The sequence below is a fragment of the Brachycentrus maculatus genome, unplaced genomic scaffold, assembly GCF_059751285.1.
Source record: "Brachycentrus maculatus isolate JH-2025_06_01 unplaced genomic scaffold, ASM5975128v1 h1tg000323l, whole genome shotgun sequence".
Classification (NCBI taxonomy): Eukaryota; Metazoa; Arthropoda; class Insecta; order Trichoptera; family Brachycentridae; genus Brachycentrus; species Brachycentrus maculatus.
Genome location: NW_028281072.1, coordinates 382,646 through 454,734, shown reverse-complemented (window position 1 = coordinate 454,734; position 72,089 = coordinate 382,646). Strand labels below are relative to the sequence as shown.

The following is a 72,089-nucleotide window of genomic DNA, read 5'->3' as shown; positions in this document are numbered from 1 at the left end:
AGATTCATAATTTTTTATTTTTCGATTTTCCACCCAAAACTTTAAGTTCGTTTCTCATGATTTTTCCTCCAGGATTTCGTGGAATAACGTCTATTATTGCTACACCACCTGCTAATCGTTTATATTTTGCGACTTTCTTTTCCACCCAATCACAAATTTCTTTCTCAGAAACTTGAGCACCTGCCCTCAAAACCACATAAGCTTTTGGTATTTCTCCCGCTAAATGGTCTGGTATTCCAACAACTGCAGCATCAGCAATCATTGGCATTTCCATAATAATATTTTCTATTTCTGTCGGGGACACCTGGGAAAAAAAACAAATGTTTATTTATAATCAGAAATAGACAAATAATGTACTTAACTTGAATAACAAACAAAATATATTAATTCTAACCGTCATATAAGACCAGACTATTTCAATTTTGAAGGTTTAAAAAAAAATACAACATTTAGTCAAATGTGTGAGTTTTAGACTTGTCATGGCATGATAAGCCATAAAAAAGTACTATTATTATGGATAAAACTGTACTTGCAATCAAAAATAATCGATTCATAATATATTTATATAAGGTGTAAACAAGTTTATGATCACCCGACAAAATTTCAAAAGATGGTAACACTAAATTGTTTTTTTTTTTGTCTTTGTGCAGTATTTTTAATCTATGGTGACTTTGTCTTTGCCTGTTTGTCGCTCGCGTCAGTTGTGTTTAGTGTCTCGACTAATATTTTAATATGGAAAATGCGGAAGAAGTGTTTCAATGCTTGGAAGACTTCACCAAACGCCGACCGAAAGTAATCCCTAGGGAGCTAGAAGAATATCTGCACTTCGTAGCGAGAACGGGCGACCCGGTGTACCAATGGGCCTTGGTCAAAAACCTTTTCAAGGAAAAGTTGCTCAATGTTATCACGGAATTCTTCGAAGCTTCGCCGGGTTTGGACATCCCCCACTGTCCGAACGTGGATATATTTAGTTACGAGACGATGAAAAATTCTTTATTAGAGAAAATAGACGCGTTCTCGTCGGCGCCGTTCACAGTTCAGCGCATATGCGAGTTGTTAACGTCCCCGAAAAAGCAATACACGAGGATTGATAAGTACATGCGTGCCTTCGAGAAGAACATCCTAGTAGTCAGTACGCGCGATCCGGGACCGCTGCGGCGCTCGGAGTCCGAGAACGGAGAAGGGGCGGAGGCGATGGTGAACGGTTCCGACAGTAACTCCGATTACAATGTGGATGTAGAGATGGAAGACATGACGAGCTGGAAGGAGAACGCCGATCCCGCGCAGACGTGCTCCGTACAGGCCGGTTCCTCGGACGCCGACAGAATGGCGGACAGCTCCGCCTCGCCATTCGTCGCGCAGAATGGGCCCGCACGAGAACAAACCGCCTCTGAGATAGAGCTCATGACGGTGGAACCCGACGCGCGCCCCTCGCCGGAAGATGACACACCCGAGGCCTCCACCAGCCAATCGGATCCTTCTCCTAACGAGGAATTGCCGCCGAAACCGAGCGAACCAGAACCTGCAACCTCGGTTATCTCCCCATTGGAGGAACCCAGCGCCGAATCCCCCCCTAGAGTGGAAAAACCAGAAATCAACAAGGCTGACCCCGAACCTGCCCCTAAAAGTGATCTCGTAGAGTCAGATACTCAGGAATGTAAAAACGTGGAATGCATTCCAGACGCCAGTGCTTCTTCAGACTCTGATTCCTCTGTAGACGAAATGGCTCCTAAACAAAAAGAAGATAGTCCGCCAAAACCAGACGCTGTAGAAGAACCTACCGTGGAAAAAGATGAGACATCTTTAATAACCTCCGAAGACAATTCCTTAAATACAAATAGTACTTCTGAAGTTACTGACAAGTCTCTGTCATTACCCGAAGAAAGTTCAGAACAAAATATCGTACAGTCTGAACCTATGGAGAGTGAAGAACCTGAAGTGTCCGCTATTCCTTCTGACGATGCTGTAAAGACCGATATGGACACGGAGGAAGTCGCTCCCAGTGTAGAGATGCCGGAAAATCCTACCGTTGATTCAGTCTCAGACTCAACAAATGATTCCTCCGTAGAATCTTCAGAACCTGTAAAATCTCCCGTAACTGAAGAAAAACCCCCATCTCCTGTAGAAAATATTACCGAGAGTATAACAGATGTAATTCCAGAAGAAAGTGTTCCGGAACTGATCAGCGTCGACCCAGAAATAGCCCCAGTAATAGAAGCGACACAAGACCCGGTGGTTTGTAAAGAAGCGCCTCTCGAAACTAAAGCCAGTGATACGGAAACAGTGGACAGTGAACCGATGGCGGAAGTCGGAGAAGTTACAGAAGTTGCCAAGCCGACGAGTCCTCCGCCCGAAGAATCGACAAAAACACTCGCGTCGGGTGATTGTTGATTTAGTCAATTAAACGATGAGAAACTAGCTCGAGAGCTCTTGTGGCGATCACTTTGAGATTTAACCGTTTATATTTTTATAAGTTTAAAATTAAAAAAAATTGTCTCTAGACTGCCATTGACGTTTATGTAACAAATCTGACATACCTAGTTGAATCTAAATAATCGCGGTGCATTCCTGCTAAAATCCATCTTAATTTAATAACACGCGACAAGTATCTGCTGATATTGTTAATATAGATCATATTGCTCTTTAATTCTTCATACAAATGACGAAATTTACAACAATAAAAGTGCTGCAATTTTTTAAAACTTTGATGTTAGATTACGAACCTTTATAATAAAATAAAAACAATTTTTAAATATAACAATTTGTACAAGATGACGTGTTTTAATATGATTTTTATACATGGAAAATGAGAAAGTTATATACATTTATAATTTTTAATCAAAACTTTTTAGTCCACTTGTAAATACTACATAGAATTATATTATATTTTGCGATGTAATCCATTGTAACATGTGTCACAATATAGTAAATTTTCGTTTTTATTTTTATAAAGTTGACATTAATATTTTTTTTAAAAAGAGACATTAACGCAAAGTGCCGTTGAATTAATTCATGAACCTACTTAACCCTTGCTATTTTATTATAAAACCCGAAATACTTACTTTAAAAATAACATATAGGAATAAACACAGCGGTGTGCACAGAGTTTTTAATCAGGGTAGGCAGTAGGGTTGGGTAAGGATAAGGCATAGTAGGCACTGGTCGTGTTCCTATATCGCTTACTTCTTTCAAGAACGTCATAAATCAAAAAACTTGATTTTTCAGGAGAATGTTTTTAAAGTTTTAAAATATAATACAATGTATTAAAAATAAATACTAAGCCACTTATTGAACTTTATACTGTGCAATAGATCTTTTTAGGTAAAACCTGAAGGTTTTTTTTCATTTGAAAAATATTTAGTATATTTAAAAAATAATTAAGCAATACCTTTTCTTTAAAATGCAAAAACAATACTTTCTGCCCTGCAGCGGGTAAATATTAAGTTAAAAATATGCCTCTTTTGCTGGGATATAGTACATTTTCTGGGCATTCCGAAAACATGCACAACTGAAAATTGACGATTTTTTATTCATGACGTTCTTGAAAGGAGTTAGCGATATGGAACACTAGTAATTCAGGGTAGGCACTGCTTTTCTGCCTATATAAAATGTCTCTGAATAAACATAATTGGGATTATTATTGTTGTCAGTAAATTCATTTATTTTATTTTAACATACCTGATTTCCTTTGACTTTGATAAGTTCCTTAGTTCTGTCAACAATGTAAAAGAAATGGTCTTCATCATAGTAACCTACATCTCCAGTATGGAGCCATCCTTCCGTGTCTATAGTCTCCCTTGTTGCAGCCTCATTGTTCAGGTATCCTTTCATGAGCTGTGCGTGAATGAAACGTATATAAAAGGAACAAACAAATCAAAAAATGTATTACTCCTATATTAAAAATCAGTCTGTAATATACTTCTAAAGCATATTTGGCACTAACAGAATGAACATCCCATACATAAGTATAAAAATAATATAAAGAGAAGGATTAAAAAGTCTCTGATTACCTACGGTCTAATAGTATCAATTTTTAAAAGAAAAAAAATGAACAAGATTGCAGAGATTTTACAGATTTTTTAAAAGGAGTGTGATTACTGAAAGACTCGCATTGCAGTCAATATAATATATATGTAGTGAAGACTTTAACAAAGAGATTGGTAAATAATATATTACTACTACTAATACCATCACGCCAACCCCAGGGGTAGACAGAAAGAATGGAACGCCACACTCTTCTGTCCTATACACTCCTCGCCTCCTTCACATCCATACATCTAGTCATACATGTCCTCCGATTACGCAGACTTTTGACACCAACAGATTTTAGGTTCTGATTGATTAGATTGCCAAGTATTTTTCGGCCATCCTCGTTCTGTTTTCCCGCTCGCATTCGCCACATATATTTTGTTAGTCATTCTCTCGCCATCCATTCGCTCCAAAACGTAAAAATACTCTTCCCGTCCTTAAACATCAATCGATTGAACAGGTAGAAATTCTTTTCCCGTCCAAAGTGTGTTAAGTATTAACTAAGAACTTGATATTTTTGCTAAAAATTATTTTATGTTTTCATTTTCTTGAATTTTGACTTCTCTTTATGTAACTTTTTGCATTCAAGTAAATTATTTCACTTTTTGCATTCAAGTAATGTAATTCACCATATTTCAACTAAATATAGCGACATTTTCAGAGTCATCGGGACACCAGGGTCGGTAACAATGACATCTCTAGACGGATCGGGTCGAATGGCAACCCTATTGTAATATCATGTCTAGAAAAACATCTATCTATAAAGTTCAGCCTACTTCATACAAGCATTTGACAACCTTAACACGTTGGCTGCCACGGCAATTTTCAGAATTCCGGTCTAAAAAGCCAATGTCATTTAATCATATTATACTATTAAAAACTTTAATTATAGTACATAATAATATTTTTTGTTCATTTATGAATACATTTTGTGTTCGTGTAAGCCAGCATTGATTTTTGTTCTCTTCCCAGAAGCCATCTATCCATATTAACACTGATATAGTAGGGATTTTATCGCAGTCAGCGTCCTAGCAAAGAACGCAATCCACAAGTTATTTCATTGTTGGCAGTCAACGTGTTAAAATATGTTCGTTCCTCTTTTGGCCACCTGCATAGATAATGTACTACACCTGTCTTGTCCGCAGTTAATAATATGTAATGCACCTGTCTTATCCGCAGTTAATGATTTGCTATATAATCCTAAATATTTTTACATATCTTTTTACGTGAATAAATATGCAACAAAGTAGCCTTACTTGTGGCCCTCTAACGTATAATTCCCCTGATTTATTAGGTCCTAAGTTGTTTCCTTTTGTTAGTGATACAACTCTAGCTTCGGTTCCGGGCAGAAGTTGACCAACGGAAACAATTTTAGATATGGGAAATTGAAATGGTGTCAGGAGAGTTGCCGGCGAACTTTCTGTCATTCCGTAGCCTGAAAAGAAAGATTATGAAATATAATGATTAAAGATTGTGACAAAAGACATTAGTTTTTTTATACCCAGTTTGCGCAGTTAACTGTCACGCCGCTTCACCGCAGGGGTGGACAGAGAGAATAGGATGCCACACCACTCTGTCTTTGCAAATATTCTTTGCCGCTTTTCGCTTCACGTTCATGCATCTCCTCATACACACCCGCTGATTATTTCGACTCCTACCCTGACCAATTTCAAGTATTTGACATAACTGATCGTGCCAAGTTTTCTCAGTCTTTCTCTTTTCCTTTTTCCAACTAAATTCGCCTCATAAATTTCTTTTACCTTTCTTTCCTCACTCATTGGTTCCACATGTCCAAACCATCTCAACACACCTTTCTTAATTTTATCAATAATGCCAACCTCAGCTTTGCATTCCTTCCTTATTTCACCATTCGAGCATCTATCATACATTGTTTTTTCCACACATTCATCTGAGAGATTGCATTTCGACTGCATTCAGTCTACTTTCATCCTTCTTATGCCAACTCCGTGCTTCACTTCCATTCATTAGTTTTGGAACCAGGACTCTGTTGTTAAATTAATATTTTAAGAATATATTTGGTGCTCTTTTCATGGGCGGAAAAAGAACACTATTAAGTTTGTAGAACAAATTGAATTTGTTCCCTGAGTTATTGCTACATAGACAGATAACTAACTAGAATATTGTGCTTTATAGAAATACATATGTAGCATGGGGTACCTTGTTGAAACCTTATTTCGTCTTTAGATCTTTCACATTTTTGAAAGAACTTCTCCAAAATGCTGTCTGTGATGGGCGCCGCTCCAACGATAACTTCCTTAACTGAAGATAAGTCTTCGGCACTTATCAATGGATGTGTTGCTAGGAAAGAAAGGAGTGACGGTACTACAAAAAGAATCCTAGGCTTATATGTCCGTAAACTTTTCAAGTAATCCTCCGGGGTGAATCTAAAAATTGGATTAATTAAAAAAAAAGTAGTATAATTTTATAACATTTTGAGTGTGTCCAAATACTCGTTCGCGAATCTGGATTGTCTCCAATTAGGAGTTATTTTTTTGACATCTCAACATAGATGAAAAAGAATATAAAGTCTGGGGATTTACAGGGCTTCCGTCCGTCGTAGACTTGGTTAATTGATCATTTATTGTGAACACGCGCATACTGTGTTACGAGTTTGATCAATATATCTAGAAGTTTCAAGAATTTGAGGAGTGTGGTTGCCAATTGTGGGTAGAATTGGTGAATGTTACACACGTAAAGTGATCACTTAAACTAGCCTATGACGGTCATAAGCCCCGTTAATCCCCAGACTTCCATATTCTTCTTCATCTATGTTGAGATGTCAAAAATAATGTAGTATAATATTAGTTGACTCAATTACCTGGGAATGGTCAACACATTGTTTCCAATCTTCATGTTATAATTTAGAATTCCATTAAACCCATAAATGTGGAAGAAAGGAGGGACAGTCAGAGCTGTTCCATAGTTACCTGTAATAATTATTTTATTATTATGACAAAATCTCGGAAAGAAGTTTAGATTTTTAAATGTCAAAATGTATCATCTAAAATAAAAATTCTAACAATTTTCTAGTGATAATAATTATTCAAAATCTGTTACCTTTTAAAAGTTGTTACGTTTAGTTTGGATGTGAGTTCTCGATGAGACTTTCATGTTATTCTACTACTGGCAAAAATCAACTTTTTTTTTAAACATATACAAATGAAGGATTTAGTCACAAATTTCATAATATCCAGTGAAATAAAAAAAATGTCATTGATAGCAAGTTAACATAATAAGCTAAATGTAGTTTAAAACCATACCTAAATAACTTGACATTGTATTTTTTTTACAATTTAAATAACATTTAAAACAGTGTTATATTTTAATTAACTTCTTAACAATTGTTCGCGAATATCTCAATAACTCATTCGCCGGATATTTCCTCAACACCCTCATACATACTTTATATAAAAATAATTTATTTAATACTCAATGTTATTGAAGGATGTGTGAAAAAAAACTGAGCATTAGCTGGTGAATTATTTTAGACAGTAACAGGATTACAATATTGAGTGAAAAAATGATTTTTTTGAGGAATAGGATATAGTGAAGGTAGTTAGGATATAATTTATTTTTTTGGAAGGAACAAACACAAAACCCATATTATGGCTTGGTGTTCATCAGCAGGTAGGAAGGAAAGGATGGGGCGGAAGTTATGGAAGACAGCACCCAGACCAATTGAAAAAATCTTGAATCTCTTTCCAACTGGCGGGAATCACACCCCCGACTTTCAAACTTACCTGCGTAAGTCTCAAATTTACCCGCGGGCCCTGAAAATTTCGCATGTAGCATTTGTTCAATGTTAATAACGAGATTTTTGTGAGTTAACATGACTCCTTTCGGCAAACCAGTCGTCCCGCTGGAATACGGAATCAAGGCCACTTGGTCCGGATCTATCTTCGGCAGCTCTACTTGATGGTCGCCCATTAATAGGGTTTTTAAATCAAATATCCCTGGAAAAAAAACACACAATCGCTTGATCTAAGTAAACAAGAGATTATACTATAATTTATTCTCATTCTCCTTATCATTATTCACACACAATGGTGCATAGGGTGCTGCATTATATTGACACAGTGTCATCTGCATTGCTGGACCCTGCAATGGGTCTGAATTGAAGGCAAGTATTTCAAAAGACTACTTGAAACAAACTGACAACACCATCAGAACTGGCTGGAATACAATGATTCTCAAAATAATATTTTTTTAAATTACTCAAGGGGGAAAAAATATTAATGTAAAAAGAACACCCCACTGATAACCAGACGTTATTGAGTGCTGTACAAAAAATTTAACAATAAAAGGAATGAAATCAATAAATTAAAATTATTTACTATGTATCTAAGATGTTTACAATTTTATAGACAGTATGTTCAGCATTTGAATACTATCGTAAAAATTCCTAATTTTTTTCACTAACCTTTCTTGTCTCCAATATCTTCAGCAATGCGGATTGTTCCTTTGTAGTCCGTAAGTCTATCTTTGACAGCCAATGCCAGCGGCATGAGTAATTCAATTGATACAATACATTTAACTGAGGAGTCTATAAATTGACGAATTATTTCATCTAAAAAGTAAAATGATTATAAAATACAAAGATATATTAAGTATAAATAAAAGATGACATAAAATAAAAAATTCGCATGAAGGATATTAGAGCTATACAGGAAATAAAATTGAGGAGGAAGAGTAGGCACAATAGGAGAGGGAATTAAACATCAAATAATATTTTAATAATTTGAATATAATAGTATTTTTATTCTATTTATTTGATTGAACTCAAACCTGGTCACTCAACAGTCTATAAATTGATGGATTATTTAATCTAAAAAGTAAAATATGTAATTATTAATTACAATGAAATATTAAGTATAAATAAAAGATGTTTTTAAACAATTTGTGTCATCGTCTGTTTGACCTATAGAGTCCATATGTTTTATACAAAGAAATATGCTAGATCGAATATGTTTAGGTGGGGAAGGTAATAAAGAAGACAATGTGAGGAGAACGGAACCATCCAGACTTCCCCACATTGCACTACATGGCCAATCCCAAGGCAGACCACCAAAGAGACGGATTGACAGCTGGGAATCGACATCGGAGGAGGCTAAACCTCTTAAAACAGGCCACAAGACTTACACCAAGATCTTTTATATACATATTGCCTGACAAGTTGAACCAATCAAATTTGGTAGGTGGAGATTTTCACCTGCAGTATAAAGAGGGTTGGCAAAGGTGACTTTCAGCCCTGCTTCAAGAGCTCCATTAAGGATCACCGGAAACTCTGGAATGTTGGGGAGGATGAGTCCGATTGTATCTCCCGGCTTGAGGTGGACACCCGCCAGGAGTGCTTTAGCAGTTTTCTGGATCAAGATCCTACACATCTGGTACGTGTAGGATCTTCCCGTCACCCCACATGTCTGAAATTTAAAAAAATAAAGATATAAATAACGGATTCGTTATTTCAAATAACCATCTAAAAAAAATCGGAAAATAATATACTTTTTTGAAACAAAACTTATGTATTTATTGTTTGTGTATGTATTGACATGGTTAAATTGTTAATAAAAACACTTGTATTTTGCCTTATTATTTATTTACTTTTACGTATCTAAATTTGGAAAAAAATTATCTGAACACTGATTTATTTTCATTTCCTTTTTTCAACGAAGCATTTTAATTGCTTTTTATTGCATTGAAATTATCTATTGAAAAATCTTATTTATAAAATATTATCGACATGCAAACAGATTTCCGTAAATAATCAAGTATCTTTAATAATTTTTTAATCTATTAGTTATTAATGTTTTGAATTTCAAGTTCCCGCGTAATAATAAATTTCTATGGGGCCGCGTTCGAAAATGATATCCGACCGAAGCAATCCTCGCGGGCGGATCGTGAATTTAAATCGATTTACTTATTGATAACCCTCATTTTTTCGAATTCGTGAAAATATTTTATACTTTTAATTTGTCAGTCCACCCGCATCATTAATTTGAAAATACCAACCAAAATTTTACTATTTTGACAGAGATTTTTATTACAACCGTAAAATAATATCTCAAATAGCAATTTATATGCGTTGATCTTTAGATCGTAATAATATAGACGAAGGCCAATGACGTACAAACTGTTGGTCTTTTATTGATCAGATTTTTTCTGATGTTTGGCATTTAGGACTGAGCGAAAATATTTACTGTTCCAAATTCCAAGCGCAAGAAATACTGAAATTTATTTTAGTGTACAAGGGTTTTACGATATCTTCCACCTTTGAAACAACTTTGTTATAATTTCCTCATCACAAATGATAACCTATTAATTTGCCCTCTCTAGACTGAAGTCCATTCTTTAGTATATCATAATATCGATCCAATCAATATTACACCTATGTATACAATAGATACTATAGAATTTAAATATACGAATGCATTTAATCATATCTAAATTTGCGTAATTTGTTTATTTTCGTATCTAAGCATTTAATTAAATTTAAGTGGTAAATAAGCGCTTCGTCAAGAATCAATTTATAATGGGTACGTTGCTATTTCCAGTATTACTAATAATTATCTATGGTAATTATTACACATAAAATGTTTTATTTGGATTTAGATTTAGAAAACTAATGTTTAGACTGCTGTAAGTCAAACTACAGGCTTAACATGGTAGTTCATGGTCTTAATTATAAGGAAAAACATGCCCTATTAATCTTAAAATTATTCATATAATCAGGACATTGATTACACGAGAAAATTCAAGTTTTATCTTCATTTTGATGAAAAATTTAACCTTACTTCTATGTTGTAAAAAACAAATATTGACTAATCTGACAATACTAATCGACAACCCGTTTCAAAATGAAAAAATCGTTAGAAATAAAAGTCCAGATGAAAATTTTAAGTATTATATGCATTCTACGTAACATAATTAACGAGTCAGCTTCCGCTTGTAATCGACCCAGATATATTTCGTCACGATAAATGCGAATCTGAATTGACACGTATGGGTCAAAAATGTATTGAATAATATGTTGAAATGTGAGATACGAACACGGCTATCTTAAATTATTATTCTACTTCAAACCCCTATCCGCACCCTAATGGTGCATAGGGCACTGCCTCATATAAACGCAGTGTTATCTTGATCGTTAACACATGAAGGAAAGGTGATCAGCCCGCCGCTTCAGGTACTAGTCCAGGGTAGTATTGAATAAATATTAGAGTGAAAAAAAGCACTTTTATTTACTAACCCCCCCCCCCCTGGGAATCGAACCCGAAGCCTCCAGAACGGTAGCCGAGCGTGCTGACCATTACACTACGGAGGCGGTTTTATATTATACATCTTAAATTAAAGTTTTGTTAAATTATTTAAAATGCTAGATGTTAAACTGTAATGTGAATCATATTAAGTAACACTACAAATAGATTTAGAAAAAAATCTAAACATCTTCGAATTAGTTAACTTAATTTTCACATTAAGGTGTATACTTTATTTAAAATTAGAAAAAAAATACTTGTACGCACTGATTTGAACGGCATTGCCACTGACTTACCAACACCACTTTTTTTTTTAACTCTTTATTCCAGCTTGTTTAATTAATGTCTTATTTCTTTGAAAGAGCTTTGAATTACAGAGATTTTGGAGTTAACGTTTTTTGCCAGTACACCCACGATATATTCTTTAAGTTTTCTAGCTTGTAGTTAATTTTTCTTCCGTATTTCCGTTTTTGTGAGTAATTTTGTTATAAATCGATCTATTTTATATTCGGTCTATTTAGCCCATGTCTATATTTAAATCGATATATTTTACATTCGTTATATTTAGACAATGTCTATATTTAATACGATATATTTTACATTCGCTATATTTAGACAATGTCTATATTTAATACGATATATTTTACATTCGCTATATTTAGACAATGTCTATTTTTAATTCGATCTATATTATATTCGGTGTATTTAGCCCACGTCTATATTTAATTCGATATATTTTACATTCGTTATATTTAGACAATGTCTATATTTAATATGATATATTTTACATTCGTTATATTTAGACAATCTCTATATTTAATACGATATATTTTACATTCGTTATATTTAGACAATGTCTATATTTAATTCAATATATTTCACATTCGCTATATTTAGACAATGTCTATTTTTAATTCGATCTATATTATATTCGGTGTATTTAGCCCATGTCTATATTTAATTCGATATATTTTACATTCGTTATATTTAGACAATGTCTATTTTTAATTCGATCCATATTATATTCGGTCTATTCAGCTGATGTCTATATTTTTTAACTGCTCCTTCACACTAGGCAAATAAATGCAAATCCGGTGATAGATCATCTCGGTTTGTAGGTAACAACAACGACGATATCTCATTTGTTTTCTGCAGATACAGGAAGTTGATTGTTGTTATTTTTATCGGCATTGGCGGAGTGACACCGTACCACCGACAAAAAAAATAACTAAACAACCAAACTTTGTGCACATATCGCTCACTCCTTACAACAGCGTCATATATCAAAAAACTTGATTTTTCAGGAGATCGTTTTTAAAGTTTAAAAATAAAATAAAATGCATTAAAAATAAATATCAGGCCACTTATTGAACTTTTTACTGTGCAACAAAACTTTTTAGGTAAAACCTGAATGTTTTTTTCTCCATTTGTAAAATATTAAGCATAAGTATTTAAGAAAATATTTAAGCAATACCTTTTCTTCAAAATGCAAAAAAAAATACTTTCTGCCCCGTAGCGGGTAAAAATCGGTAGTGAAATGGCAAAGGGATTTTCATTTTCTAAGTTTGTTCCACAAAATGTCTAAAATAGTGTATTCCGTAATCTGGCAAAAGGATAAAGCTGTAGTTGCAATACTTATTTAGTTTTATTAAGATATGTACATATAAAAATACATAAAACAAATGAGTTATTTAATTTCACAAGTTTGTTTTTGCTCTCCTGTAAAATTTGGTCTGAGACAGATATACCCCTTTGCCTGTACACTACCGATATTAAGTTAAAAATATGCCGCTTTTGCTAGGATATAGTACATTTTCTGGGCATACGAAAAAATGCACAACTGAAAATTTACGATTTTTGATATATGATGACGTTGTTGAAAGGAGTGAGCGATATGTACATTTTATCTTCCCGCGGCCGACCTATTAAAGACACTCCCACTGTTAATAAATTATAATATCTACATTCTTAATATCAAACTAGTTTTGACAAGGTCATTCGGAATCTGGTAGACACAATAAACTCGAGAGTGATAAAATACAAAATTGTAACAATGCATGGAAAAAATGTTTACTGAAACGTAGTAAACTTTGGAATGGGTTATCGCGTATTTCATAAAATTATAAACAATGCACTCTTTCGTTCTTATCAGGTAATAATTATTCACTGGAATTCAAATGTTAAAATATTATGACTATTATTTCAAAACTATGAGTAACGATTATTGCAAGATATTTGTAAGTTAAAATTTTATTTATATTATATATACTCAACGAATGAAAATGCAATGAAAAATCTCACTAAATTGTGAATAGTTTTTCGTGGAAATACCTTTTATCGAAATTCGTTTTAACGAACTATTTGACCGTGTATCGAAAAGTCCATTAAAAATAGATTTGTCGTGCATATCCCCAGATTTTCAAAGGTTTTTTGGTCATAGACCACATTGGATTTTACATAATGGTTTTCTCTCATTTAAAATCATAATTTCCTGATATTATTTATTGATTTGGCATTAACTTTGTGGAATAACATGATTTATATATGAAAATAAAACCTGTAAACACGACTAGTTTCGAGAACTACAGATATTCCCATCTACGGGTGATAGTATTATCTATCACATTAACAAACCTAAAAGTGGTTTCATACAAGTGTTTTATTTTTTATTTAAATCATAATTTTCTTGAACCGTCGTTCTGAACCTATGTGTATAAATTGATAGTAGTAATCTGTTAGATTCCCAAATAAATATTTTAAAAAAGTTGCCCATCGCGGCGGAGCCCTCACAGAGGCCTCAGGGACCCTCAGGGCTCCTCGGAGCACGCTTTGAGAGCCGCTGCCATGTGTCTCATCGCGCACAGATAGTCTAAAGACCCCAAAACGATAATTTGGGGGCATGATTGTTTAAGTCCAATGTCCACACGTCCGCAATAATATTGTTCATACGACACATTGTTGTGATACACAAATGAATCGGTCAGTTAATCATCATAGCGTCGCGAGATTCGAGACTCGACAAAGTTCAAAGGTTCAGATCCTAAATGGCAGTCTGACCGCTGAACAAAAATAACAAAAATATTCCACAATTAAACTTTAATTTTCCACGAGGATTTAGAGCAGTGCTTCTGAACCTTTTTGAAGTCAGGGAGCACATTTCGGTAGTGTAATGGCAAAGGGGTATATCTGTCAATTTTTTTTATTTTCTAAGTTTGTTCCACAAAATGTCTATAAATAGTGTATTCCATAATCTGGCAAAAGGATATAGCTGTAATTGCAATACTTATTTACTTTTATTAAGATATGTACATATGCCATCCGAATAAAATATTTAATTTCAAAATATTTAATTTGCTTTTGCTCCCCTATAAAATTTGGTCTGAGACAGATATACCCCTTTACCTTTACACTACCGATTTATCGTAAAGAAAATTCGCGGTGCACCGTAACTAAAGATTAAAAAACATACAAATATAACTTTTATTAAAAATAAAGCTAGTTATTTTATTACAAACGAGTTTAAAATTACATGAATAAAAAATACATAAAAACGTTATGGCCCAATGAAACTTTTTGCGGCGAAAATTATTTCATGTGACGTCTGAGCTTGTCGGCATTTACAAATTTCAGGTTGAGGAATATGAGGTTGAAAACTGTAGTAAAATTTTCAGTGCCCTTGTGGACAGAGCTTGGTATTCGTCTAAATTTCCGTATTGAAACACGGTGTTTGAAAATGATGCGGAATGCATAAGTAAATAATCTCATGAAACATATCGAAAAACGGCAATTATTTTTATGCTCTGAATGCTACACATTTGTGAACGATATTGCAACCTACGTAAAGTAAAGTAGAGTAAAGTTATAAAGGTCTTACATAACTACTTACATACACAGACAGCGAGTTCCACCGATTCGTATTGACGTCACACCATTACGATATAAGTGTCTTGGCGGGAAATTAAGCGACTAAGCTAAATCTTCGTCTTCCTTATTTCCTTGCAGAATTCTACATACATATATGAATAATACCTGCAGCCTCGTGATTTTTTAAATGAAACTTCCAAGTTGGCGATTCGATAATCGATAATTGGACGTGATCGAGTGTGAAATTTCAAGGACGCGTCACATTTATTAGCCACATTTCGTAACATGAGGGAGAAGAAAGATATAACGTAGAGAGAAGGAGAAAGAGAGCTATACATTCCGACGCCACGGGTGTGGAGCAAAAGAGAGTGACGTATACACAACGATACAAATAATAATTATTATGATTTTGCAAAAAGTGCTATTTTCGTAAAATACTACCCCAAGGCCGCTAGAATAAACGATAGAATAAGATGGTATCACGCATGCGCGCGTTGTAGATGTAGCGTCAGACGCTATATATAAACAACTGAGGTAACAAAGGTTATGCAAGTAACATTTATCGTTGTTCTATTTTTGAATAGACATAATATTTTAAATGCCAATTTTGTATTTCTTAATTTTTTCAAATTAACTAACGTCCAAGTGACTAGCTTCGGCTGATGCAACACCGCTTATCATGGCCCTACTTAGGCTCCAACTTTATGGCCTATATCCACTCGTAAGTGGATTAACTCTCTATGTTTAAAGTTACTAAGTAATTCATGAGTGAGAATTTTAGGGAAAAACACTCGCTATATTTCTTTTGAAATGATCTCTCCCCGTTTAAAAATTAATTTATTTCTTCTTCTTCAAACCCTTATCCGCACCCCAATGGTACATAGGGCACTGTATCATATAAACGCAGTGGTATCTTGATCGTTTACACATGAAGGAAAGGTGATTAGACCTCCGCTTTAGGTACCAGTCCAGGGTAATATTGAATAAATATTGGAGTGAAAATTTACTTATATTTTTTTGACCCTTCCCCTCCTGGTAATCGAACCCGGGACCTCCAGAACGGTAGCCGACAAACCTTATTTTACAACAGTATTTTTTTTGCTCATCATATATCGCTCACTCCTTTCAAGAACGTCATAAATCAAAATACTTGATTTTTCAGGAGAACGTTTTTAAAGTTTAAAAATATAACACAATGTATTAAAAATAAATATCAATCCACTTATTGCACTTTTTACTGTGCAACAGATCTTTTTAGGTTAAACCTGAAGGTTTTTTCTCCATTTGAAAAATAACTACTTTATTTTAAAAAATAATTAAACAATACCTTTTCTACAAAATGCAAAAACAACACTTTCTGCCCTGTAGCGGGTAAATATTAAGTCAAAAATATGCTTCTTTTGCTGGGATATAGTACTTTTTCTGGGCATTCCGAAAACATGCACAACTGAAAATTTACGATTTTTTATTTATGACGTTCTTGAAAGGAGTGAGCGATATGTGATAATACCCTTTATGCGAGAATCTCAAATGCATTGTTACGATTGCCTTTGTGTCAATTGAATATCATTGACTATTATTAAACTGATTCGTATCCGTACTAATAAATGGGTCATTCGTATCCACTGATTCTAAAACGTGTCTTGCTCGTGGACCACACTGATTTCATATTACCAATTATTTGAGTTTTGTGAATGTTTTATGCGACCATTCATTAATTAACAGCAGTTTTTTTATTGAAGTAGAAATCTTTAGAAGAAAGGGAATTAAGATATATGAAAATATATATGAAAAAACTACAAAATAAATGACACATTACATTTAAATACAGGTTTTTATTATTATTTCAAATTGGACGTTTTACAAAACAAAAAGGACGCCTTCAAATCAAATGGGATGTTTACAAAACAAATTGGACGTTGTGCGAGTATTGCATTTTATGAAAAAAAAACGAATTGTTAAAGACGTACACAAAGTAGTACTCATGATTTAAAAAATATTGAAAATCTTGTCTGAAAACTTCAGTACATATCGCGCGCACAGACTATGACAGCACGCCGCGCAGGTTTGCCAACTTGACGACTAACGGACTTGCTAATCAAAAAAATAAAAGATATGGGTAAGTAACCGCACTGCCGGTATACGTAGTAACTACTATGAATATATATTTATTTCAATAATTTTATAATTAATAAAAAACAATTTAACGTCTGATTTGTTTAGTAAAACGTCCAATTTGAGTGAGAACCCGATAGCAGAAGGCAAAACTGTCGATTAAAAATACTATCCAAGCAGACGAATTGTAATGAATCGTCGATATGTAGAACATAAAATGGGAGGAAAAGAAAAAGCACAAGAGATCGAGAAAATGTTGTAAGTTGTGAGAAAATAAGAAAATGTAATAACTTGATTTAATAAAAGGAATCTCGTGACTGGTAGTACGACTATTTACGGAACATCGCTAATATTTGCTTACAAAGTAAACAGTATGTTTGTATAGTTACAGGTGGTATTAACATTTTGTGGATTCCGTTACGCGATCAAGTTAATTATCGAAAGAGGTCACCAAAAACTAAAATAAAATAAAACACCTTATTCATAAATGAAAAGAATGATATTTTAATCAAATAGATAGTCGTCATTATAATCGTCATGATTGTGATTTCCAAATTCATTCAAAAATACAATTTAAGATGATATCAATATAAATAATAACATCATAAATTTATATAAATAAAAATATACAGGTACATGTTAGTTTGTTTTAATTTTGCTTTTAATTTTTGACACAACGCAGCATTCGAATATCACGTATTTTTATATACCTGTAACCAGGGGCGTGCATTAAATACATGCAGCTAAGCAGTGCCTATCTTAACTTACCCGCGTAACATATAAAAACGCAACCAGTACCTATCCTCCCTTATTAAGTAGTACCTAGCTTACCTTACTACCTACCTCTACTGCCTACTCTAGTAAGTAGTACCAGCTTACCTTACTACCTAGATGTACTGCCTACCCTAATCAATTCTCTGTTGACACCACAGGATGTAACAATTTTTTTTCATCTGGAAGAGATAAATTTCTGTTTTTTTAACTGCTGTTTTGGCCGCAATGGGAGCGTCATTTGTTGAAAAATACAGCAATATAAAATATTCGAATGGTCTTTACACAAAGTGATGAATGAATATAAATTCGTGAGAATATAGACCGTGAATTTATTTAGGGAAAATATTACGTTATCATCTCTTGGCAACACTTCAATATAATTTTCTTAAACGGCATAGAGTTTTGCAAGGTCCTTCTCTCAATATTTACATTCAAATACATTAACTTAGATATGATATCCGATAGATTTTCAGAATATGTAAAAATTGAAATTCCCATAATATTATTGTTTTATTTGTAAACATTTGACATTTCGCTCACTCCTTTCAAGAACGTCATAAATCAGGAAAAAAATATTTAAATTATACAATCAATGAATCAGGTAAATAAAACATTCACCTTTTCTGTTGAATTAAATGTATTTAATATATCGCTCATTCCTTTCATATATCGACATATATAAAAAATCATCAATTTTCAGTTCTGCATGTTTTCGGAATGCCCAGAAAATGTACTATATCCCAGCAAAAGAGGCATATTTTAAACTTAATTTTAAAGTTCAAAAAGTGGCTTGATATTTATTTTTAAAACATTGTGTTCTATTTTAAAACTTTAAAATCGTTCTCCTGAAAAATCAAGTATTTTGATTTATGACGTTCTTGAAAGGAGTGAGCGATTTGTGTCATGTGGTGTAGTGAAAATATATCTACAGGGTGCACGGATCAACTGTTTTCGTGTTCCCTGTGTTGCACGAAATTGATATTGTTGCCATTTTTACTCAAAATTGTTAATTCAAATTTAAAAACTGCTCGCAGTCAGATGTGGTGCGAGTAAATGATAAAATGATTTATATCTTAATGATACATATAGGTATGTTGAAGGTTTTAATTATTTTAGTAATAAAAATAGTGTAATAATTATTTACGAGCATATGGTGCCATTTTTACAAATATCGTTTCAAAGGCGCGTCACATTTTTCTTATTTACTAATTATTATGCTTAATACTATTTACGAATTTGATTATAATGTGTATAGTCGCAGATCAAAGTGTAATTAACAAATTACACTCCACAGAAAAAGAAAAAACAGGAATATTGCTTGAGCGAAACATATAAATTAAAGTTTATTGTTAATGAATTAACATATAAATTATTTGCTACTGTATTTTGCAAAATTTCACTGTTGATCTGTCGAATCGACAGTGTCAATTGTCCTAAACATAACCTCAACCAAATACAGTCCAACCCCGAACGATCGCTTATGTTGTCGTTGGCTCTGGTCAAAATAAGTCTAGCGGTTAAGGTCAGTCAAGAGTCGAAGTCGATTCGGTCTAGGTTAAACTTTGACATTGATCCAATCAATCGGATTTTATCCGAACTTGCCAAGAAAACCTGTCATTTACAACAGGTTAGGTAACTGGCAAGTACCCACATAATCAGTACCTAGACTGTCCGCATAACAAAATTGCAACTTTTGTCTATTTTTTCAAGTTTATCTATGCTTAACTTTTAACTAAAACGCCTAAACTTTTTACCTTCTTTTTTTTGTTTTGCGTATTAGGGCGGAGACTGACCGGAGCATTTCGTCGTAACGTAACATGTTACGATGCGAGCATTCAGGCAGCCAGTACACCGAGTCGAGCTGCTCGCCGCTCGTTCCGAATGCTCCATCCGAAGTCGGATGCAATTGTAGGTTAGTACAGGGCTGCCAATCTGTGGGAAATTCCCCAAAGTGCGGGGAATTTGTGGGGATTGGCGATATTTTTTTTCTTCATTTGGAGTAAGTAGTAATTTATTGAAATCACAGAACCAAGAATCACGTCTTCGTCGTCCGACATTTTAACTACAGTACGAATACAATGTTGCAAAGATTCATACAGATTTTGGGTTATTGATTCAGATTTTCAGATTTTTTGGTGTGACATATCGCTCACTCCTTTCAAGAACGTCATAAATCAAAAAACTTGATATTTCAGGAGAACGTTTTTAAAGTTAAAAAATATAACACATTTTATTAAAAATAACTATCAAGCCACTTATTGAACTTTTTACTATGCAACACATCTTTTTAGGTAAAACCTGAAGGTTATTTCACAATTTGAAAAACATTTAATATATTTAAAAAAATAATTAAACAATACCTTTTCTTCAAAATGCAAAAACAACACTTTCTGCCCTGTAGCGGGTAAATATTCTGTTAAAAATATGCCGCTTTTACTGGGATATAGTACATTTTCTGGGCATTCCGAAAACATGCACAACTGAAAATTGATGATTTTTGATTTATGACGTTCTTGAAAGGAGTGAGCGATATGGCAACACTGAGCACAAGGCCACTAGCGAGCACTGATTGCGGTCAGTCAGCAATGCCGTAACGTCATAACGTAACATGCTCGCCGCGAGCGATGTTACGATGTTTTGTTACGACAAAATGCTCCGGTCAGTCTCTGCCTTTACTCATACATTTAACTACATTGCTCACTTTATCTTTAATAACTGATTGTTCATATAAGGAAATTATTTCAAACGCACCTCGTTCTATCATTTTCGATAGTCAGCTGAGCTCATATTATAGTATTATCTTCATTGAATATTGATCGAGAATGGAAAAAGTGTAAATATAAACGAACACACTGCTATCAAAAAATAATTGACATTTAAACATATTATTGGACGATTTAGCACGTCATACGTAACCTTATACTTTGACAGTTGAGGTAAACTCTAATAAAGAAGGTCTAGTCATTCGTAAAGCGACGTCAATCTTGAATCGACCAATAGAAAAGCTTGATACAATTCCTGAAATATTTCACAGGTAAGTTAATATACGTTTAATAATTTAATATATAATATTTAATAAATTAATTTTAAAATAATTTAATAATAGATTTTAAATGGTTGAGGATAGGATATGCCAGATTTGGTTTTTGAAGACTTTTCGTTTCAAGGTAAATTTTACAGCATTTGTGAGTGCATACCCTAAAATGAGTTATTTAAAATAAATATAAACTAGGTACATACAATAAACTATTTAAAATACCTATTTTAAAATCATTCCGTCCGCCTCTGTAGTGTAATGGTCAGCACGCTCAGCTACCGTTCTAGAGGTCCCGGGTTCGATTCCCAGGGGGGTCAAATAAATATAAGTGATTTTTTCACTGTAATATTTATTCAATATTACCCTGGACTGGTACCTGAAGCGGAGGGCTGATCACCTTTCCTTTGTGTGTAAACGATCATGATAACACTTCGTTCATATGAAGCAGTGCCCTATGCACCATTGGGGTGCGGATAAGGGTTTTATTATTATTATTTTAAAATAACGCTTCAAACAAATAAACACGTCTACTGCTATGACTAATGTCCCATTCTGTAATGTAATTAATTATCAATAAATCAATATAATGTGTACAAATGTGATATTTATTATTATTTTTATGATTTATGTGGATTTCGTTTTTCGTGGCACGATTTTTTAATGGCTAAAGAGTATTCCGGACGAAAATATATAAAATAATATTTACTTGCATTATCATAAATACATAAATGTAAAAATCGTGGTCACCCCAAAGCTAGAGTGCAAGTCTTCCATGTACTACCTATACCTAACCCATATATTTATTGTCACGATTTTTTCAAAATTTACTATATATTGTATAAAAGTGGGCGCCCATACATAAAAAAACTTAATTATTACCATATTAAACGGACTATAAGACTAATCTTAATTACTAAGTTTTTTTTTAAATAACATTTTTACCAAAATGTTGTTACCACGAAATTTTAGGACACTCGTGGCATCCTTGTCGGACTTGGTGGGTGTTCGCCTCAGAAAACATCGAATTACACAGTTGTAGTGTTTTTGTGTACTATAAATGCACGTGTGGTGTCGCGTGATGGACAACTTTTTTTTATTGTACGATTCCATCACTACAATGTTGCCATTTTTAAGATTGGCGGGAATTTTATATCCAACACTGGACGTTTTTATATCAATTTCGAGTATAAGACGCACCTGAATCTTGGAGTAATTTTTTTAAAGAAAAAAGTGCACCTTATAGTCTGTAAAATAAAGTACCTACACATAAACAATTCCCGTCAGGCGTATTCATATACCTGCGCAGATGCAAGTTCCTACCAGTCCACCTGGGATTTATTTTATTTTGAGATAAAGGTAGAAGGTATCAAAAATATTTATTTATGTAACACATTACGTATATAAGTCACATATCGCTCACTCCTTTCAAGAACGTCATAAATCAAAAATCGACAATTTTCAGCTGTGCATGTTTTCGGAATGCCCAGAAATGTACTATATCCCAGAAAAAGCGGCATATTTTTAACATAATATTTACCCGCTACAGGGCAGAAAGTGTTGTTTTTGCATTTTGAAGAAATTGTATTGTTTAATTATTTTTTTTTAAATCTACTAAATATTTTTCAAATGGAGAAAAAACCTTCAGGTTTTACCTTAAAAGATCTGTTGCACAGTAAAAAGTTCAATAATTGGCTTGATATTTATTTTTAATACATTGTGTTATATTTTTAAACTTTAAAAACGTTCTCCTGAAAAATCAAGTTTTTTTTTATTTATGACGTTCTTGAAAGGAGGGAGCGATATTTAATATACCCGATGAGTAATTTCCATTACTCAAATTGGGACATGGGGTTAATCCCATTGTCTTATTAACCTTAAGGTTAACAAGACTGAAAAACAGATAAAGTAACAAATAAGAAAACAGGGCAAAATGTAAAATATAAAGCAATAAAAGGTACAGTAAAAAGGCATATAAAAAAAAAACATAAGGTAAGAAGCATATTTAAAGGGTAAGAAAGGGAAAATATAACTAATCGCTAACATAAATATCTTTTTATAAAGTATTTTTTCAGTTCATTCATTTTGGATCCCTGACTGGGCTCTATTTTATGTATGTCAGGCAGCTGGTTAATTTGGGTGTAAGCAATATATTGTAAGGACTTAACTCTAAACTTAGTTGTTAAATATAACTTTTTATGGTCTAGTCACGGTAATAAATAGATTACTTAGGTGGGCATTGTAGACGAGCGTTGGTAAAACAATGCCATGTTGAATGTTTGGTTCGGCAACTCCGCTTTTGACCGTAATCCGTTATTATGGCAACTGTTGTAAACAAAATGTTTACAAACAAATTTTATAAATATGCTTTATATTGTTTACAATATGATATCATGTGTATCCTGATTTTCTGGTAGACAAAACATTCTCGAAATACGATCTCTCAAGCGAATGATGAAATAAGGAAAGAATGCAATGCTGAGATAAGCATTATCGATAGAATTAAGAGACGTGTGTTGAGTTGGTTTGGACGTGTGGAACAAATGAGCGAGGAAAGAACGGTTAAAAAAACTTATGATGCGAATGCAGTTGGAAATAGGAACAAAGGAAGATCGAGGAAAACTTGGCATGATCAAGTTTGTCAAATATTCGAAATTGGTCAGGTCAGGAGTCGGAATTATCGGCGGAGGAGATCGGCTGTCCAAACTCAAAACACAGTAAGGGACATTTTTTTTGTAGTATGTTTTTTTTTGCATTTTTGGACCAAGTAGATTCTACTTAGTCCAAAAATGCAAAAAAGACTTGCTACAAAAAATGTCCCTTACTGTGTTTTAAATTTGGACAGCCGAGATGCATATGGAGCCCAAGAACGATCGTAAAGACAGACTGGTGAGGCGTTCTATTCTCTCTGCATAACCCTGCGGAGAAGCGGCGTCATGGTTAGTTTGGTTTTATTTCACAACATACTATACTTGAAACTAAAACCGACGAAAGCATGTGGCGAAATGGTAAAACTACCAGTGTGTGTTAAAAATTTATAAAACATCAACTTTTTTTTTTCATGAGATACCTATTTGATATTTTGCTACGTGTCTTTAAATTGATGACATCAGATCAGACAATGAGCGCTGTTATATGATTCGAAACGTCAGCATGAAGTTCAAATCATACGATGCAAAATGCGAGTATGCATAAACCACAAAAACTAATAAAATGTCAAGTCAGAGATCTAATAAAAGGCGATGCAACGTTGTCGAGCTTAGCTGAATGTTGCATGATCGGAAGAAAACAGTGTCATCACATAAATATTTTCTCCCCATTGTACCCGATGGTGCATAGGACACTAGATTAGATGCGGCGTTATCTTGATCGCAAATAATATAAAGGAGGACAGTCTTACGCTTCGAAGGCCAGTCCAACGCAAAATATTATATAATGCGTAAAAATATTACCTGATTGTAATATTGACGAGTACGGGTAATCAACTCAGTTGCTGTAGCCATTACTGCTGTTATTTTTTTGTTGTTGATGTTTTCTTTCCCATACAGTAGTAATGTACTTCACCCTTTCCTTCCATACGAGTTCCTTCACATACGTCATCATTATCGCCTCAAATATATTCATGCCACTTCTCTCTCAGATCTGAAGCGTAGGACCGATTTAACATAATGTAATTAACGATCAAGTTAAGACCACGTCGATCCGACGTGGTGCCTTATGCACCATCCGAGCGCAGACAGGGGTCAAGAAATAAAAATATCGACCCGGAATTGTGATCGAACCGAGAACTTGATGCCATATACGGTAACCTCTTCACAGGTGAACAAGTTATAGAACTGTACATTTTACATATGGGTTTCATTTCATGGCGCTAAAAGGATGGAGATCATTTTATCTCGTTTTAAAAAACAAATTCGCTCTTTTTTACTCAAAGAGGTTGTTCACCTTAAAATTTAACATAAACAGTGAATACCATTAGGTGTCTCCTGCCGGTCTGGGCATAACAAAGCAAGGTAATATAATGGTGTATTATGTCTTACTTACAATGGCCGGGTTGTTGGGATATTTCATGTGGTTTTCGAAAATGTACTCCGTCAGCGGCAGTTTAGGGTCTCTGACGTCACCATGCGGGGAAGACAACACAATGTCCTTACTGACAGACCCTGACAAACTAGACGCCAAAGCTCTCTGCACAACACACACATTTTTTTTAGATCTGGCGAATTTGCCGATACATTTAAAACGAGGATTTAGGGTGCTAAACTGTTTAACTCCAGGCTCTTTCGGAGTCTTCGCGAAAACGCGCGAAAACAGCTGATTCGCCCGAAGCATGTTGATTTTAGACATTTTTATTTCACGAACGCGGTTGTAAACAATGTCACCACAACACAAACTGAGTTATCCGTGGCGCGCGCTGTTTCTTTTCTCGAGGTCTAGTGTGGAATGGTTTGGGATGGATGCTAGCAGTGCGACAGCTGAATTATTATTGGTTTGCTCCACAGCGGATAGATTCGACTCGTTAGTTAAAAGCGCCCAGAGAAAACCCGACGGGACAAAGTGCAATGTGTATTTTAATAAATTTAACTCGCGTATCCACAGTTCACATTCCAACGCAAGCTCTGTTATCAAACTGGTTACCGTCTTCATGTTGAATACTGTTACAAAGGCACGAAAACACTATTTTCATTTTATTGTAGTAAATTTTGCAATCACTTAAATTTATGCCGTCGAATCGATATTTTAAAGTAAAACTTGATTTGTTTCCGCGATGACAGATGACAACAAAAATAAAAGCTCAGCTAATTTTGTTTCCTTGTTTACAATTTTTTTCTACCTACTTATATTTCTGCACAAGTACTCAAAAATTAAACCTTTATTTACGTTCTTTTAATGGAGATCTTATCAGTTACGATTATGTAGGTATTTATGTAAGTGGTATCTGCGTTTGGAAAAAATTGAAGAGCTTTTTTGTATTTGCGGTTATGACGGTCAAGTCAATCTATATTGTAAACAATAGGCGTCAAGATGGTGCAATTTTGACAAACTTTAATTTTTGTCTTTATTTATTTATTTGCATGCAACGAAAGATTAGCATATGTTACATATAGCTGTTTCCTAAATAGTCTTACCGATTTTATATAGGCCGTTACTCCAACATGCGGTAAAAAACCTTTTTACTTAAATATAAAGTAAATAAATAAATACTATTAAAGATATTGTTCTGAGACTAAGTGGTCGCATGCATCCTTAGGTATTCAAATACATATAACAATTTTTAAACAGAAATTTCTTAAAATGCGGTTGTGACAGTAAATCAGGAAAGTGACGATATCACACACCCAATTTTGTTATTATTATGACTTTTACGATCCAGAAAAAAACAGTTCTATACTCGTATATGACCGTACAAAATATAAAATATTTTCCGAACTTATTGTCACCATTATTTAATATATGATAGCTTCTACACACGAAAGATCGAATTAAACGCAGACATTGTTCAAGCCTCTTCCTGAAGTTTTTAAAAATTATTTTTTGTTATATTTTTCAAAATAATTTTCAATTTTTTTTTGTAAAAATGGCGTTCCTTAAAATACAATTATCGTTCAGTTCGGTTGAATTTGAGCGGATTCCATTTTGATCTTGAATACTTTGGGGAGCGTCGGTTGTTCCTATGTTCCTCCTACAAAACCCTACTCATCAACTAATCCAACCGGAAATGCTGCGTAATATAATTAAAATTTGTGGTTAATTGTAATATATTTTTTAAATAACAATAACATTCTGATATATAAAATAATTAAATTAAACCAATAAAATATTATTATGACTCGGCTTGTACAACGCTTGCGTTAAGATGTATTTTTCGAAGGTAAATTTTTATTTGTAATAGTTTGTAATTATATTTTGATATGGTGATGTATACTAGTTGATCTACAAACAAAAATGCTAACTACCGCACTCCAGGAGGACAAAACCAACAACCTCGCATTTCCAGTTTTTCAGGTAAAAAAATGTGATAAAAAATCTCGTAAAACAGATACACACACCCGACGGAATAAAGTCGCTTCTGCAAAATCGCCAATTTACAAGGAAGCGATTATTTTTATGTGTACAATTTTAGCACATAATAAAATAGTGTATAAATAAATAGTAAGTAACGGTAAATTTGAAAAGTAAAACGTTCTTTTTGTTATTTTTTCAAATATGTAATATAATATGACTGTAAAAATGGTTCAAAGTACTCATTTCATAATCCTATATAAAATTCAAGTGACATACATATTTATATTTTTAGATTCTAAAAAAAAACACATCGACAATATTTTCTATGTTTCAAAAAATGTACGACGACATTAAAAAATATCGTCAGCAAATAAATATCTGTATCGAGTGGTCAACATTGTGTATGCTGTAATTAAAATGCCTTTCGACTGGACTTTGCCACTCGATGATATCATGACATGTCTTCATTTCCTTTTGTTATACCACTCGATATGTTATACACAACAGGGTGTCGATTTCAAAGGGAAGTTTGCGCTTTAACCACGTAGTGTAGATAGATAATTTTATTTCTATTCGGTGAAAAGCAAACGTTTAATTTAAAAAAAACTCGGTAATTTTATATTTTTAACGTAACGGATTTAAAACGCCAGGTCATTGAAAATAAACGTACAGAAGTAAAGCTCCAATACGCAATTCGTGTGATAAGTAGCCTAAATGCAGATATGTCATAAGAAAGTCACAGAAGAAGTCTCGAATATGATTAAGAAAAATATAAAAATTTTAATTTTAAAATTTTAAAATCAAATTCGGAAGCAAATGTTTATTAATTCCATTATTTGAATATATAAAATATCAGATTTCTCCTATTCGCTGCGCCATGTGCCAAAACCACAAAGCCACAAGAACAGATTTTATATTAGTTTTTTCATACGTCATTTAACGATGTAAGCATTAAAACAAAGCGAGAAGTAACATACAAATAATTCAATCCACCCGATTTAGTGCTCTATGTTTATATATGCGCATCTTTAAGAACCTATTAGAAAATACATCAGCACCCAAAGGAAAAATCAATTAATGAAAATGTGGTCGTGTAATATATTATGAAATATTAATTCGGAATACTTCAAGTAATTATCGGATTAAAATCGTATGATAATAATAATGATCCAATGATTTAAAATAAGTAAATTTGTTTTACCGTAATGATGTTACGAAATGCAAATAAAATATTTCAAAATCATAATTTTAGCACTAACTTGTAAGTGGTAAAAAAATGCATTTTCAAAGGCAATGTGGTAATAAATTTTAGATAAACCAATTATTTGAAAGGAGATTGCAGAGTTCATTATTAAATATGTATAAAAAATGGTAATTCTTATTTATTGCCTTACATACAATGTAGTATGCAATGAGTAAATAGGTATCAATCGATATGCAAACCAACAGAAATCTACATATTCAAACGCACCCGTTGATGATTATGAAGGTAGGTACGTAGCTCCATGATTTGTCTATGATCATTTGTGACAGCTCGTCTATAATAAATACGTGTTTTATTTTGTGGTCTATCTGTCTTTCGTAATAATGACATTGGTTTTAACCTAAAAATCATTACCAGTTATCAGATAATAATGACACTTTCTGTTTTATATAATTTTAGCAGCCATGCGCTGAAAATAAATAAAGCCCATGTTCTGAGGTGTTTTCAATACAACAATGTATTTTGTCGAAACTGTGTTTCAAACAAATTTAGCGGATATAGTAAAATTAACAACACCGTTATATTCAGAAATTATGACAGGAGAAGACTTCTTGATTTATCGAAAGGAAGGCGATATACCACGAAAAACGAACCAAAAATTGAAATTACTAAGGATGGTAGTAAAGTAGATGCTGCCAATGTTACAAAAGTCAAATTTAGTAAATCCCATATCAAAAGGCTACTGTCTTTAGCAAGACCGGAGAAATGGTATCTTATATGTAAGTAAACAATCAAATCTTGCACTTCAGTTATTTTAATGACTTAGTTATAACTTATTTTTGTGTTATTATTGGTTTTATGCAGGTATACCTTTCTCTGATTGTTTCATTATTTCTGTTAAAATCATATATTTTATGAACTAATATTCACACCATTGGGTGTGAATAGTCGCGCATGTTAAAAATAAAATGGTTTATAGCATTAACTCATTGTTGTCGGACAGTTTTTGCATCAACCCTAACCGTGATTTTATTCAGACAGTCTGCCTCCCGACCCTCAGTATACTAATCACAAGTAACCGCGAATCCAATTCCAATCTGTACAACGTTTTTTTCAATCTCTCGCGCTCTAAAGTAAACAAATAGAACGCTTACAAGCGTCTTCCGCTCTCTTCCAACAGTATGTAAAAGAAGCTTTGAAGCGTTCCCGCAAACAATGTGTTAAATGAATCGCGTCCTTCGGCCATGTCATAAAATGTGCCCTTGGCATGGAAAAACTCAGTAAGAGCACAAACAATGTTCGTGTCTCTCGCACTCTATCAAATAGTGATTATAAACATCTCCTACTCTCTACCAACAGCATGTAAAAGAAGCTTTTAAACGTTTCCCGCAAACAATGTTTTCAGTATTGATCACATTGCAATAATTAGGGTTTAAATGTATTTATTGCGACTAAGCAAGCCATTACTTAATATTTTGACTCACCCTTCTTCATCTACGTAGAGATATCTTTATTTTTAACATATTATTTTTGTTTCAGCCGCCATTGGTCTTCTTTTGATATCGTCGTCGGTCAGTATGGCCGTACCGTTTTCTCTTGGGAAAGTGCTAGATATCATTTATACAAGTGTATCGGATATGACGTCAGCAAGAGAGAAACTGAACAAAGTTTGCATCATTCTCTGTGGGATATTCCTCCTCGGCGGAGTATGTAATTTTGGAAGAGTTTATCTCATGTCAATATCAGGTAAATTCTTTGAAAATAAAAGTATGGCGTACTGGCGCGTTTCCCCCAAAGACAATAAGTTGGGATGGAGCTAGGAAAAAGGGAAGAAAGATCTGAACATATAGCATAGTGAAAGCTATAGAGTTACATCTGCAGTAAATCCAAACAATTTGATAGAAAAAATATTGCATCGATTACTATGTGGAAGTTACAACTATGCACTAAATGTATTATAATAATATATCGTTCATTTGGTGTCGGCATGACGTGATTATTCTTCAATTCGATTAATCTAATATTCAAAAATTTTAATTACTAAGAAAGTTTATTTTGGAGCTTTGATTTTGTGGTGAAATGATTTGGATGGTGCGAGTATCATTGTAGAATTGATTATTCTTCAATTCGATTAATCTAATATTCAAAAATTTTAATTACTAAGAAAGTTTATTTTGGAGCTTTGATTTTGTGGTGAAATGATTTGGATGGTGCGAGTATCATTGTAGAATTGAGTAAAATGGCGCCATTTCTGTTGCTACAACGTCTGAATGGCATCTCCTGTAATATTTCCATAAGTGTAATTACGCCATTGTTGCGCCAAATGAGCGATATCTAACTGGGTTTAAAAAGATTCGATTTTTAATCTCAGTGTCACAAGATACACCAAGTCTAAATGCTATCCCTCTTTATCTATATGTGGCTATTTTATTTATTATTAATTATGTTATGGTACATTTTAAAGCCTTTAAATATTTTTCAGGTCAACGAATGACACAAGCGCTGAGAAAAGATGTTTTTTCCTCAATACTGAAACAGGAGGCGGGATGGTTTGACAAAGTATCCACAGGCCAGTTGGTGAACAGATTGTCGGCCGATACCCAGCTCGTGGGTTCAACGCTCAGTTCCAACATTTCAGATGGTCTTAGATCCCTTTTTATGGTGTCAGCTGGAGCAGGAATGATGGTGAGTGTGTGTTATATAACATATGTTTTGTGCGAGATGAATGACGAAGATACAGAGGGGTCAAGGTCTGCACTCTATTCTGATAAATTGGCCGTGTGTGTCTAGAATGTTCGTACTGATAACAAATCATATCCGCCTTGCGACCATGTTTCATTAGTAAACCGTAAGGATGAGCATATGTCAGAGCATCTCGAATTTGGTCTGCGTTTCATTTTACAGATTATGTTTAGAATATGTATAAGTAATTTTAATAAAACAATGGTAGAATCAAAATACAATTAAAATTTAATATAAGTAAAAATAATTAATCACATTTTTTTTTCATATATTTTTATAAATCGATTAATCTTTTAGCTAATACTAGAACCATAAAGGATATAAAAATGTCATAATATCATAAATGTTACTTGATAAGCGTGGATTATTCAATATGTTCCTATTATATATGGGTGATCATATTAAAAAATGTAAAAAATAATGATTTCTTTAAACGAAGTGATTACTTAATTTAATTTGGTTTTTAGATCTCATAACTTAAAGCTAGTCACGCCAATCAGTGCATATATCTGGTTGCGTACTGCATATTTCTGGCTCTTAATATATTTTTCTATTTGACATAAAAAAACTGGAAAGCCAGAAAGAATATTTTTTTTATTGATTTATAATATATGCAATAAAGGTTTTTATTCATAAAACTTTACTGTTTGAAATCTTTACTTGGTAAATACTACTATTTCTTTGATTGCGACACATGTTTCGATGCATCTCACATCATTTGCAAACAATTTGTAATATTATACAGTGTTTTAAAATGATGCGGAATGCATCGAAACACATGTCACAATAGTTTTGAAGCAATAGTGGTATTTACCAAGTAAAACTCAAATTAAAAATGGATAGATATTATCACAAATAGACTGCCGAATCAATTAATAAAAAAACTATTCTGGTTATAATTTTAACTACCATACAGATCAACTGCAATAATTTTAAATTGTTGGGTATTAAACTATATTAAAAATTAAACAAGGTTTATTTGGTTGAATTCTACATTTAATAAATAATAAATAAAACCCTTATCCGCACCCCAATGGTGCATAGGGCACTGTGTCGTATAAACGCAGTGTTATCATGATCGTTTTACTTATGAAGGAAAGGTGATCAGCCCTCCGCTTCAGGTACCAGTCCATGGTAATATTGAATAAATATTACAGTGAAAAAATCACTTATATTTATTTTTACCCCCCTTGGGAATCGAACCCGGGACCTCCAGAACGGTAGCCGAGCGTGCTGACCATTACACTACGGAGGCGGACAATACTACATTTATTTATGTATATGTTAATATGTGACGCGTTTCGTCTTCTTACGACATTATCAAAACACAAGAGTGTTTTGATAATGTTTTGATAATATATTACCCAACAATTCAATATGGAATTCTACCAACTGTCTGCAGTTACAATAAATATGTAATCATTTTTTTTTACAGTTTTATATGTCATGGGAGCTTGCGTTAGTAGGCTTATCCGTGGTCCCTCCGGTTGCCGGATTGGCTATAATCTACGGAAGGTTTGTGAGGAAAATTACAAAACAAGTTCAAGATAGTCTAGCTGCTGCAACAGAGGTATAAAAAATATTCTAATTAAACAGATAAGTGTTGCGTCAAAATATAAAAAATAGATTTAAATTGAAAATACTAATGATTATTTAACTCGTTAACTGCCAACATGGAGATATCTCGTAGGTTGTTTACTTGCCCAGGATGCATACTACAATTTATCTCGTCCCTTTACTGCTTGCTATATTTATACGGCTACGAGTAAACTTGGAGCGTAACAGCGTAAATATGAATAGATGGCTTCAGGAAAGAGAATAAAAATCAGATTAGGCTTATATAAACAGAAAATACAATTATATAAAGTTTTTTAAAAAAATTAAATCAGTACTTCTTATTCTGATTTAGTTAGGACTGTGTCCTGTTGTTCTTGGAGCTTGCTCCTTAGAGGTGGATGTCCAGCTATCCCTTCATCCTTTAGGTGGTCTTTCTGAGGGTTTTCTACCGGTTATGCACTTGTCTGCTGCTATCCTCACCGCTCGATCCAAGCTTACTCTCCCCACATGATTTTTATAAAAGTGTCTTCTTGCTCTTCCCCATCGTACAACATCTTCCACATTACAGATTCTCCTTATTTCAGAGTTTCTTACTCTGTCATCAAGTGTTACGTCTCGATGGGTCGTAGAGTCTTCATCTCAGTGGTTCTAAGAAGGCTTTTTGTTCTGGTGGTGTCAGCTCTTGTTTCTGTCCCGTATGTCATGATCGGTCTTACGCAAATTTTATAGATTCTTACCTTACTCTCTCTCAGCATGTCTTTTATTAAATTTTATTTGTATAAATTTATTTAAATCACAATTTATACATATTAAGAACTTTTTTTTTTTTTTGCAGAGACCCACCAAGCCACCTTGTGTGTCTTGTCGGTGGAGTTCTTTTTTAATAATTTTTTTATTGTTTTTAACGATTTTAACCTAATATAGACACAAAAAAGAGAAAAAATTAAAAATATAAACATTTTACAATTTTCATAAAATTAACTCTTGATCATTTACCCATTCCTTTATTTTGCCTTTGTTCCATATTTTATTTTAACCTCAAACATCCGTCGGCAACAAATTAAAAATGTTCGGAACGATATATTGCAGTGTTCGACTCCCATATTTATTGTTAATTCTTGGGAGTATCACACCTTCGTTGTGTGTAAATCGTGTATCATGGTTGTGTACTAAAGGATTTCGATATTTTTGTCTAGTTTGTTGTTCAACGGATGATACTCATCCACAATATTCCACGTACCGGCAGTAATTTTATATGTTTATTAAATTACTACTATGCACTCTTATTAAATTTTTCAATAATAATCATTAAATCAAATTGGCTCTTCAGACCTGAATCTTAAAAAATTCAGTGGCAGTTAACGTGTTAAATTTTTAAATGTGATTTTAGATTTTAACATTGGTAGTTCTCTATGGCTGAGAATATAAAGAAAGCTTATATACCTTTTTTACAGGTGGCGGAAGAAAAAATTTCAAACATACGAACGGTGAAAACATTTAGTAAAGAATTGAAAGAAGTCGATAATTATAGCTCCAAAATAAAGCGTGTTTTAGATTTGGCTTACAAAGAGTCGCTAGCTCGGGGAATTTTCTACGGAATGGTAAGTTAAATAGTCCATTTATCATTGTTATTTATTAAAAAATCTTTAATTATAATTATTATTAGATGTCAATATGTTTTTCCCGGAAATAATTATTATACCAGAGTTCCAATTGCTTATCTCTGTTTTTTTGGCAGTTTAATATATGTACTTATAATTATTAATTTACATACGTTTGTACTGCTTTAAATAAATAAATAATAATAAAAAAACGAAAATCTAAAATCAGTTAATATTAACATTATAGACTCTAGCCTATAGCGGACGTTTTTCGCGATTAGCGCAAAAATATATCCCTTTCTTAAAATTGACACAATTTCTAAACCAAATAATATTTTCGATTGAAATTTTCAAAGAAATCATAAATGAAATTTGATCAACTAAAATAAATTATAATCATATTTTTTAATTAAGTATTCCGTATTTCACAATTTTAGAAGCATCGTAAACTCTAAAAAATAGTCTTCCCCTCCGAGGTATCATTCCCTATACAATGCTAATATATTCAAATAATAAAATACCAAACAGTAAACAAAACTGTGCGAGCGGTATGAAAAATAGTCCAATACGTGAAATGACTCAAACTAAACTGGAGATTGAGATCGCATAAAAACTCTAGATTTATGGCGATGTCTTTACAAGCAACACACTAGCTAATCCGGACAAGGCATCTCAAATAACGTCAACAGACTGTCGCCTAGCACCCAGGTAGCAGATTACCCTTCAACGCGTTTTATTTCACGCTGATAACAAACCCGTATATTGCCGTTTCCCGCCGACAACGTGTTAATATGCGAATCTTGGAATTGACGAATAAAAATCACTTTCTTAATTTTCATTATCCAAATTTTCAAATTAACTATTTTTTTTAATTTTGGACATTATGATCTCTTTCAGAAGCATTACGTAGTTTTGCTGCTTCTGTTAGTCTAGTCAGCCCTAGTCCCCTTGCATTATTATAATTTATAATTAAGATAATACTGCAAATATTAAATATTTTGGCTTATCCATCATTGAGTTAGAATGCAAGCTAAATTAGCAGTCTGTAATGTGTTCAACCCTAATGTAATGGAAGTGAAGGAGTTGTCAAAATAAGATGATGAAAGCAGACTGAATGGAGGCAAAATACGATCATTCAGACGAATGTGCGGAAAAACAATGTACGATAGATGTTTGAATGGTGAAATAAGGAAAGAACGCAAGGAAAATTTGGTCACTAGTCAAATAAAATAAAAGTGGAAATAAGTAAACAGTTGTTATTTTATTGTATAGATTAATGGATGAAATTAAGAAATGTGGGTTGAGATGGTTTGGACATGTGGAATGAATGAGTTAGGCAACAGTAGTAAAATAAATATATGGGCCAAATATAGTTGTAAATAGTAGCAGAGGAAGAATGAGGAAAACTTAGCATGGTAAAGTATTTAAAATACTAAAATACTTGAAGTGCCCGAATTCTTTTAAGGTTTATAGCTAAAATAATCGGCGGATATGTATGAGAAGATGCGTGAATATTGAAGAGGCAAAAAGTACAAATTTGCGAAGATGGAGTGGTGTGGGAGTCTATTCTCTCTGTCTACCTCTGCGGAGAAAGGGCATGATGGTTAGTAAGGTTACGTTAGGTAATAGATACAAAAAATAGATCTCATGATTTTTTTCTCTCTTTCAGACCGGGCTAACAGGCAATGTTATAATAATTTCAGTGCTTTACTATGGCGGAGTCATGGTTTCCGATCAGCACATAACCGTAGGCAATCTGACTTCCTTCCTGCTGTACGCTGCGTACATCGGGGTGTCCATCGGCGGCTTGAGTAGCTTCTACTCTGAGCTGAACAAAGGAATCGGCGCAGCGGGAAGACTGTGGGACATTATGGACAGGGTCCCGGCCGTACCCATCAGCGGTACGCTTCGACAATCAATTTGTTTTTAATTTTTTAAATATTTTATCCGAATGTTTTTTGGGATGAATATAATCCATTGATACGTTGACTGCCGACTACGGGATTACTCGTAGATGGCGTTCTTTGCTAGGACATCGACTACGAGTTATCTCGTACTGTGTTTACTTGCCATATTCGTGTAGCTACGATAAAATTCAGCTAATATAAAATTCCTAGTATATCAGTGCTAATATAGATAAATGGCGCATGGAAAGAGAACAAAAAATCAATGCTGGCTTACATGAACAGAAAATGTATTCATAAATGAACAGAAAATATTATTATGTATTATGTACTATATAATATAATCCAGACTCCCCCACAGCGCACTGAAGAAAATTTATTAATAAATGAACAGAAAATATAATTATAAAAAAATTATTAAAAATCAAGAAGTAAAAGAATATTTTAAAGAGTTGGCTTTTTAGATCGGAATTCTGAAAATTGCCGTGGCAGTCAACGTGTTAACCTAGCCGGATCTAACAAGGGGATTGAAATCCCCCATATTCATCGTGTGGGGATCTCCCTCTCTTCCCTTCCAAGCTACCGATCACAACCAGTCCTTCCAGGCTATCCTCATTACCACGTGCAAATGTCCAAAGAATCGAAGAATCCGTCGTGTACAGACATTGACACATCGCTCACTCCTTTCAAGAACATCATAAATAAAAAAACTTGAATTTTCAGGAGAGCGTTTTTAAAGTTTAAAAATATAACACAATGTATTATAAATAAATATCAAGCCACTTATTGAATTTTTTTACTGTGCAACAGATCTTTTTAGGTAAAACCAAAAGGTTTTTTCTCCATTTGAAAAATAATTAGTTTATTTAAAAAAATAATTAAACAATACCTTTTCTTCAAAATGCAAAAACAACATTTTCTGCCCTGTAGCGGGTAAATATTAAGTTAAAAATATGCCGCTTTTGCAGGGATATAGTATATTTTCTGGGCATTCCGAAAACAGGCACAACTGAAAATTGACGATTTTTGATTTATGATGTTCTTGAAAGGAGTGAGCGACATGTGAGTTATAAGTGTTAAAATTATTATAGGTGGATACTGGCCGTCAACTCCTCCTATCGGAGAAATAGCATTTGAAAATGTACACTTCAGTTATCCGACAAGACCTGGTAGACCTATCCTGGAGGACCTCAGCCTGACGCTGGAGCCGGGGAAGGTCATGGCCGTCGTGGGTGGCTCCGGATCCGGGAAGACCACCCTCGCGCTCCTGCTCCTGAGACTGTACGAACCGGACAAGGGAACCGTCAAATTGGACGGGAGGGATATAAAGGAATTCGACCCGATGTGGCTGCGGAAGCATATCGGCACAGTTAGTCAGGTAAATAATAAAAATAATAAAAACACATATTTTATTATTAAACACAATATTTTAATACACTAAAGATGGGAAACATATTTCTACCCATTTATTTATAGATTTGGCATTTAATTTGTAGAACTCCATTTTAATTTTGCATTAAATCATGGGTGGCCAACATTTTCAGTAGCCAGGCCAGATTTTAGAAATGAGATTTCCTACCGGGCCGTAAAACAAAATTTATTTTATTATTCAAAGCAAACAAGATAGATATAAGTTGCTTATGTGCATGCTTAACCTCGTAATGCCGTTTAATGTTATACATTTCCAAGATAGAAACAGAATCATTGCATATCAGGCATGTCGTTTCGTTTTAAATTCCACAAAAAATAGTTTATTGTCCATCGGTCTTAAAAACTTCTCAGTTTTTCTGTTAGTCTCCTTTTTTTAGTCCAATGTCTTTACTGCTTGATGCTAGGTCTTGAAATTGCCAGGACAGTGAATACTTCTATATATGGGATATTATACGAACTACGCACGATGGAATGTTCTTTTGGTGTTTTTGTGTACACTAAAGGAAAAAATGTGTGATTTGCTCCGCGGGCCGCAAGTAGACACCCGGCGGGCTGCATGTGGCCTGCGGGCCGCGGGTTGGCCACCCTTGCATTAAATGTTAAATCAAACACTGTATTTTTGAGTCTACTAAGTTGTATTTTATTAATAGATTTATATTATCCACTGACACTTGGTGATGGAATTGCATTTTTAATATATTATTAGATTAAAACCAATATTTTTAGCTTTTCCACTTTATTTTTATTTGACCAGCGACCGGGTTTCGTCGTTACCGACATCATCAGACTAGATAAAAAAATGCCACAAAGTATCTGCGAAAAACATTCAAGAATTTTTTTTATTATTTTAAATTAGAGTATTTGTTTTCATATGACAGAATTCTCATTAGTGACCCACGCAAAAATATTAGCAACGTGTTCTTATTTCTTTGTCGGTTTCTTTCTTCTCGCGTGTCGCTTTATTAAATATCAGTCTGATGATGTCGGTAACGACGAAACCCGGTCGCTGGTCAAATAAAAATAAAGTGGAAAAGCTAAAAATATTGGTTTTAATCTAATAATATATTGTATTTTATTGTTGAAATATCACATAAAAATTAATTTTGTGACAACTGTTTTGACTAGTAAACCAGCCTATGACGGTCTTAAGTTCTTTGAATGTCCAGACTTTAATATCCTTCTTCATCATAATGAGTTTTGATGTTTTTTAGGAGCCGATCCTTTTCTCGGCGAGCATAAGAGACAACATTCTGTACGGTCTGGATGAGGCGAGTTCTGCCAGCGAAGAAGACCTCCTGCAGGCAGCGCGGCTAGCGAGGGTCGAGGAGTTCGTCAGGGGGCTGCCGCGGGGGTACGACACCGAGACTGGGGAGAGGGGGGTGGCGCTGAGCGGGGGACAGAGACAGAGAATAGCCATCGCCAGGGCTATCATTAAGGTAAAGAAATAATATAACATTTTGAGTGCGTCCAAATACTTTTATTCTATTTTTTGACAAAAAAAAAAATGAAAATAACTCCTGTAATTGGAGATAATCCAGATTTTTTGAACAAGTATTTAAACACTCAAAATGTTGTTAATTATCTGGTCAAATTATAAGCTAATTATGTGTAATTATTAAAATGAAAATGATATTTTCTAGCGTTTTTCAGGTATGTGATTATAATCCAGGATTCAGACTTCACATACTAATAAAAGAGATTCTGCTCAATAAAAAGCTTCTTTTCATCTCACCAATAGATGTCTCTAGTGAAGTTCTGGTGATTCAAGAACAATGTTTCAAAATTGATTCATATATATAGAACTTCCAAGAATTTGAGAAGTGTGGTTGTCAAATAATGAGTGGAATTGGTGTATGTTACACGTGTGTAAAGCGATCACTTAAACTAGCCTATGACGGTCGTCAGCCATGTAATATATTTATATATATATATATATATATATATATGTATATATGTATATATATATATATATATATATATATATGTATATATGTATATATATATATATATATATATGTATATATGTATATATATATATATATATGTATATATATATATATATATATATATGTATATATATATATATATATATATATATATATATATATATATATATATATATATATATATATATATATATATATATATATATATATATATATATATATATATATATATATATATATATATATATATATATATATATATATATATATATATATATATATATATATATATATATATATATATTACGGGGCTGACGACCGTCATAGGCTAGTTTAAGTGATCACTTTACACATGTGTAACATTCATCATTATATTCCATATTCTTCTTCATCTTTGACGAGATGTCAAAAAATAATATGAAACAATATGGTATACTTTCATTAATTGATTCGGCAGTCACTTTGTGGTAAAATCTATCCATTTTTAATTTAACTCATCCGCTGCCTTTCACGCGCAGGCGCGTGATATGGTGTCATCGGCAAAAGCGATTAATTTGGTGGAATAGTGATTCAACATGCTTGAAGATATTTCCTTTTACAAAAACTGAACACTTGCTCCAGCCTAGTGTGAGTATTTAATTTTACTCATGGAAAATATTTATCTATGTTATCAAGAAAAATTACTTGGCTTCCGGTAAAATATTGTTTCCCTAACCCGAACATATTAAGTTTTACTTAGTATATACTGTTTCTTCAAATCGGTGTTTGAAAATGATTCAGAATTCATCGAAACACGTTTCACAGTGGATTTTAAGTAAAAGTGGTATTCACTAAGTAAAACTTAAATTAAAAATGAAATAATATACATTTGCATATAATTCAGCGTGTTTGTTTGAGCTAGCTTATTCTTGTGGTTCATATTGTTTATATCACTTTGTTATATTATTTGTATTATTTAAATTCCAGATATACATATATATTTTTTAAAATCATAGTTATATTCTTGTCTGCTTTGTATAAATATTAAGTATAATATGTTTAAACAAAAATCATGTTTTTTAAGTTTAATTTGCAAAAGAGAAAACAATCAATAAAAGATTACAATTTTTTTTTCAAATTGAAATAATTGATAAATGACCAATATCTAATAAAAAATATGTAAATTGACCACTTAATGCTCGGATTTTTTTTACAAAACTAAAAATATCAGGTTGATTTATTTTTTATTTTAAGAGTTTTCGTAATTTGAAAGTTGTTCAGTTCATAAAAAAAAACAAAAAACAAAATAGAAGCAATAAAAAATTAAAAAACTTAACCTTATAAAAAAAAGTTGAACAAGTCTAATTATAATAATAATATATATCATTAATGGAAATTTTTTCCAATTGATTCCTATAAAAAGCGTCAACTGGCAAGCTCAGTTGGGTTGTTTACCTTATACATATAACGCAAACAAGTGGAAACACGCGAGCAGTTGGCATCATACGACACATACGCCATCCGCGAACACTGCTTGTTTAAAAGCATTAAGTGGTTACATGCCTCACATCATATGTGGAAAATCTGTATTTTTTTTACAATTAAAATGTAACTTTGTTTATAATCACTATAAATATTTTATTATAACCTAATTATAATGTATAATGTATACCGGATTCGAAGCTAACCGCTAGACATTATAATTAGGTTATAATAAAATATTTATAGTGATTTTAAAACAAAGTTACCTACATTTTAATTATAAAATGGAAAATCACAATATTATTACTTCAAATATAAATTATAATCTGTATTTTTTCTTCTTGTACTTAAACCTTTCAAGGGTATTAAATTATGTGTTTTTATTAACTTACCTTTATTATACTTTTAAAATTAACTGAAAACTTTGGGAAAAATGATTGAAATTTACAATTCATTCATCTCTATATTTGTTTTTTTCTTCAGAATCCTCGGATAATAATTCTGGATGAAGCCACAAGCGCACTGGACCCGCAATCGGAGCACTTGGTAAGAGAGGCTTTGAAAAGTGTGTCGCAAAACCGAACGGTATTGACCATCGCTCACCGACTCAGCACCATACAGGCTGCGGACACCATCGCAGTCATTCAAAATGGATCCATCGTAGAAAAGGGATCCTATAGAGAGCTGATCAATATACCAGATGGAGTTTTCAAGGAGCTGGTCAGGCATCAGGCGTTTCAAGAAATAATGGATTCATAATGTCAATTGAATTTAAATTAGTTGAATTTAAAAAAAAAAAAATTATGATGCATTCATCCTCGAAAATTAGTGCATACTCATCAAATACAGGATACGATTGATCAAGTGATTTTTGTTGTGGCACTCCACTGAAGGTTGGGAATCACCATGGAATTTTTAATTTGTCTGAAGTCGCTCTAAATAGCCTCTTAGTGCTATAATGAACAACCACTCTCTCAAGTTTTTAAGCAAGGACATGTCTCTGAGCATCAAATAATTAGGAATAGAATAATTTTATTAATCAAATACTTTATCTATTTTCATCAATTGATTCGGCAGTCACTTTGTGGTAAAATGTATCTATTTTTTATTTAAGTTTTACTTAGTATATAGCACTATTTCTTAAAATCTACTGTGACACGTGTTTCGAACAATTCCGCATCATTTTCAAACACCGTACGTACATTTTCAAACACCATACGGTGTTTGAAAATGATGTGGAATGCATCAAAATACGTGTCACAGTACATTTTGAAAAATAGTGGTATTTACTAAGTAAAAATTAAATAAATTTTTCTCTATTATTGAGATGAATGAAAATAAAACAAATGCCCTCCACGACATAAAAAATGTTTCGTCTTAACAAAGCAGTGTTATCTTGATCATTAACTGCATGAAGGCAAAGTGATCAGTCCTGCGCTTCTTGTACCATCCAGAATGATATTAAATAAATATGAGAGTGAAAATCACTTATATTTATTTTTATCCCCCTAGGAATTGAACTCGAGACCTCCAGCACGGTAGCTAAACACTCTTACCACTGCTATACATGAGCGGACAATATATGATCAAAATAAAATATAAAACACATGATCATGTGTAGAAAATAAATATTTTTATGAAGGGGTTCCACCCTTCGCTCGAATAATAGTGATTGAAGAAGAGTGCAAGTCTTAATCTTTTAACTGCAACAAATATATATTTATACATCATACCTTTCTGTGTTAAAAATTTCCATGTTTACTTAAATGAGTAGTCCACTTGCAAACCACGTTATGTTAAAAAAGTTAAATTTTTAAGCCAATGGCGGCAATTGGTAGAAAATTTAATCTTCTACCGATTTGAACTTTTTTGAGAGATTTTAGAAAGTGAACTGTCGATCGGCATAGCGAGTATTTATTTTTCTATTCCATTTCACATCATAATCGTAACTTAATGAGTTTAGGCAGATTACTCTACCCGACCCAGTTTCTCCAGGGTATGCTTGGCTACAATAGTTTAGAGACTAGAAGGAATGTGTATTTAATTACGCATTTTTATCGATTGTTGCGCGGTATGATCGATAATCCTGAAATTATCCGGAGCATTGGTCTGTATGTTCCCGATAGTTACCTAAGACAGCGTCGGCATAGATTGTTTCACATTCCTATACACAGGACCAACCTGCTGACGGTTATGCCTGTAGGAAGAGCTACCGATATGTTGAACAATATCACATTGGATATTGATCTGTTCCATGTGTCCGAAGGAGTTTTCCGAAGCGGGATTCTTCTACACCTTTAAGTCTTCATGCTTACTTTTACTTTTAATATATATACGCCTTGAATATTGTTTGTTATGTATATATTATTTTTTATTGAATAAATTGAATTGAATTTGAAAAATTACTTTAAATATGGACGATAATATTTTTTATCTTCTATCGATTGGCGCCATTGGCTAAAAAAAATATTTTTTTAACATAACATAGTTTGCAAGTGGACTACTCAAATGACTAATATGACAAACATATAATACTCATGCTTTAGCCACAGTCAAGTATTTTTTGTCTGTGTTTATATTGGAACACACACAAATATCTCTTGGGATAGTTAAAACATACTAAAACATGAGATGCAGACATCTCTTGAGATAATCATGATATATTGACCCTTACTGGTCCAATGTCGAATCTCATTCGACATCGATTTTTTGCTCTTAGGTCCCATGTCGGATGTTATTCAACATTTTTTTCATCATAAGTATTATTGATTTAAATTCCAAGCTTACATTTTTGTCACTCGTATCTATTACAACAGTATGTGGAACAGAGGAAAAATATATTTTTCCAATTGAAATCCTACCTAGATTTTTTTTTGAATTTTGGGGGACCGGAAAGGGTTAAGACATTGCAAAAGATGTTCCAAAAAAAACATTGTATGAACATACCAGGTAACGCCATTTTAATACCTACCGGCAGTTTGAAGGTTAAGTAATCATTCTTATGAAGTTTGTTATTTGTGGTATAGTATAAAATAGACATATTTATATAATACATATCGCTCACTCCTTTCAACAACGTCATATCAAAAATCAACAATTTTCAGTTGTGCATGTTTTCGGAATGCCCAGAAAATGTACTATATCCCAGCAAAAGCGGCATATTTTTTACTGAATATTTACCCGCTACAGGGCAGAAAGTGTTGTTTTTACATTTTGAAGAAAAGGTATTGTTTAATAATTTTTTTAAATAAACTAAATATTTTCAAATGGAGAAAAAACATACAGCTTCTACCTAAAAAGATCTGTTGCACAGTAAAAAGTTCAATAAGTGGCTTGATATTTATTTTTGATACATTTTACTATATTCTTAAACTTTAACCTTTTAAACGCGTTAACTTTGTTCCTAAGAGACGCTCGTGCGCGGCTGTATTTCGCCGTTTTTTAAATGATTACTTTTATCATGTATTTAGTTATGAAACGATTTATTTTCCTAAACAAAAACGTTCAATGGGATTCATTGTGCCTTTTTGGTACTCTATAATACACGTGTGTCACATTATTCTTGAAATATATCGTAATATAAACAAATTAGATCATAACATAAATAAATCAAAGCACGCATCGTGTGTCACTCTTACCCACTGGCCATGCGTAGCGTCGAGAGTGAGACAGATATAGGGCATGATTATGGCGCGGACTAATTACCGACCGCAAGAAAAATCAGGGATCTGTTGTTTTATTTATCCTTGTGATATTACAAATTATTAGTCAGATATTTCAACAGATGTCATAAGGCCGAGGATTGACGTATTATTTTATCCAAAGTTCCACACCATGAAAAAATCCCTCCAACTTGAACTGAGGTTCGAAACTTGGAGCAAAGTGAAAACACAAACGCTTATGTCAGCCGCGTATGGGGCATGTCTTGTAAAAACACAAACGGTTATGCGAGCCGCGTGGATCCGGTTAAAAACGATCTCCTGAAAATTCAAGTTTTTTGATATTTGACGTTGTTGAAAGGAGTGAGTGATACATATTATACTGTACCGTTTCGAATATGTATATTGTAAATACATAGCAAATTTAGTGTTATTTTATAATTTAGAATTAGTTTTGTATATTTTTCATATTGTCAATGTTATTGTGTCGTATGTTCAGTTATATAAAATTTGTTAATTGTTAATAAGAATTTATTGGGTGTAATATTATGATAACATGTGCAGTTTTAAATAAAACATTTTGTTTAAAAAAATCAATTTTTAATTACAATTATCCATAATTAATTCCTCTTATAATGGTATAAAAAATATATTTAAGTATAAAATAATAAAAAAAATAAAACCCTTATCCGCACCCCAATGGTGCATAGGGCACTGTGTCATATTAACGCAGTGTTTTCTTGATCGTTTACACATGAAGGAAAGGTGATCAGCCCTCCGCTTCAGGTACCAGTCCATGGTAATATTGAATAAATATTACAGTGAAAAAATCACTTATATTTATTTTACCCCCCTTGGGAATCGAACCCGGGACCTCCAGAACGGTAGCCGAGCGTGCTGACCATTACACTACGGAGGTGGACAAATTTAAGTATATGTAGGTACAAAATAATATTTTTTATGATAGTGGAAATATATGTATATATTTTTATCTTTTGAAATTAAATGATTGATTTAATATAAATATGCAATATCTAACCAAATTTGTGCACTGATTAGCTTTATAAGTTACAACTTTAAAAAATAATTTGTTATTTAACCCTGCACTGCATGACTTTTTTTTGCATGACCGCATGACTGCATTGACAGTTCGTCTTCGAGAGACAAGTGAAGTTATTATTGTGGCGTTCATAGCGCGTCTTTTGGCTAAATTATGAACTATATACATGAGTTATAAATGAATCTAATCAGTAACAACAAAGAATGGTTGCATATATTTTTAAAGAACGTTTTAACACTAACTTTTGGGTATGTAACAAATTCGATACACTATGCAGTGAAGGGTTTTGGATTGCCCACGTATAGTCAACGCAGTCACTATACCAGAACGCAAGCAATACTATCAGCCACTATCATAGCACTATTTTATATATTAAATATTAAAATCAAACACTGGTTGTTATAATTTTCAAACTGACATTAGTTTGAAAATGCCATAACAAGGTGAAACAATCATTACTAAATTAATTTTGATGTGTTTTTAATAATAAAATACAATTTAGTAGACTCTAAAAATCAGTGTTTGATTTGAATATTTAATGTATAATAAATTAAAATAGGGTTATACAAATTAAGCACCAAATCTATAAATAGCACTATTTGCATACCCATACAAAATATTTGTATTTGGTGCGGGCTGGTTTTCAGTATGATACATACATCGCTCACTCCTTTCAAGAACGTCATAAATCAAAAATCTTGAATTTTCAGTTGTGCATGTTTTCGGGATGCCCAGAAAATGTACTTTATCCCAGTAAAAGAGGCATATTTTTAGCTTAATATTTAGCCGCTGCAGGGCAGAAAGTGTTGTTTTTGCATTTTGAAGAAAAGGTATTGTTTAATTATTTTTTTAAATATACAAAATATTTTTCAAATGGAGAAAAAACCATCAGGTTTTACCTAAAAAGATCTGTTGCAAAGTAAAAAGTTCAATAAGGGGCTTGATTTTTAATACATTGTATAATATTTTTGAACTTTAAAAACGTTCTCCTGAAAAATCAAGTTTTTTGATTTATGACATTCTTGAAAGGAGTGAGCGACATGTGTATTTTGTGTAAGTGTGTGCAAACATTGCTATGGTAGTGGTAGATGCTTGCAATATATTATTAGCAGTGTAGTGATAGTCTTGACTAAAATCTCGGAGAGTGGTTAAACCATATCCTAACATTTAAAAAAATATACATTACTAAAATCAACACATCTGGAATAAATAATGTACTTATTTCCTATGAGCAGTACAATTTTTTGACATCTTTCCTCAAAATCTTACCGGCTGCATTTTTGGGAACGGCGTCGATAAATTGAACACCACCCAGTTTCTTATAGCTCGCTACCTTTTCTTCTACAAACTTTGCGATGCTTTCTTCCGAAGGAGACGCATCTTTCTTTCTCACGACGAAGGCCTTCGGCACTTCCCCATATGTGGGATGTGGAATCCCCACAACTACTGCATCTGCTAAATCAGGGTGAGATCTCAGTATGCCCTCCAGTTCTGCTGGCGGTACTTGGTAACCTTTGACCTGTAACGTAAAAGGGATATATATACATAAATATTTATCCCTGCTTGTATTTTATACGATACACACAGTGATGGGCTGCTATCGGTAGCTGGTTGCAAAAATAATTTGGAAAGGTGGTTGTTAATACACTGAGAACGGGAGAGGCATTTTTACCCGTTCGGTCGATAGATGCTTAACCTGTTAACCGGGGAGTTCACTTTTAATTACGCAACATACAACGGGCGCCAACTCTTTCACTAGGACGTGTCAGTACGTCATGCCCGGTGGACGTAAGTTCGTATATTTTATTTATACTTAAAATATATGAAAAGATTATGAAATATATATATTTTTGTTTATTTCACAATAAATCACAAAGAAAAATACAAAATTACAAACAAATGGAAAAAAATTCATGTCTAAACATGTATGGATGACTAATTACCTTGGTTGTTTGAAAATATGGGTCCTGCCCGCTCCAGGGGGCAACATATATTTACAGGACGTATTCATATGTCCTACCCGTTGCTCATATTGTTTACGTTCGACGTATTTATACGTCCTGCCCGGTTAACAGGTTAAGGACAGAAAGGGTATTTTTACCTTCTGCGCCGGCCTTGTTTCATAATCAGAAAATAAGGAATTATTTAATGTTTTAATATGAATATTATGTACCAATCTCTTTAAGGTCAAAACTATATGTACACTAGTATCAAATCCCGTCCGCAGGTGTAAAAATTGTGTTAAAATATATATTTTTTCTACTATCTTATTTCCGAGATGGAATTTTTAAACGATGACAATAATTACTGTATTAAAAAATTCTATGTGGATAAATCCTGACATAAACATCGGCAGCAAAATTAAAATTAAAATTAAAGTACATAAAATTTGTGTGCAACCCCTTATGGCATATGGGATTGAATGCAGAGCGGACACCGCAGTAACAAAAAAAGAGTGTCACAAATGAAGACCTAAGGAGCATATCTGGGAGCATGTCTACGAGATAGAATAAGGAACACCGGGATAAGAGAAATATGCGAGATGGAAGATGTCACTAGCAAAGGATCAAACTATTAGATACTAAAAATATGTCATTGATATTATATTCATAATCTTATAAAATAAGACATTTGATTGAAAAATATGCTTTCTTAAAATGACCTGATAACGGAGATAAGTTTACTAATTTATATAGTGTTTTGATCTTGTGCACACCCAATTATTTTCAGAATAAAAAAAAAAATGCTAAATATCATGATGTCATTAATATGTATCATGGAATTTAGCATTTTTAAAAGCAAGTAAAAAGAGCTATAAAGTTTTTACCTTGATAAGTTCCTTCAATCGGTCTGTGATATAGAAGTCGTGGTTTTCATCATAGTACGCCATATCTCCAGTCCTCATCCAGCCGCCGGGTCTGAAGATCTCTTCCGTTGCTTCTGCGTTATTATAGTATCCCTTCATCACCTGGGGTCCTCGAAGCCACAACTCACCCACCTAGTAGCCAACATTTCAAATCATTATCTAAGTATATCATTGCCTATCCGAAAGGGATAAGCGGAGACTAGAGGCTTTTGAGATGTGGTCCTATAGAAGACTCTTAACACATTGTAGTCGGGCGCTTCGAATAATAGACTCTAGCCTATAGCGGACGTTTTTCGCGATTAGCGCAAAGATATATCGCTTTCTTAAAATTGACACAATTTCTAAACTAAATAATATTTTCGATTGAAATTTCAAAGAAATCATACATGACATTTGATCGTCAAAAATAAATTATAATCATAATTTTTAATTAAGTATTCCGTATTTCATAATTTTAGAAGCATTGTAAACTCTAAAAAATAGTCTTCCCCTTCGAGGTATCATTCCCTATACAATGCTAATATATTCAAATAATAAAATACCACTAAAACAGTAAACAAAACTGTGCGAGCGGTATGAAAAATAGTCCAATACATGAAATGACTCAAACTAAACTGGAGATTGAGATCGCATAAAACTCTAAATTTCTGGCGATGCCTTTACAAGCAACACACTAGCCAATCCGGACAAGGCATCTCAAATAACGTTAATTTCCTGGAGAGACCACATCAAGAATGAGGAAGTTCTTCAAGGAATCGAAGGAGGAAGGCACCTGCTCAGGACCTTGTCCGAAAGGCGTGCAAGATGGATCGGCCATGCAATACGTCAAGAAGGTCTCTTGCATGCCATAATGGAGGGTATGACCGAGGGGACAAACTCTAGGGGACGCCCACGCCGAAAGTAACCTGTTGGTGGACGTGCGCTGCTCATCATATGCAGATTTCAAAAGAGCCGCACAAGACAGGGAAGAATGGAAGAGAAGAATAGAGGAAATTGCTGCAAACCAATCCCAGGATTGAAACCAGAGAAGAAGATGTTAATTGTTAATCTTTAGTGGACACTATTGTTTTATTTACAACATTTTGAGTGTGTTTAAATACTTGTTCACAAATCTGGATTGTCTCCACTTAGGAGTTTATTTAAAAAAATACATCTCAGCATGGATGAAGAAGAATATGGAAGTCTGGGCAATTTACAGGGCATACGACCGCAATAGGCTTGGTTAAGTGATACACTTTACACACATGTAACATTCACCGATTTTACCCATGATTGACAACCACACTACTCAAGTTTTTGGAACTTCTAGATATATTGATCATACGAGTTCACAACAGCCATCTATTTTGGAATGAGGAAAGCTTTTCTTAAGCAGAGACTCTTTCTATTTGTATGCGAGGTCGGAATCCTGGATTATATTCACATACTTGAGAAACGCCTGAAAATACGCTTTTGTTTAGCTTATAATTGGATCAGTTAATTTATTTACAACGTTTTGAGTGTGTACAAATACTTGTAAACAAATTAGGATTATCTCCACTTAGGAGTTAATTTGAATTTTTTTTAGTTTAGAAAATAAATACATGAATTTAAAAATTGTATTTATCCATCATTCCAATTATAATATTGTTCGATTCTTAGAAATTCATAATTGAACCGGGATAATTAATTTTTGACATATTCCAACACTACTGTTGCCAAATTTATGCCCGTGTGGCTTTCAAGAGCACAGGTTCCCAAAGTTTTTTAGACTGGCGTCCCCCTATCAAAATTTTTCATCAAAGGGGAAAATAAAATTAACAAAATGTCCCATCATAGAAAGAGGGAAGGAATAAAAATACATATCTTACTTCTTAGCATTTCTATCTGTCTCTTTGTGCTTCTTATGCCCTGTAAAAGTTTTCTAGAATGCCCACAAGGGGCGTTATCGCCCACTTTGAGAAATACTGTTCTAAACGAATAAAAGTTAGAAACCTTTCCACTAGTTGCCCATCCGCTGGTGACACATCGCTCACTCCTTTCAAGAACGTCATAAATCAAAAAACTTGATTTTTCAGGCGAACGTTTTTGAAGTTTAAAAATTAATGCAATGTATTAAAAATAAATATCAAGCCACTTATTGAACTTTTTAATGTGCAACATATCTTTTCAGGTAAAACCTGAAGGTTTTTTCTCTATTTGAAAAATATTTAGTTTATTAAAAAAAATAATTAAACAATAACTTTTCTTCAAATGCAAAAACAACACTTTCTGCCCTGTAGCGGGTAAATATTAAGTTAAAAATATTCCGCATTTGCCGGGATATAGTACATTTTCTGGGCATTCCGAAAACATGCACAACTGAAAATTGTTGATTTTTTATATATGACATTCTTGAAAGGAGTGAGCGACATGTCTTTTAATCACTGTCCATTGATCAGTATGCGAAATATCTGGTGTGGATAAAAATGTGAAATGATTTTGCAGCCTGAACTGCAGCTATTTAGCTCTTACGTAAATCCAACACTGGGGATAGGAATTGCTGGAAAGCAAATATGGAGAAGGCTAATCCCGCCTCGAGATACAGAGAAGAAAAAATGGCTACTCACTTCGTTTGGTCCCAGGACATTAGATTCGTCTTCTAAATGCACAATTTTGGCTTCTGTATTAGGGAAAAGAGTGCCCACAGACCCATAGTTTGTAGAACCCTTCAGTAACATCAGCACGGCCGGAGACGTCTCCGTTAATCCATAGCCTTGCAAAAAGGATACATTGCTCTAGAAACATACTCGACTTTATATCTTTTCACCATTTCATTACATATACTTCAGATTCACTTAGGGTGAAGACTGACCGGAGCATTTCGTCGTAACGTAACATGTTACGATGCGAGCATTCAGGCAGTCAGTACAGCGAGCCGAGCGCTCCATCCATAGTTTCGGATGCTCGCTGATGCTCGCCGCGAGCGATTTTACGACGTTATGTTACGACGAAATGCTCTGGTCAGTCTCCACCTTTATATATATTAACCTTTCCCTCCCGGTGATATGTATTTACTACAACTAGATTAAAAAAAACGAGAATATCAATATAAAATATAATAGATACATACACTAGGCTATAAAATATAATAAGCTTAGAATTTGTGAATTCTTCCGCAGTACAATTACGTATTATAGTATAAAGTTATTCCATTTGCACTCACGGAAATAATAATTTGTAAAAAAATCGGGGATAAAATCACCAATACACAAATGTTTTCCGGTGTGTGCGTCCATGCCGCACTTTGCGTATATGCGCATGTCGTAGCGTGTTTAGCAGTGCCAGTAGTGAGCAGACCATCATACGCGGCAGTCTCCGCACTACTTAGCATTATAAAATTGTCACATTTCAACTTTAACTATGGTTATTTATTGATTTGGCAATTAATTTGTATAACTCCATTTTAATTTATGTATTAATTTTAAATCAAACACATATTTTTTGAGTCTACTAAGTTGTATTTTATTAACAAAAATTGCATAAAAATTAATATTGTGACAATTGTTTCGCCTCGTTAGGGCATTATCAAACAAACATTTGTTTATTTATTGATTTGACGTTTAATTTGTTGAACTCCATTTTAATTTATGTATTAATTTTAAATCAAACACATATTTTTTGAGTCTACTAAGTTGTATTTTATTAACAAAAACACATAAAAAATTAATATTGTGACAATTGTTTCGCCTTGTTAGAGCATTATCAAACGAATGTTTGAGAACATATGTTTGATAATGCCCTAACAAGGCGAAACAATTGTCACAATTTTGTTAATAAAATAGAACTTAGTAGACTCAAAAAAAATCTGTGATTTAAAATTAATACATAAATTCAACTATGGTCACTAAAACAACATTTAGGAATATTCACATTTTTCCCGTTATTAAATCACATTTTTATATGGTGTATACAAAATACATATCACCGTTGCGTGTGGAAGTTTTTTAGCACCGTAAGGAAAAGGTTAAACAATCATCTATGGTGCAAATTTTATTTTACCTTTGTTCGTTTCAAGAGTCTGTCAACATCCGTGGCAGCAAGAGGAGCAGCTCCTGACATCACTGTCCTGACGGAATCTAAGTGAGTTTCTCTTACACTAGGGTGGGACCCCAGAAACAGGACTGTAAGCCAAGACAAGTTAGTTATAATTATTTTTTTGTGTGTATTTTTAGTTCTCTTTAGTAAAAAAAACTTTATTAAGCAGCATTAAGTGGTTGACACACTTTCATATTTTTCATTCAAACCCTTATCCGCACCCGATGATGCATAGGGCACTGCATCATATAAACGCAGTGTTATCTTGATCGTTAACATAAAAGGAAAGGTGATCATGATGCATAGGGCACTGCATCATATAAATGCAGTGTTATCTCGATCGTTAACATATAAATGAAAGGTGATCATGATGCATAGGGCACTGCATCATATAAACGCAGTGTTATCTTGATCGTTAACATAAAAGGAAAGGTGATCATGATGCATAGGGCACTGCATCATATAAATGCAGTGTTATCTTGACCATTAACATATAAAGGAAAGGTGATCATGATGCATAGGGCACTGCATCATATAAACACAGTGTTATTTTGATTGTTAACACATAAAGGAAAGGTGATCAGCCCTCCGTTTCAGGAGCCAGTCCAGGGTAATTTGAATAAATATTAGAGTGAAAAATCACATTTATTTATTTGACCCTCCCCTGGAAACAAACCTGAGACCTCCAGTACGGTAGCCGAGCGTGCTGACCATTACACTACGGAGGCAGTATTTGTGGAAAAGTCATAAAGGGAAAAAATAATATTGTCAAATCCACATTCACACTTCTTGCGTACGTTATAACACACAACATAATCATTGAAATGGGTTTAACCCTTTCCGGTCCCCCAAAATTAAAAATTAAAAAACAATCTAGGTAGACAGTATAATTCCAATTGGAAAAAATCTTTTGTCCTCTGCTCCACATACTGTTGTAATAGATACGAGTGACAAAAATGTAAGCTTGGAATTTAAATAAATAATACTAATGATGAAAAAAAATGTCAAATAACATCCGACATGGGACCTAAGAGGAAAAAATCGATGTCGAATGAGATTCGACATTGGACCAGTAAGGGTTAAAACTAGTTTTATTTACAACATTTTGAGTGTGTCCAAATCCAAAATCTGGATTATCTCCAATTACAGGAGATATTTTCATATTATTTTTTGACATCTCATCAAAGATGAAGAAGAATATGGGTAGTGTGGTTGTCAATAATGGGTAGAATTGGTGAATGTTACACGTGTGTAAAGTGATCACTTAAACATCAGCCCATGACGGTCGTCAGCCCCGTAAATGCCCAGACTTCCATATTCTTCTTCATCTTTGATGACATGTCAAAAAATAATAGTTTTTTTTATGTTACTGAATAGTGAACTAACCAATTGGTGGGACTATGTACAGCACGCCGGTTTTGTATTTTTCTTGAGCATTCAAGAATGAATCGGGTGTAAATTTTGGAAGAGTCACCAGTTTTGCTCCAATTGAGAGTTTGCTTATCATCGTGACTACAAGTCCGTAGATATGGAAGAATGGCAGGACACAAATAATAGCGTCCTGAAAAGTGGCTGAAAAATCAAAAATTAATTTACAACAATTGGCGACAATCTAAGAAGAAGCTTCCATTTTAGTATATTATTTTGTAAATATGATATACTAAAATTATAAAAATCCGAGATGATCGCTCTCCGATCCATAACCGGAAACACATTGCGAGACCGAGTAAGTAATACTGACATCCGGAGCATGTGTAAGACGGAGGATATCGTGAGGTGGGGACGACAACGAAGGCGATGCTGGAATGATCATGTAAATAGGATGTCAGATGACAGACTTCCACGTATCGCCCTTCAAGGAATCCCTGAAAGACGCAGACCCCCAGGCAAACCTCCAAAAAGGTGGAAAGACAGCTGGGAGTCAACATCCCAAGAGCTACAAGCGGAGGCACAAACAGATCCTTAGGATCTAGAAAAAGAAGAAGAAGAAGAAGATAAAAATCTTAAGAAAAGATTTATGAAAATCTTTTGAGTTCTTGCTTCCAAACAATGGATTTTTCTCATAATGTTGGTTTATTAGCTTATAAATTAGTATGAAAAATCCCAAGACTATCGGTAACATTCTCATTGAAATCTGTAGAGAAGTAAGGGAGATATGAAGGTTTAAACTTTAGATATTTTAATAAAATGAAAAACGGACACCGCTATACGGCATCAAATTTTACGTCATCGGGTGTGTTATGGGGCGTATCCCTTTATGTATCTGCTTTAGACAGTAAATTGAAAATCATACGTTTTCAATTTATCGAAAATCAACAAAAATACCCAAGTATTCCTAAGTATTATTGAAATGATTACAAAAAGTACGGACCAATTGCGGGAATGGGTATTGGTTTGGAAACGTGTGTGAAATGCCCCTAAAATAACCATTTTAGGGGGATTGCATACATGTCACATTTCAAATACCCCTATTAAGTGCGTTAAATGATGAATTTTAACCTGTCCGGGAGTATGGCCGTACACGGTCGTCCAAACAAAACATTCCTCAAAGGAATATGGGCATACATGAATGTCCACACTTATAACTGAAGCCCGGTGACATTTATTTCTAAAATGGCACTTGAACTGCCATCTGTGGTTGTATTTAAAAACTAAAACCATGCTTCAGCTTATTTTTCTATTATACCCACAATATTTTACTTAAAACAAAGTTTGTGTGACATCATTATGACACTGACAAAGAAAACCCATGAAATAAAACATGGATTTTTTTAAAATTAATTTACTGGTGTAAATATATATTTTTTTATTCAAGAAAATATGTTGTTAAATAAAAAGTATGGACTTTCGTACAAAGTATTATCAAAGATTTAAAAATAAATTCGCTTCTCAGATACAGTTTTGTTTGCAGAAACTCAATCACGGACAGGTTAATTGATTGATCTGTTTTTAAAATAGATGGGTGTATTTAATAAAAATAAATAAACACATACCAGTTGTTGGGAAAATTATCTCAAATTTTGGTGTGTTCACTTGCAAACAATTTGCAGTTATATTACTATTTATTAATTCAACGCCTTTAGGCAGGCCAGTTGTTCCGCTTGAAAAGGGAAGAAAAACCGTATCATTTCCATTTCTTCTTACTTCCTTCAAGCAGTCGGTGCTTTCCTTAAAATTCTCAGCAAATTCGGCAAATTTAATGGTTCCTTCTGGATGTGGAAGCCTCGTGTCACATTCGGCAATGATTACAGGAATGTTTTTCTTTAGGGAGTTAATGGCAGTCCGGACATGTGGATAGCAAGTCGCTGTTGTTATAACCACCTTTGCTCCTGAGTCTTGTAATTGTCGTTCAACTTCTTCTACAATATAAAATAAAATAAAAAAAATACATCAATGAATTGCGATTTACATCTATCAAAATAAAAATGGGATTTTACATATATTTTTGGTAATGCGTTCAGTGGGGTATGATAATTTTTCACAACAAACATTGTGATTTCTTATTGTGAATTTTTGTACTTGATAGTAGAAAAATTGGATCAGATCATTGTATTTGAATTCACAAAATGCTTCAAACCCAGATTACCCATTTTATATAAATACAGTACACTCCCGATTTATAGAAAACAGATTATCCGAGACATTTCAGTCATTCAAAAAATATTTTATAAAAACAAAAATATTTCACAACAGTACTTATAATGTTCAAATACGTGTTGAGGGCCGAACACATTTGTTGTCCTCAGTGATAGAATAACAGTATCTCATTTATATGTCTTCTTTTATGGCTTAAAATATTTGCAAAACTCCTTGATAACCTTTTTTTTATATTTCCTAGCCATCATAATATTTGTGTCAAATATTCTCCGGCCTTATCAATGGGATTTACCCAATGAAAAATCCATCCTCTCGGTATTAAAGTATGGACTCACTGATGCAGATCTTCTAAATGATAAGATCTTACCCACCTATAATCCAAACAATACTTTGTGGTATCATACTTTAAAAAAATCATTTTCAACTGCAAAATTTTCATTTTCAGGTTAGTTGCCTCTAGTTGTGTCAACACTTGAATCTTACTAGGCAAATAGGTGTTATATATAAGTGCATGGAGCAGGGGATAAGGAATTTTTATTCACCATTCATCCCAGAAAATCGGGAGTGTTCTATGCGCTATGCATTATATTAACATAATAAAGGTCCATACATTTAAAAAAAATGGGATAAACTTACCGGCAGTATAAATGGGATTGACAGTAGTAACAATACATCCCGCCTGGACAGCCCCTAAGGTTGCTAGGGGAAACTCTGGAGAATTAGGTAGCATAATGGCTACACAATCTCCATCTCTCAGTTTCAGTTTATTTCTGAGGCAGGCAGCAAACGCATTTGACATTTTGTATGCTTGTCCATACGTATACCCCTTTCCTGTTATACCGCATACCTTAAAAGTGTAATAGAGACATCGATTTGGGTCCGAATAAAAAGGAAGAGTTTCTTTACCCGACCTGGGAATGTGGCAGGACTTTCAGAGAGACATCAATTACGATGTTGTATAGATGTTTCAACACATGATCTTAAAAAAGTCTTGGTTATTTACTTCACAAGCGTCATTAGAGATGTTGCTTCTAATTCACATGTGAACAGCTGTTTGCATATAATATATCGCTCATTTGGTGCAACAATGACGTAAAAACCAGTTGATTATGTCATAATGTGCGGAAAGACTATTTACATATTATTGAGTAAAATGAAAATATACAAAACGTGTTCGACTAATAGCCACTTATGGGATTGAGACAAGAGCAGATACTTCTAGAGCAAAATCTCGACTTCGAATCTCTGAGATGAAGACTCTCCAATCCATAACCGGAAACACATTGCGAGACCGAGTAAGAAATACCGACATCCGGAGCATGTGTAAGACGGAGGATATCGTGAGGTGGGGACGACAATGAAGGCGATACTGGAATCATCATGTAAACAGAATGTCAGATGACAGACTTCCACGTGTCGCCCTTCAAGGAATCCCTGAAGGACGCAGACCCCCAGGCAGACCTCCAGAAAGGGAGTCGACATCCCAAGAGTTACAAGCGAAGGCACAAACAGATCCTTAGGATCTAGAAAAAGAAGAAGAAGAAGAAGACTATTTACATTGGGAGAAACATCGCCAAAATTGATTTTGTGGTGAAATGCTGTGAGATAGCGCGAGTTTCATTATAGAATTGAGTAAAATGGTGCCATTTCTGTTGCTACAATGTCTGAATGGCATCTCCAGTAATATTTCTAAGTGTAATTACGCCACTGTTGCATCAAATGAGCGAAATGTGCAAATGTTTAACCATGGGATCACTCGAGCCAACTTAAATCTTCACATTTCACTATCGAAATTGCCTCTATCTACTATTATCTAAATATAAATATAAATGTGATCTTCACTTCTTCAAAATCTAAATCTCCAAAAAGTTATTCATCGATTGTTTTGAAATTTTGAAACAACGTTGTGTTAGTGTAGTGGTTAGCGTGTTTGGTGTTTTTCCTCACAACTAAAGATGCATTTATAATTTATAGTAATCGATACAAAAAAAAAAAAAAATTACATTAAAAAATAACTCTCTCCGCAAAGTCTCTACTTTTAGAGGATTATCTACAGTTAGAATAGTAAGAATAGGGAAGGTTAATGTGAAAAATACATCACACACACCCTGAAAGTAAATATTTCTTGAATTTATTTTGCAATCAGTGGAAATTGAACCCATGACGCCAGTTTTGGAGTCGAACGTCTACCCAACTATGCCACGGCACGTGTCCATATATTAATATGAAGGAGCAAAATATGATCCTTAATGCTATCAGAATGAAAGATGTTTTTTCTTTTTTCTTTCTTTTTAAAGAAATAACCCGCAAAGCGTCTATTTTAGGTGCTTGTCTGCGGGTAGGATAGGGAAGGTAAATGTGAAAAATACATCACAAACACCCAGACCAATTGAAAATAAATCCTTATTGAATTCATTTTGCAATTGGCGGGAACCGACCCCGCGACGCCAGTTTCGCAGTTGAGCGTCTACCCAAGTATGCCACGGCACGTGTCTATATTCATATTAATATGAAGGAGCAAAATATGATCGTAAATGCTATCAGCATGAAAAATGTTCAAATATATTGTTGAACTTTGAGTTTTAATAATAAATGGATTTTTTTATTATTAGTAAGCGCATTGATAACTTGTTATAACTAGATCAAAGGGTGACATAATAATCCATCATATTTAAGTTATCAATAAACATATTGGATATGTAATAGGTATATTATAAATTTCACCGATAAATATGTAGACTACGGCTCCTTCTAAAAGATTAGATAAAAGATTAGAGTAAGTTTGATACTTTGATATTAACCAAGAGATTATATTATAATGATAAGTAATAAGCTTTGAGAGATTTGGAGATTAAAACCCAGACAATGAGAAGTAGGTTGATCTTAAAATCTTCTTCTAACCCTTATCTGCATCTGATGGTGCATAGGGCACAGCATCGTATAGTAGCAGTGTTATCTTGATCGTTTAATACATGGAGGAAAGGTGATCGGCTTTGCACTTCAGGTACAGTCCAGGGTGATATATTCAATAAATAGAAGACTGAAAAATAGCTGATATTTATTTTGACCCTCTTGGGAATCGAACCCTAGACCTCAAGCATGGTAGCCTACCGCGCTAACCACTACATTATGGAGGCGGACATTTAATATTTAGCTGACTAAAAATATAAATAAATAAAGCTGACTAAAAATATTTTGTCCGTCTCCGTAGCGTAATGGCCAGCGCGCTCGGCTACTGTTCTGGAGGGCCCGGGTTCGATTCCCGGGAAGGGAGTCAAATAAATATAAATGATTTTTTCACCATAATATTTATTCAATATTACCCTGGACCTATTACCTGAACCGGAGGGCTGATCACCTTTCCTTCGTGTGTTAAGGATCAAGATAACACTTGATCCTTAATGTAGTATATAATAAGTGCATAGGGCACTGCATCATTTATATGATGCAGTGCCCTATGCACCATTGGGGTGCGGACAAGGGTTTGAAAAAAAATATTAGCAAAAGAGTGGTGTGGCGTTATATCTCTTTTCCTACCCCTGCGGAAAGTAGGGTGATGGTTACTTATTGAGTTGGTTTGGGGTATATAAATACAGTGAAACCTCTTATAACAAGTTTAATTCTTTCCAGCATCTTACTCGTTAAGCGAAACACTCGCTATGCGAAACATTTTTTCCCATAGAAATCAATGTAAAATACGATAATGCGTTCCGAGGCAAAAGAAAAATCAATTTTTAATATATATTTTTTAACATCTCATCAAAGATGAAGAAGAATATGGAAGTCTGGGCATTTACGGGGCTTACGACCGTCATAGGCTGGTTTAAGTGATCACTTTACACACGTGTAACATTCACCAATTCTACCCATTATTGACAACCACACTACTCAAATTCTTGGAAGTTCTATATATATATGAACCAATTTAGAAACCTTGTTCATGAATCACTAGAACTTCACTAGAGACATCTATTGGTGAGATGTAAAGAAGCTTTGTATTAAGCAGAAACTCTTATATTAGTATGTGAGATCCGAATCCTGGATTATAATCACACACATGAGAAACGCCAGAAAATACCATTTTCATTTTTATTATTAAGCTTATAATTTGACCAGATAATTTATTTACAACATTTTGAGTGTGTCCAAATACTTGTTCACAAAATCTGGATTATCTCCAATTACAGGAGTTATATTCATATTATTTTTTGACATCTCATCAAAGATGAAGAAGAATATGGATGTCTGGGCATTTACGGGGCTTACGAAGCCCCGTAAATTTCGTAAGCCCCGTAAATGCCCAGACTTCCATATTCTTCTTCATCTTTGATGAGATGTCAAAAAATAATATGAATATAACTCCTGTAATTGGAGATAATCCAGATTTTGTGAACAAGTATTTGGACACACTCAAAATGTTGTATATTTTTTAACGTTTATTAAAATAAAATTACTTATAAAATGTTAAGGAGTGTAAAAATATGTAGAATATAATTAAGATTTGAAAATAACGTTAGTAAAAATATGAATTTACGACAAATAATGAATCCCTTTTATAATTTATATTTGAAGCACTAACATTGTGATTTTGAAAATGTAACTTTGTTTTAAAATCACTATAAATATTTTATTATAACTATAATGTCTACCGGTTTCGAAGCTAACCGCTTCTTTATCGAGTCTTGATAACTTTGTTTTAAAATCACTATAAATATTTTATTATAATTTAATTATAATGTCTACTGGTTTCGAAGCTAACCGCTTCTTTATCAAGACTTGATACAGAAGAGGTTAGATTCGAAACCGGTAGACATTATCATTGAGTTATAATAAAATAATTATAGTGATTTCAAAACAAAGTTGTCCGCCTCCATAGTGTAATGGTCAGCACGCTCGACTATCATTCTGGAGGTCCCGGGTTTGATTCCCAGGGGGGGATCAAATAAATATAAGTGATTTTTTCACTCTAATATTTATTCAATATCACCCTGGACTGGTACCTGAAGCGGAGGGCTGATCACCTTTCCTTCATGTGTTAACGATCAAGATAACACTGCGTTTATATGCAGTGCCCTATGCACCATTGGGGTGCGGATAAGGGTTTTATTATTATCATTATTATTATAATGTCTCCCGGTTTCGAAGCTAACCGCTTCTTTATCAAGTCTTGATAACTTTGTTTTAAAATCACTGTAAATATTTTATTATAATTTAATTATAATGTCTACTGGTTTCGAAGCTAACCGCTTCTTTATCAAGACTTGATACAGAAGAGGTTAGCTTCGAAACCGGTAGACATTATCATTAAGTTATAATAAAATAATTATAGTGATTTTAAAACAAACTAGTCCGCCTCCATAGTGTAATGGTCAGCACGCTCGACTATCATTCTGGAGGTCCCGGGTTCGATTCCCAGGGGGGGATCAAATAAATATAAGTGATTTTTTCACTCTAATATTTATTCAATATCACCCTGGACTGGTACCTGAAGCGGAGGGCTGATCACCTTTCCTTCATGTGTTAACGATCAAGATAACACTGCGTTTATATGCAGTGCCCTATGCACCATTGGGGTGCGGATAAGGGTTTTATTATTATCATTATTATTATAATGTCTCCCGGTTTCGAAGCTAACCGCTTCTTTATCAAGTCTTGATAACTTTGTTTTAAAATCACTATAAATATTTTATTATAATGTCTACTGGTTTCGAAGCTAACCGCTTCTTTATCAAGACTTGATACAGAAGAGGTTAGCTTCGAAACCGGTAGACATTATCATTAAGTTATAATAAAATAATTAAAGTGATTTTAAACCAAACTTACATTTTAATTATAGAATCCCTTTTAACTGGAAAACTGTTCACAAAAGCCCCGGTTCACAAGTGAATGTCGTGAAAAAGGGACTTGCATTAATCGTTATGCGAAACATTGCCCGTTAAGGGAGCAACGTTTTGGCTCCTTATGCGAATTACTTGTTATGAGAGGTTCCACTTTATTAAGTTTTTTTCTTACCACTGCTGTTTTATCAGGCCATTTATCCAATCCTTCCCAAACGTAATCAGATATCATACAGTTTGGAATGAAAATATCATCGAGACCGGACGTTATCACATTTTTCTCTGTGGCGTGATGAAAATGTCTCCTCGGTGTTGGACCACACTTATTCCTTCTAACCAGAGCTACGCTCGTAGCTCCGTTATAACACTGGCTTGATAAATGCCTAACGCAGACAGATCTCCCCAAGGATTTGACAGATTGAAGAACTGGTTGAAACATTGTTGCGAATTACTAGAAGTTTTAAACTGAGATGATATTCAGTAGCAGTCATATACTGGAATGAAGGAAAATGTCACCAATATAAATATGTTCACTTATCATTCATGTAAATAGAGTTATCTTATCATTTTTATGTTTGAGTTCAGTGCACTTCAAAATATTAATATGTGTTATTAATTTACTGAATGTAGACTTTTTTGATAAATATTTTAATCCTAAGGAATTTACGCAGGATCTTTTTTGAGAGTGAAAATAGAAAAAATAAAAATAAAATTATCGTTAGTCATTTATTTCATATCATAATCCTCCCAACATATAATTAACGATCAATATAACACTGCGTCAAAGCGATACAGTGCCCTATGCACTATTTGGTGTAGAAAAGGGTTAAAAGAAAGAAGTTGCGTGTGTTATGATACAACATTTTGAGTGTGTCCAAATACTTGTTCACAAAATCTGGATTATCTCCAATGACAGGAGTTATTTTCATATTATTTTTTGACATCTCATCAAAGATGAGGAAGAATATGGAAGTCTGGGCATTTACGGGGCTGACGACCGTTTTAGGCTGGTTTAAGAGATCACTTTACACACGTGTAACATTCATTCATTCATGACGGTCATCAGCCCCGTAAATGCCCAGACTTCCACATTCTTCTTCATCTTTGATGAGATGTCAAAAAATAATGTGTTATGATGTTATTAATCAGTTTTAAATAAGACAAAAATAACGATTTGAATGAATGATTCTGACATAATCTTCTTCTTCTTTTAACCCTTATCTGTACCAATGGTGCATAGGGCATATCGACAGAGAGTTATTTTGAATATTATTTGCATGAAGGCAAGGTGATCAGCGCTGAAATTTTTATACGAGTCCAGGGTGATATTATTTAATATTTATTTAAATACAAGTGAAAATCACTTACATTTATTTTGGCCCCGTATGGATTTGAAACTGGGATCGCTAGCAAGGTAGCCAAATGTCCTTACTACTACTCTGCGTCAGACAAAAGTACCTACCTTATAACTGTAATCACAGTAATTAATTCAAGTCACTGTACTATTGCATATTGCGAACATTTATTTAACCCCGAATTCAAACATTTTTAACCTTTGGTATGGATCCTGTGATGAATTGAACAAAAAATAATTATTTGAAGCACTACTTTTGCGATTGTCCATTTTATAGCTTATAAAATAATTTTATTATAAAATCACTACATATATTTAAAATAAATACATATGTATAATTATGTTATAATAATATACTCGTATAATAATTACTTTTGGAATGACTGCACTGAAAAAAGTTTTGATGATATGCGTGCCGGGTCGGTATAAAGTTGATATGGTATGGTAATTCAAGGGTATTAAATTTAATAAAGCTCTTGTCATACAATTTCATATCATCTAACAAATAATAATATTTAAATTGTAAGAAGATAAGTATACATATTTAAGTTTAAAATCAGTAATTTATTTTGTAGTGTTGAGTTCCTACGGAAGAATCGTACACAGACTAACTAATTTATATAGAATCGTTTCAAGTTAGCTTCTAACAAGAGAACTGTAAAGTAATTTTACGCAATGTATTTACTAAACTTTTTAATTGTTTTTAATATTTAACCTAACATTATTTGTGATTTCTTTGATGTGAGTCACAAATGTAAAGTCATTCTGAAAAGTAACTCCTAAATCTTTAATCTGGAGTCCGGGATACTCTACTTAAAGTCATCTAATAAAATATAACACACAAAAACAGCACCGAAGTTAATTTGGAATCAAAATAGAAAAATAATGTTTGTGAAAAAAATAATGACGACGCAAAAGATCTTGGCGACTTGGCGATGAAAATAATATTTTTAAACATGAAAGTTATTGGTGTCTCACGAGAATAAAGTAAATGCACAAAGAACGCGAATAGAATTCAAATCAAGGAATACGTACATTTGTGAAAATGGACAATAAAATAAATTTAATGCATATTGAATGCGAGATTTCTATTTAGTTTTGAAGTCACGGGAGAAATGACAAACGGCAAGTAGGATTTGTTATTATTTTGATCATTTCCACAGACTAACTAATTTATATGATCATTTCGTACTCGGCAGTGTTGCCAATTAACTAATAATGACAAGTGACAGTTTATTCAGTTGAGAGTTTTTTTTTTATTACCCTACGTCCTAGTGACTCTGAAATCTAGCTACGGCTTATGCAACACCGCTTATCATGACCCTACTCAGGCTTATGTGTATTCAAATTCAAACGGATTTCAAAACTGTGAGCTTGTGCACTACACGGAATTTTACCTGTCTTATAAATAAGACTTTTATATTCCAATCTCCTTAGCTTTGTCTGCGTTTAGATATCAATAAATATGAATAAAAAACATATTTCATTTAAAAGATGTATTTATTTATTTTACATAAACTCGTACGTCTAATAATTAAAATATAAATAGCTCATGAATATGGGATTTTATTGACTAGAAAAATATAATCTGAAATAAATTATTTATTCTTTTCTATTGACAATATAATATTTTAACTTCCCTCCTCATAATCTTACCAGCTGCGTTTTTGGGAATAGAGTCAATAAATTGCACTCCGCCAAGTTTCTTATAGCTGGCTACTTTTTCTTCTACAAACTTTGCAATGCTTTCTTCTGAAGGAGATGCATTTTTTTTCTTCACGACAAAGGCTTTGGGTACTTCTCCATACGTTGGGTGCGGTACTCCCACAACTGCTGCATCTATCAAGTCAGGATGAGATCTTAGGATGCCTTCTAGCTCGGCTGGAGGTACTTGGAACCCTTTTACCTGAAAAAATAACAGTAAAATTAATTACAATAAATCAGGATAACATTGAACGACATTTAAGTACAATATTTTTAGAGTCAAAATGTTTGTTCACATATCGCTCACTCCTTTCAACAACGTCATGTATCAAAAATCATAAATTTTCAGTTGTGCATATTTTCGGAATGGCCAGAAAATGTAATATATCCCAGCAAAAGTGGCATATTTTTAACTTAATATTTACCCGCTACAGGTCAGAAACTGTTGTGTATGCATTTTGAAGAAAAGGTTTTGTTTAAATTAAAAGTAAAAAAAATAAAATATTGTTAATATAGTTTATACCTTGATAAGTTCCTTCAGTCGGTCAGTGATGTAGAAGTCATGGTCTTCATCATAGTAAGCCATATCTCCAGTCCTCATCCATCCACCGGGTCTAAAGATCTCTTCTGTTGCTGCCGGGTTGTTGTAGTATCCCTTCATCACTTGGGGACCTCGTAGCCACAACTCACCTACCTAAGAAAAAAATTGTTTTCTTTTGAATGAGTACTCAATGATAACGGTGCAAAGAATGGTTAGGTGTTATGCTTCGTCAGTACTTTTATAAAGAGTTGAATTGTGGACCCTCAAGGTTAGAGGCATTCGTAATTCGGCTACATCGTGGAATGCTACGGATTCCATGGATCGATATGGTCAGCAATGTGAATGTGCTCCAAAGAACAATAGTAGGAAAATAGTTGCTGACTGATATCAAAGTTTAGAAGGTGTCCTATCTGAGGCATGTGCTTAGAGGAAAGAAGTACAAGCTATCAAACCTAATCATAAAAGGCAAAATAGAAGGTTGACAGAAGATAGATCTCCTGGCTCAGGAATTTATAAAATACAAACCCCACCCTGTATATATTCAATACACATTTATTTCTTACTTCATTTGGTCCTAGAGCATCAGATTCATTTTCTAAATTCACAATTTTGGCCTCCGTACTAGGGATTGGGCCACCCACTGATGCATACTTTGAAGTTCCTCTCTCTTGTGATATTGCTGTTGGAGATGTCTCTGTCAGTCCGTAGCCTTGCATAAATGCCACATTATTCTAAAAACATAAACATAATGTTATTTCAAAAGTAAAATGTACACAAAAATGTAATAATACAATCAGAGTATAAAACAACTATATTCAACATTTCCCAACAGACATTCTAAGGATCAAATGGTTAAAAAAAATTTAAAGCGTTTTGAGAGCGGTAGGTATTTAACGCCTCCTTAGTGTAATAGTTAGCGTATTTAGCTACGGTGCTGAAGGCCCTGGGTTCGATTACTACGGAGGTCTAAATAAAAAAGAGTGATTTTTCACTGTAATATTTATTCAATATAATAGAGATTTTTTACTGTATTGTTTATTCAATATTGTACTTAAAGCGCAGGATTGATCACCTTACCTTCATGTAAGTACTGATCAAGGTAACACTGCATCAATATAATGTAGTGTTCTACCCATCATTGGGTATGCATAAGAATAAAAAGAAAAAAAACTTATCCAAGTCAAAAAAATAATGAAGTAATTATTAGCTAACATATAGTTTATTTATAGTTTATTCCTTATTTTGATTCTGGGTGCTTCTTTTGATCCGCAATGGTGTATAGGGCACTGCATCATATTATTGTAGTACTAAGTTGATCATTAAATATATGAATCCCATGCTTGCATACATTATAATTTTACTAAATACTTTTTTTTTATAGTACTTCACTATTTCACTCATATAATTTTCATTCCATCAAACATGATCCGCTTCTATATCATTTTGGAGTGCAGGACTGATCACCCGGCTTTCATATGATTGTGATTGAGTAAATTGCCCTATACGCCACTTGAGTGCAGATAGGGGTCAGAAGAAAACATTTTTACATTCCACAATATTTCTAGTATTATTATCATACATTATACAGTATCTTATTTGCTAAAGCTTGATAATTTACAATATTATATTTTTATTTGGTAAATTTTACTGCATTGTAATTTATATCAAACTAATCTCTCTCCAAATGTTGAGATGTCATATTGATATTTGAACAATAATTTTAAGCGGGTTTATAGGTTCTTTAGATATTAAACAATGACTAAGCCATTCTTAGTGCTTAATACATTAGTCTTTAATTTAGAGTCGTCTTAAAAGTATTATAGGTATTTTAAAGTATCACATTCGCTCATTGCAATAAATACTTTCAACTTTATATATTTCAAATTGTTAATTCTTTTATATTTTGTACATTAAAAGCATTGTTTACTTTGCGGTATGGCAGTGTTTTTTAAAGTGGTATTAAACAAAGTGAATGATGAATGATAAGGAGAGTGTTGTTAATTCTTTGTTATGTTTAACCTGTGCTTGATACACTGTCTGTGTAACCTTTGATAATGCCTGCTGTGTATTTGGGACACCCAAGATTTAAACCTTATTTTCTCAGAGCTAATAGTTTAGATCGATCATAATATCTGGGATAACATAATGAAAAAATTGCCTACAGACATAGTCTGTGCAGAGGTACACAAAGGTACGAAATTAATTGTAATTTTAAACCACAAAAATAGGCAAAAAAATTAAATATTGAAGAAATGTAAAATAAGGAACTGCAAAAAGGAATAATACATGCTAAAACATAAGTAAATTATGACTATAAAATAACTAATTAATATGAATTTTGGTTTCTTCAAAAAATTCATTCAAACACCGGACTACTTATTCGATAAATGTTCATATCATAAAGCTTTCATTAAACTAAAATGTCAACAATTTATTGTTTTGCTGAATGATTTTATATTTGCTGAATGTTTATATCTGTTATTAATATAAACATCATCGGGTCCCTTGATACCTCTCATTATGAATATAAATAGAATTGTCATTACTTACAAGAATAAAAATGTTTTAAAGTAATGGAGGATAATCATCACATCATCACTAGGATGAGGTTTTAAAAACTTGAGGTCTTTTGGAATTTCATACTACAATATAGCAAAAACATGCATTTTACCGTTGTTTTTTCAACGAATCTTTGAACATCTGTAGCAGCGAGGGGAGCAGCTCCTGACATCACAGTCCTGATGGGATCTAAATGTGAAGGTTTCACGCTTGGGTGGGAACCCAAGAAGAGAACTGTAAACAAAAGGACAAAGCAAATACAAAATAAAATAAAATATTAAGGTATTAATATACGATTATTAATATTCAATGCAAACAATATTTAATGCATTGAATTTGTTTAACGTTTCAATAAAAGCCATATTTGTATATAACTGTTCACCGTGATTTTAGTTTATCGCGGTTTTGAGACATATCCATTCTGGTTAGGACAATCACTTTACATCACTACCACAGCACTATTCATTCACCGACCCAAAATATCTATCACATGCGTTATCAGTCGGGCTGAAGACCTATATGCACAAGGGTGTATGTAACAGAGAAGTGTTTGATTCAATATCATTGGCTAAAAGTTTAAACTTTTCACCATTTGCTTTAGTCCCTTCCCACTTCATCCTAGTCAGATCCTTGACTTCCTTTTTGTAAATACCCATTAGTACCATGTTGTTGATCTTTGGTCTGACTCATAATGCATGTGATTAATATTTTATGTAGGTATAAGTGAATGAATACTGCTATGGTAGTAGTGTAAAGTATTGTTTGAATGCTGGTATTGTGATTATTTTGATGGCTTTTTACACATCTCGGAATCAGTAGACTAAAATCTCAGTGAGTGGTTTTATGCATGACCAGCATTTTGTCAAAATAACCAATAACTATTTATAAAATTGCATACACTGATCGTTTGATTGTAATTTTGTTAGAAGCTGATAGTGTTTTTCCAGTTTATCTATACTAAATGCTTTGTTCAACCTTTTTGTAAGTGTTTCGGTCTGCATTACAGCGTTTATCATCTTAGCTAATGTGCAGTATCAGTGCAGTTGGCAGCTGCAATGTAACCCGAAACAACAGGAAGAAATGAGGATGACACTCTAGATAATATCTTTAATGCTGTAAGTTTGGTTTATTTAATTAAAAATCGACCTACTTATTGGTGGAACTAGATGCATCACACCAGCTTTGTATTTTTCTTGAGCTTTTAAGAATGACTCCGGTGTGAATTTTGGGAGAGTCACCAGTTTAATTCCCATTGACATTTTGCTAAGCATTGTTACCACAAGTCCATAGATGTGAAAGAATGGCAGAACAGAGATTGTCACATCCTGATAAGTGCCTGAAAAGTAAGGAGATTATTTTACAACAAAAAATATCATGCATTAATGAAGCTCATAGAGGACAATTTGATGGATACTATTTAAATGTGCACTGGTTACTTTTGAAATTGAGAACATTGAGGCTAAAATTTCAAAGAAAACAGTATGAAATATCAACCTTATTGATTGAATGCTTTCTCTGAAGATGCAGCCAGCTACAGATGGAACAAATTAGATCGAATTACAAGCATTAAATGACAAATTTCTTATTTTTCCAGTCACATAAATAGATGTAGATTGTAAGTGACAATTGAAGATTGATTATACCAGACACTGTATGTTTATTTTAGTAATTTTATCAAAATAATTAAAGTTCAAATTTTAATCACTAACATTATGATTCATTATAAATTATGATTTATTTTATATTTTATTTTATTTTATTTATTGTATATACAGTATTATTTTATAATAAAGTACCTATAATAACTAACAAAACTGTGTATAAAAGAACTATTAATAATTGGGTAATGGAGGTAGGTAGATTTGAAATAGATTAAGCTTACCAGTCGTTGGGAAAAATAACATAACTTTCGGTTTACTAATTTGCACAACATTTGCAGTTACATTTTTGTTAGTCAGTTCAACGCCTTTAGGTAAACCAGTCGTCCCACTGGAATACGGAAGGAAAACTGTATCATCTCCATTCCTTCTCACTTCCTTTAAGCAGTCGGTACTTTCCCCAAAATTCTCAGCGAATTCGGCAAATTTTATGGTTCCTTCAGGATGTGGAAGTTTCGTGTCACATTCAGCAATGATTACGGGAATGTTTTTCCTCAAAGAGTTAATGGCAGTCTGGACATGTGGATAGCAAGCTACTGTTGTTATTACTACCTTTGCTCCTGAGTCTTGTAATTGCCGTTGAACCTCCTCTGTATAAATGAATAATACGATATGATCAATTCTGGACTGTTACTAAATAATTTAATTAAAACTTCAAAGGTAAACCATATTTAAGTATATGATTATATTATTCTTACTATGTACATACATGTATGAAAAGTGCAAGGTGCACAAAATATACCCAATATTTTGTTCATTTTGGGTTCCCGTTACTCAGTGACAATTTCTAAATTGTAGTAGCAAAAAGTATTGATAGTATGTGTATATTTCCTCCGGAATTTGATGACTATTTTGATCTAATTTGAATTTAATACCACATACAACATGGCATCAGAATAATTCAATGTCAACTCAATCACAAATTATTCAAAGGGAATGTGATCAGTATTAGAGTTTAACTATATTTAAATTGTTAATGAAAAGTTATATATTGAAATTAATTGAGTAAATTAAAATAACTAGTGATGGGCATTCAAATATAAATGATAAGAAATTAATAATTTGTTTAGTATTTTTCATATAATCACTCAAGTTAGCTCAATTGTACAGGTGCCGTTCGTCAAAATTAAGAGTATGCTTTTTATATTAACATCTTAACATAGATGAAAAAGAACTTGGAAATCTGGGTATTTACAGGCCTTACAACATGTCATAGGCTGGCTTACTTAATTACTTTATGAACATGTAATAATGACTTTTCAACCCATGATTGACAACCATACTTTTCGAAATTCGGAAGTTGTATTTATGCTAAAATTTCTTCTTTCACATGATAGTTTTTTGGCACCAACAATGGTTAAGTTTTTTTTATTAGAAGGGTGTGGACTTATGTCCCCTAAGTGGACATAACCCAGATTTGTAAATGATGATTTGGACACACTCAAAATATTAATATTAAGAGTATGTATTTATATATTGTTACATATATTTTTTCAGATTATTTATTGATAACTGACACAATATAATACAAAAATATCAGTTTTGAAAAAACATTTTTTTGAATAAATAAAAGATAAACATACCAGCTGTATAAATGGGGTTAATTGCAGTTACAATACACCCCGCCTGGGTCGCCCCTAAGGTTGCTAGGGGAAACTCTGGAGAATTGGGTAGCATAATGGCTACACAATCTCCATCTCTCAGTTTCAGTTTATTTCTGAGGCAGGCTGCAAATGCTACAGACATTTTGTGCGCTTGTCCATACGTATAACCCTTTCCTGTGACACCACATACCTTGAATAATAACATTTTTTAAATAATGACAATTATACTGAGCAAGCTTACACATAGCAGTATAATACAATAAAATATAACGGTAAGTGAATGAAAAAATATATTGAATTAAACTTTGTATGGATAATATCTTCTTCAAACCTTTATCTACACTCCAATGGTACATAGGGCACTGCATCATATAAACGCAGTGTTATCTTGATCGTTAACACATGAAGGAAAGGTGATTACCCCTCTGCATCAGGTACCAGCCCAGGGTAATATTGAATAAATATTAGAGTGACAAAATTACTTTTATTTATTTGACCCACCGAGTGTGCTGACCATTATAAATATATGTATAATATAACATGTTTAAGTGGTTAAAAAGCCCAGTCTTTATCACTTGAAGCAGTTTAGTTCAGTCAGTACTTCGTTCATAAATGTTCAGGTCACTTCAAAATATTTATTTTTTAAAAATAT

General features: G+C 33.3%; 5 protein-coding genes across 9 annotated transcripts in view; 2 read left to right on the top strand and 3 right to left on the bottom strand.

Moving 5' to 3' along the window:
* Positions 1–25,875, bottom strand: part of LOC148304373 (uncharacterized) — a 26,549-nt gene extending 674 nt beyond the window's left edge. Inside the window, exons 1-9 of one of the 2 annotated variants that reach the window (XM_088268433.1) lie at positions 25,135–25,875; positions 9,260–9,470; positions 8,471–8,617; positions 7,812–8,003; positions 6,869–6,977; positions 6,208–6,434; positions 5,286–5,464; positions 3,679–3,834; positions 1–304 (exon numbers count right to left, since the gene is read on the bottom strand). The exon at positions 1–304 is cut by the window's left edge and continues 674 nt beyond it. In XM_088268433.1, the coding sequence (XP_088124559.1) occupies positions 5–304; positions 3,679–3,834; positions 5,286–5,464; positions 6,208–6,434; positions 6,869–6,977; positions 7,812–8,003; positions 8,471–8,617; positions 9,260–9,470; positions 25,135–25,437 (1,824 nt within the window). In that variant the 5' untranslated portion in view covers positions 25,438–25,875 and the 3' untranslated portion in view covers positions 1–4. Of the gene's footprint in view, positions 305–3,678; positions 3,835–5,285; positions 5,465–6,207; positions 6,435–6,868; positions 6,978–7,790; positions 8,004–8,470; positions 8,618–9,259; positions 9,471–25,134 lie in introns of both variants that reach the window. The other variant, XM_088268432.1, reaches the window with a different exon arrangement.
* PPP4R2r (Protein phosphatase 4 regulatory subunit 2-related protein) lies at positions 663–2,950 on the top strand. Its single transcript, XM_088268438.1, has one exon. It carries the CDS (start codon positions 733–735, stop codon positions 2,389–2,391), a length of 1,659 nt encoding a protein of 552 aa, XP_088124564.1. The 5' UTR covers positions 663–732; the 3' UTR covers positions 2,392–2,950.
* A 2,784-nt stretch (positions 25,876–28,659) lies between the features above and the next one.
* LOC148304372 (ATP-binding cassette sub-family B member 10, mitochondrial-like) lies at positions 28,660–45,664 on the top strand. Its single transcript, XM_088268430.1, has 9 exons — positions 28,660–29,079; positions 29,840–30,046; positions 30,783–30,985; positions 32,478–32,612; positions 34,054–34,200; positions 35,870–36,101; positions 37,196–37,482; positions 38,747–38,971; positions 41,426–45,664. Exons 1-9 carry the CDS (start codon positions 28,731–28,733, stop codon positions 41,699–41,701), a joined length of 2,061 nt encoding a protein of 686 aa, XP_088124556.1. The 5' UTR covers positions 28,660–28,730; the 3' UTR covers positions 41,702–45,664.
* A 68-nt stretch (positions 45,665–45,732) lies between these two features.
* LOC148304371 (putative 4-coumarate--CoA ligase 1) lies at positions 45,733–64,570 on the bottom strand. 4 transcript variants are annotated; one of them, XM_088268435.1, is made up of 10 exons: positions 64,407–64,570; positions 63,386–63,584; positions 62,193–62,511; positions 56,817–57,027; positions 55,577–55,942; positions 53,970–54,155; positions 52,548–52,669; positions 51,116–51,283; positions 48,489–48,659; positions 45,733–47,180 (listed from the first exon to the last, which is right to left on the bottom strand). In XM_088268435.1, the coding sequence occupies exons 3-10, from the start codon at positions 62,454–62,456 to the stop codon at positions 46,887–46,889; spliced, it is 1,782 nt and encodes a 593-aa protein (XP_088124561.1). In that variant the 5' UTR covers positions 62,457–62,511; positions 63,386–63,584; positions 64,407–64,570; the 3' UTR covers positions 45,733–46,886. The 4 variants fall into 4 exon arrangements, with proteins under 4 accessions (XP_088124561.1, XP_088124560.1, XP_088124563.1 ...); XM_088268434.1 differs by lacking the exon at positions 63,386–63,584 and having other exon boundaries at positions 64,407–64,569; XM_088268437.1 differs by lacking the exon at positions 62,193–62,511 and having other exon boundaries at positions 64,407–64,568.
* Positions 64,571–64,917: 347 nt separating this feature from the next.
* LOC148304370 (uncharacterized) lies at positions 64,918–71,585 on the bottom strand. Its single transcript, XM_088268417.1, has 7 exons — positions 71,417–71,585; positions 70,058–70,423; positions 69,326–69,511; positions 68,288–68,409; positions 66,180–66,347; positions 65,599–65,769; positions 64,918–65,277 (listed from the first exon to the last, which is right to left on the bottom strand). Exons 1-7 carry the CDS (start codon positions 71,577–71,579, stop codon positions 64,984–64,986), a joined length of 1,470 nt encoding a protein of 489 aa, XP_088124543.1. The 5' UTR covers positions 71,580–71,585; the 3' UTR covers positions 64,918–64,983.
* Between the last annotated feature and the right edge of the window lie 504 nt (positions 71,586–72,089).

Excerpts from the sequence above, each read along its gene's own strand:
- PPP4R2r (XM_088268438.1), top strand. The coding sequence starts at position 733 with ATGGAAAATGCGGAAGAAGTGTTTCAATGCTTGGAAGACTTCACCAAA.
- LOC148304371 (XM_088268435.1), bottom strand. The coding sequence starts at position 62,456 with ATGTTTCAACCAGTTCTTCAATCTGTCAAATCCTTGGGGAGATCTGTC. Across the intron at positions 57,028-62,192 it reads GGCCTGATAAAACAGCAGTG|GTATGCGGTATAACAGGAAA; the intron begins GTAAGAAAAAAA and ends TACACTTTTAAG. Across the intron at positions 52,670-53,969 it reads GTACATAGTCCCACCAATTG|TCCTGTTTCTGGGGTCCCAC; the intron begins GTTAGTTCACTA and ends CTTGGCTTACAG.
- LOC148304370 (XM_088268417.1), bottom strand. The coding sequence starts at position 71,579 with ATGTCTGTAGCATTTGCAGCCTGCCTCAGAAATAAACTGAAACTGAGA. Across the intron at positions 70,424-71,416 it reads TAACCCCATTTATACAGCTG|AGGAGGTTCAACGGCAATTA; the intron begins GTATGTTTATCT and ends TCATTTATACAG. Across the intron at positions 68,410-69,325 it reads GCATCTAGTTCCACCAATAA|TTCTCTTCTTGGGTTCCCAC; the intron begins GTAGGTCGATTT and ends TTTTGTTTACAG.
- LOC148304372 (XM_088268430.1), top strand. The coding sequence starts at position 28,731 with ATGACACTTTCTGTTTTATATAATTTTAGCAGCCATGCGCTGAAAATA. Across the intron at positions 29,080-29,839 it reads GGAGAAATGGTATCTTATAT|CCGCCATTGGTCTTCTTTTG; the intron begins GTAAGTAAACAA and ends TTTTTGTTTCAG. Across the intron at positions 30,986-32,477 it reads CAGCTGGAGCAGGAATGATG|TTTTATATGTCATGGGAGCT; the intron begins GTGAGTGTGTGT and ends TTTTTTTTACAG.